We start from the raw sequence: 71,899 nt of genomic DNA on the forward strand, positions 1-71,899 counted from the left end.
GTTTTTGAGGGAATCTGAGTTAAGTGACTTGCCCAGGGGCAGCCCCACAGCTAGTAAGTCTGAAGCTGAATTTGAGCTCAGGTCACCCTGACTCCAGGGCTGGTGCTCTATCCACTGTGCCACCTAGCTGCCCCCAGCTAGTTTTACTCTTGATGAATTAAAGTCACCTGACCTAGGTGAACTGTATCCTTAGGTAACTATATTCTCAGGTACTAAAAGAACTTACACATGTGATTGCTGAGCCATCATTAATAATATTTGAAAGATTATGGAAAATAGAAGTACAGTAGGTACAGAGAAGGGCAAATGTCCTGATTTTCAAAAAAGAGTTTTCACTAACTATAGGGTAGTGATCTTTACTTAAATTCCTGGGAAAATTCTAGGAAGAATCATTAAAGAAATGGTCACTGAACATCAAAAAAGGGAAGTTATTGAAAAATGCCAGCATGGTTTCAGCAAGACCAGGTCATGCTAGAATGAACTTTTTAAAACTTTTTAACAGTTACTAAATTGGTATATCAAAAGAATGTTGTAGATATAGTTTACTTAGATTTTTAGCAAAGCACATGATAAAGTCTGTCATGTCCTTCTTGTCGACAAGATGGAGATATAGACTAGACTAAGATATAATGAGATGGTTTGGAACTGGTTGAATAGTCACCCTAAAAAGAATAGAAATTAATGGTTCATTGTCAAATTGGCAGGTATCCAATGAGTATCACAGGGATCTATGCTTGGCCCTGTGCTACTTAACAATTTTGTCATTAATTTAAATGAAGGCTTATATGGCATGCTCATCAAATCTGCAAATGACCTAGAGCAGGGGGTGAAGAACCTGCGGCCTCGAGGCCACATGTGGCCCTTTAGATCCTCAAGTGCAGCCCTTTGATTGAATCCAAATTTCACAGAACACATCTAGATTCAGGTTCCCCACCCCTGACCTAGAACTTGGTGGTGTTTGCACAAAGGATGATAGCACCAGGATCCCAAAAGATCTTGATGGGTCTAGAGCACTGAACTGAATCTAAGATGAAATTCAACAAGAAAAAATATAAACTCATATCTGAGTTCAAAAGGTTAACTTCACAAATGCCAACAAAGGGGAGGCATATTTAGACAATGATTTGTCTGAAAAAGATACTAGAGGTTTTAAGGGACTGTTAGCTCACTATGTCAGCTGTGTGATTTGGCAGAGAAAAAAAAAGGATGGTGATGGGTTCTTCTTTCCTTGGAGGTCTTCTAACAGAGGTTGGATGACCATTTTTCAGGTATGTTAGAATAGCTCAGCCCTAGATCCAGATTACCTGCTGATCTCTTTGACCCAGGGTCAATGAGCTCCATGTCAGTCCCAGATCCTACTTACCTCCCATCATCTGTCTTCATATCAGGAATTTTCTCCAGAGTTCTGGAAACCATTCCCAGACTAGACTTACCTTAAACTGTTAGGACCTTCCTCCTGTTCAGATTTCCCAGGGGCCATGCCATTGCCTATCTCTCCTGCTATGAAGTGGGCCCTCCGGACTTTACAGGACACTGCATCACCACCTGACGTGAGGTTGGACCTTGATGGAGGGCCTTGAACAAGTCTAATCACCTGCCCTCCTCAACAGATCTCTCCCCAGCCACTAATATTCTACCTGGACTCATTCCTCAATCATTAGCATACTCCTGTCCTCTCATATACTCTGTCCCAATGATTTTGATAGTTGGTTGCCATTGTACAAACCCTGTTTCTTATCTCCCACTCTCTTTTACCTTATTCCAGTCTCCCTTTCATCTTAATCTGACTGTCCTCTCCACCTGCACGTTTCATTCCAGATCTATCTGTTCCTTCCACTGTGCTCTCTGGAATGCCTGATCCATAATTAACAAATTGATTTTTTCATCTTAAATCTTTTCTTTTCTTTCCTTACTGTTTCCATCTTCTAGCATGGTCTATGACAATGCCCGGAACTTGGATTTCCAGAATGTGGTTACTGTTGATGAATTGAGACAAGTATTTCCTGTCCTTGATATGGTCGATCTTGAATAACCACCAAAGACTATGATATTGAGTACAGGAGTGGGCTAGAATCTGTCATTCTCTACAACCCAATATCCCAACATTCTCTCCCTTCCCCTCCCTTCCAATAGTGTCTTCCATTCATCATTGGAGGCCATCTCCAGTTGTCTTGATTTTTATCTTGCCACTGGACCTAGATGGCTCTGGAGGAGAAAGTGAGGTTGGTGACTTTGCACAGCCCTTGCTCACTTGAATCCAATTCACTTGCAAGTCATGGCATAATCTTCCTGATGTCATGGTCCTCTTAGAGAAGGAAGGACAAACAACAACAATCTTCTAGCTCTCACTGACACCTGGATCCTTGCTGATAGGTAACAATTTTCCTGGTCACCTTTCCATTATTGGCTATACTTTCACTCATACACACTGACTCATTGGCAGTGGTTGAGTCAGCATACTTCTTACTCCTTATTGCCATTTCTAGACTCCTCTACCAACACCACACAGTAACCTTTTGTTCTTTGAGGTACATTCAATTTAGATTGAATCTCCTTGAGGGTAAAGACTGGTTTTTGCCTCCATCTCAGTGATAGCTAACATTTATATAGCACTTGCTATGTGCCAGGTGCTTTGCAATCATCTCATTTGACCCTCACAACAACCCTGGGAGGTAGGGACTATTATCATCTCCATTTTACAAATGAGGAAACAGGCAAACAGAAGTGACACACAGTGTCTCAGGCTAGATTTGAACTCAGGTCATCTTGACTCCAGACCCAGCACTCTATTCACTTCATCATCTAGTTGCCTAGCTACACATAGATTGATTATAGCCTTGATCTTGTCACAATCTACAAGTGTCCCATTTCCATATTAATGAATGCCAAAATTCCTTTATCTAATCATAATTTATCATCTTTTGCTTTGCCTTACAACCCCCTTACAAGTCTGTTTTTCTTCACTGTGTTCTCTAATTCTTCCTCTCCTCAGATCTTTCTCAAGCTATCATTTATGAACTGGTTAACCTTTTTTCTTTCCCTCTCTTAACTCCTTGGTGAATCAGTTCAGCTGTCCTCTACATCCAAACTTATATTTTCTTCGTTAAGCTCTCACTGTAGTAAGGCAATCTATTTATACCACCCCCCCAATTGATTCATCATCCCAATCACCACTGTAGCTATTCCAAATCTTGTAGTCCCTCCTCAAACCTTCCATGGCAGCCCTTCCTTCACCCTCTCAACTGGAGTCATGTTTCACCAAAAACAAAATGAGGCCATTTGCTGAGAGCTCCCTCTTTTCCCTTCATCTCATCACTCAGATGTCTTCCCCCCTCTATCTTTTCCCTCACCTCTGTCTCAGATGATATGATTTTTCTCCTTGTCAAGGCAAATTCTTCTACATATATCCTTAATCTCTTCCATATCATTTTCTCCAGAAGATAGCTCCCTTATCATCCCTACTCCCTCACTAATCTATGAGGTGATGCAGTGGAGCACTGAGCCTGGAGTCAGGAGGACTTAGTTTAAATTTGATCTCAGCCACTTACTAGTTGTGTGACCCTGGGCAAGTCATCTAACCTGTCTCAGTTTCCTCAACTGTGAAACTGGGATAACATCACCTACCTTGCATGGTTGTTGTGGGGATCAAATGAGGTATTTGTAAAAGCACTTAACACAGTGCCTGGCACACAGAGGTGCTTAATAATTGCTTGTTCCCTTTGCCTGCCCTCATTTCTTATCTACTGGCTGTTTTCCTGCTCCCTACAAACATGTCCATGCCTCTTCCATCCTTAAAAAACAAAACAAAAAAAAAAATCCTGTCATGTGACCCTATCAACCTTATTAGCTATCATACCATATCTCTTCATTCATTCATGGCTAAATTCTCCAAGCTCTCTACTCAAAGCTTCCACTTCCTCTCCTCCCACTCAGTTCTAACTCCTCTGCAACCTAGCTTCTGACCAAATCATTCAACCTAGTCTCTCCAAATTTACCAATAACCTTTTAATTGCCATATCTCAATCTTGATCCTCGTTGACATCTCTGTAGTCTTGACTCAGTCATCCTCTTTGGAATACTATCTCCTCTCTAGATTTTTGTGGCATTGTTCTCTGCTTGTTCTCCTCTGACGGGTCCTTTTAAAATCTCTTTTACTGAATCTTCATCTTCATGCAAAGCACTTTGCAAACTTTTAAGTACCAAATATACATACATACACATATATACAAGGGATGTCCACCAACCATGGTGGACCCCAGAGCTGTGTCCTGGGTTGTCTTCTCTTCTTGTTCTCCTCCACTTTTTTTCTTTTTTGGGCTAGGCAATGGGATTAAGTGACTTGCTCAGGGTCACACAACTAGTAAGTGTTATGTGTCTGAGGCCGGATTTGAACTCAGGTCCTCCTGAGTCTAGGGCCAGTGATCTTTCCACTGTGCCACCTAGCTACCCCTTCTCTTCTTCTCACACTACCTGTTTGGTGATCTCATCAGTTCCCATGGGTTCAAGTATCATCTCTATGCAGATGATACACAGATCTATTTATCTGGTCCTTACTTCTCTCGAGTCCTGGTCTTATATTACCAACTGTCACTCGGACATCTCAAATTCAGCAATGTCCAAAACAGAATTTATTATATTCTACCCCCATGCCCAATTCTACGCCCCCTTCTAATTTCCCTACTACCATTAAGAAGTTCCTCTCAGTCACCCAGGTACATTCACTCTGGTATATTCCTTGACTCTACCCCATACATTTAATCTGCAGCCAAAGCTTGTCATCCCCTTCTTTCTAATTATGGAGCTGCCACCCCTATCTCTCACATAGATTATTGCAATAGCCTAACAGGACTCCCTATCTAAACTATCTCACCACCCCAATCCATGCTCCATTCAGCTGCCAAAGTGATTGGGAATTTTCTGAAGTGCAGGTCTTATGTTAACCTTACCCAATAAATTCCAATAGCTTCTTATTACCTCCAAGCCCTTGTTCAGCTTTTAAAGATCCTCACAATATAACCACTTCCTACCTCTCCAATATTCACTCCCTTCCATGGACTCTTCCAGCCAGTAACATTGGTCTTACTGTTCCTGGAACACACACTGACTCTATACCTTCTATCTCCTATGCCTGGAATGCTCTCATCATCTTTGCCCTTTTCTTTTTTTTTTTTTTTTAAGGCAATTGGGGTTAAGAGACTTGCCCAGGGTCACACAGCTAGTTAAGTGTCAAGTGTTTGATCTGAGTTTGGATTTGAACTCAGGTCCTCCAGACTTCAGGGCTCTATCCACTGTGCCACCTAGCTGCCCCCTGCCCTTTTCTTTCAACACTCCCCTTTTCCTACTGTTAGTGGCTTCCCCCAGTGATTACTTTAATTTACACTGTATCTATCCTGGATGTGCAATTTTTAAAAATGTTCTTTCCTCTTAGGATGTGACCTTCTTGAGGGCAAGGACCAGATTTTTGCCTTAATAAATGCTTGTTGACTCTTTTAGGTACGAGCTGGACTAAATAGACACTGAGGTACTTTCCAGCTCTCAGATTCTATGATTTTGTATCACTGTGGATAACTTAACTGGACTTCGGCATCAGAAGACATGGATCTAAATTCTATTAACATACCAAGTCACAATCTCTAAACTGGTTTCGTCTTTTAAATGGAGTACTTGTAGTACCTACTTCACAGGGTTATGAGACTGAAATGAGATAAAAGTAGACAAAGCACTTTGCAAACTTAAGTACCATACACTAGTCATTAACATCTTTGTTGAAGTCCTACCCATGCTTCAAATTCTCTCAAATGCCACCTTTTCCTCTATTAACTATTCTGATCCAATCTGAAACTTACGGATAGAAACCGGTGATTTCAATGGCATAGGTATCTCTCTTGTAAGGAAAAGCCCTCTATTAGTGATGATCATTTTCTTTGCAAATTAAAGTCCTAAGAATTCGCCCAGAGCCTTAGGAAATTAAGTGATTTGTCTAGTGTCACACAGCTAGCATGTCACAGGCACAACTTGACTTTAGGCCTTCTTGACTCAAAAGCCAGCTCTTTATCCACTGCACCATGTTGTCTCTAATCTTCCTACCAGAAATTTACTTTTTCAGAATTCTCATAGAACTTGGTACCTCATACCTTTCTCAATTTTGTTTTATAGTTACTTGTACATATTTTTCCTCCTCTATTAGTCTGCAAACTTCAGGCTAGGGAGTTTTCTTAGATTATCATCACCCAGAACAGTGCTTTGCACTAAGAACTTAAATATTGAATCTAATTCACTTTTAACTTGTTCTTCTTAAAGACACCCTCTGAGCACACATATATGCCTAAATGCCAGGTATGTATGGACAAGTGCTGTGCTTCTGGATGGTTGGACAAGAGCCTGTGTGTGCTTCTGGCGACCACATTTCACTTCATCTCTTAACCAAGGAATAGGGAGACCTTTCCGCATACATAATAAAACCTTGTTCTCATTAACTGTTAATTTTTTCAGACCCCCACAGTACTACTCATGCACAGGAAAAATGGTCCTCCTCATCCTCACATACCACCAGTCTACACAGCGGAAGGATCAAAAATAGGACCTTGCATCTCTGAAATATCACCCATTGAGCTACACATGTATTCATACTTCCTAAAGTACATCCCTTCAAACTACTCCAGATTTTCCCCCATACTTGTTCACACCAGCACCTCCACTGCCTCTGATCCTTTTACATGAATTTATTTCTATACAATATTCTAAAAACACCCCTTGTTTTGTACATGTTTTTCTCCCCCCTCCCCCATGTTTAAATTGCTTTATAACAACTGGTTTCCTGATTTGTTGCATCTTCTCTTCTCTGAAATTTGCCATGATTTTTTAAAAAGACAAAATGAAATGAAAATACCATGGTCAGAGATGAAAAAGGGGAAAGAAAAAAATAGAAAAAAAAATACATGAGATAAAATAATGAAAAAAATTGAAAATGAAAATTCTCAGAGATAATGCATTTATAAACAACAAAGAAACGGTTACAAAGATGGCCGTGGTAAGTGGGTGTATATATATATATATTTATATATATATATTTATATATAAATCCATGTCCCATTCAAATGGCCCCAATACCTCAGGGATCTAAGTCCAGTCCAAACTCTCCCTTTTTTATAGTCCCCTTTGCTTTGGGTTTCATAAAGAACACAAACGTCCTGAAACTCCTTGGGACTAGCTGGCTCCCAGGGCTAAAGAATGGGAAAGCCTCTGAAAGCAAGGCTTTGGCCAAAAAGGGAAAGGATTGGTTTGGGGACCAAAGAATGACTGAGGAAGGGGAAGGAGAGGGACCAATACTCCAAGGAAAACTCTTCCCCTCCTTTTTTTTTTTTTTAAACCATATGGGGAATCTTTGGCCCCTTGGGGACCACAGGCTCTGTCTCTTAGTAATCCAGAGATTCATACCAGGAGGTCTTAACTCTAGCCCCCTACCCGCCAATACAAATCTCCCTCCTGTTGAGGCAGAGCAAGAGCGGAGGCCAAATTAGAGAACAAAATGAACTTGTCCTTCTGTATGTGAAAACACGGCAAGGGGCTGGGTCTAGGGTTCCCTCCTTTCCAGCAGCTTGGAGAGGTCCACCTCCTGGTCTTTTCCCTTTTGCTGGGAATTAACCCAACTTTTGAAGTGGGAGGTATTTGGAGGAAGAACTCAGGTTTGGCATATTTCAAGGAGGCCATAAGAAGGCCTCTTCCTTAAATACTCACCACCCCCTTCCCCACTACAACTTTCATAGCCCTTTCGCCATATGATTGTAGGGAATACAGTTGGGCCCCACTCAGCAACCCAGAGTTCCTTTTCAGACCCAAAGAGTTGTTGCTCTTTGAGCAAAGAGCTAGGAGCAGGGTGGTGTCCTCTGAGGGAAGCTGCAGCCAAAGGCCCAAGAAAGTGGAGCCAAATCCTGCCACTTGCCAGGAGGGAAGGGGAGTGGTGATAGGGGAGCAGGTTGGGGGGGGCCAAGATGGGACCTCTTCTCTTCCCTCAGTCGGATGGAATCAAGTCTCTAGGAGCTGGCCAGGTGCTCCACCTGGATGGTGCTGGTAGTAACTGTGAGGCAAATGTCCTTATGGTGCTCAGCTGTCTTGTAGGAGGTCAGGTCAAAGGAACACTGGGGTGGGGGATTAGGATTGCTGTCCCCACCACCCCCACCTTGGGGGGCTGCCCCAGGGGGCTGGAAGTGCTGTTGCTGCTGTTGTTGCTGCTGCTGCTGCTGCTGCGAGGCCTGGGAAGCTTGGGCTTGAGCCTGAGCCTGAGCCTGGGCTTGGGCCACTGCTGCTGCTGCTGCAGCTGCTGCTGATACAGCTGATACCTGCTGCTGCTGGAGATCTGGAGCATTGTGTTTTCGCATGTGTTTCATCAGATATGTCTCCTGAGGGATTTCACACCATGGTTATAAGAAAAAAGGAAGACACAGAATGTATATACAGCCTAGTTTCTTTTGGTTTTCAAGATAAGTGCTTCATACTAAGATACCCATGATCCATCACACTGAGCTGACAGCAAATTCTCTATCCACGTACCCACTAAGTCTGAATAGGGGCATAAAAACAATTTCTTCATAAATTAGAATAAAACTTGAGAAGATATCTTATCCATTTCCCTGACTTTAGAAGTTGATACTTTTTTTTTGTCCATAAAGGTAAACCAAGAAGCATTTATTAAATACCTACTGTACCTCAGGCAGCTAGATGGCTCAGTGAATAGAACACTGGGCCTAGAGTCAGGAAAATCTGAGTTCAAATCCAGCCTCAGACAATTACTAGCTATGTGACACTGGGCAAGTCACTTAACCTCTGTTTGCCTTAATCCACTGGAGAAGGAAATAGGAAACCACTCCAGTATCTTTGCCAAGAAAACCTCATGGACAGTATGATCCATAAGGTCACAAAGAGTCAGATACAACTGAATAACAATATGTCAGGTACTGTGAAAGCAGGATAGCTATCCCACAACTACTTTCTGGGACCTAGTGATTCTTTCAGTAGATAATAATTTAAATCCTTCTACAATTCTGAAATGATGCTACAGGGGTCATTTTTTAAAAAGTGAGATGGAGAATTACTGTTCATCAACTATCATGTAATCCACTTCTCTCAAAGACTACATGGTCACTTAAGATACTTCCACTGTAAATACAAAAATTTCCTTTTTTTTGTAGGCCAGGACCTCATGAAGGCAGAGTTATGGTCTTCTGGGGCTACAGAAGAGAAAGGAGTACTCACCGACGTGTATGCACGACTGCAGATTGAACAGGTATACACTTTAGCATGCTTCACTGTATGTGTGGACAGGTGTACCTCTAATGAGGCTGCATCTGTATATGCTCGATGACAGTTGTGGCACTTGAAGGGTTTGTCTTTGTTGTGCTGCCGTCTGTGGGACTAGGTGAAGGGTGACAAACTAACATCAGTATTTGACACTCTGCTGCTCCGATCCCATCCAAGATACACACCAGAGAGACTGTATTACCAAGCCCTTTCCCGAGTGAGGCATTCTCAGTGAGGAAAAACCTAGACTTAGGCGCTTGGTCTCTTAGGTACAATTTGAGCCCAGATAAAATGGTTTATAATGGTGATTCAGGAAGCCACACATGATACACACTGGGATTCTTACAGTTACAACGCTAATGCTTAAATAGAGTCTGGGCCTAAGGATGGGGTCTGCTCAAGCACTCCTACTGGTAGGGCAGTTACCTGCAAGTTGGAGAGTTGAGTAAAGGCTTTTTCACAGCCTGGGTGTGCACATTTGTACGGTCTATCTCCAGTATGGATTCTGCAAGGGGAAAGAAAAGCATAAAAGAAGAAAAATTAACAATGTTACTCAAACATAGAAAGTAAGAACAAACAGTTCTTGGAGAACCAACTCTTTTCCAAACTCTCCTCTCCCCTCCCTGTCAGTCACAGCCACTACTTATCATCAGGGAGCTTGGGTACACTCTTTACAGGTCAGTATTGCTATTTCTTCCCAAGACCTAGGTAGTTAAGTACCTATGCCCCCAGAGGGCAGGCATTATATAACTTTCTATGCAGGTCAACCCTGACAGAAACTCCATCCAATCAGTGCTCAGAGCCATATCTTAAGACGATGGTAAGAAAGGGACTTCCTCTGTCCAACCTCCCCATTCCCTACATTATCCAGGAATCATGCTCTAAAGCCCTGAATGATACCAAGGAAGACTGCTGCAAAACCCAGAGTTATGTCAATCTTGGAGAGCAAGGCTGATAATTCACGTAACAGACCCTGTGGCTCTATCTAGGCAGGCAACGAAAGGCCAAGAAATGCCCAGCTTGTACTAACTAGACCATTTCATTCTTAGACCATCATTCACCTACTGGGCATGAGCTGAAGAATCTTGAATGTTTGACATCTGACACCCACTTCTGATCCAGAACTTAGAGACTACCCCTTCACCTAAATGCTTGTCAGCTCATCCAAATTATGGCCAAAAAAAAAAAAAAAAAAAAAAAAAAAAGCCACCATCATCATAGGACTTGTCATCTCCCATAATGGATACTTGAGGTTCTTTTCTCTTTCCAGAGTGAGAGGTATGAGCACCCACAAAAGTAGGAAGTTTACATCCATGGCAGGTCTGTCAAAGGCCCCATGGGGTGGGGTGGGGGAGTTGGAAGGTGGTCCCACAGTCAGATTTGAGAATCCATGATTACGAGACCTTCCTGATTGTCAAGCTCTGTTCCTCCACTCTTTCCCATATTCACATTCAAATGGCATATAATCATTAGGCACCCTTGTGAAGCTGATAAAGAAGCTGTTTCTCAGATGGCTGAAGATTCTTAGGCTTCTGTGATGTTCCAATATTATGTTCCATTTGGGAACTGGGGTCATGGTTTTCTTCTGGTCTCCCTTGGAGTCTCACTGGCTGGACTGGGTTTCACTAGACTGGTACCTCACTACAGGAGCCATAATCTTGATCAGGAATCCTTTGCTTTGTGAAATGAAATGAGAGTCCCACAAAGTCAATGCCCTATGGGATGTTGATCTGGTTTCTTCCAATCAATTTCCACTGCAAGGGAAATATCTTGCAAAGTGTGTGTGCATACATGTATATTTTAGGGGAGGGCACTGGGGGGAGGGGAGAAGTCGTCTCTGCTCCAAGTTTGTCTCCATCTCCCATATATCAGGGGTACGGCGTTAACAGCCATTGTATCTCCCTGGTACAAACTCTCCTGGGACCCACTGATGTCTCCAGCGCTGTTACTCAGTCCTCTCTCTCTCTCTCTGTTCTGCCAGTGATGCTCTCCTCCAGTCACGTCTCTCCCCTGCCCCCTGCGTGCGGGTTGTTGTGTGTGTCCGGGGCGGGGGGGGGGGGGGCGTGCCGGGGGGGGGGCGGTCGCCCGCCACTCTCCCTTACCGTGTGTGCTGCTGAAGGTGGGAGAGCTGGCGGAAGGCCTTCTGGCAGTAGGAACAGGTGTAAGGCTTGGCCCCCGAATGGATACGGAGGTGCTGGGCCAGGTAGGAGCTGTTGGCGAAGGTCTTGGAGCAGTGCGGGCACTTGTGGGGCTTGACAGTCTCCGTGTGCAGCTTGGAGTGGATCCTGCCGGAGAGGAGGGGGGGCAGTACTTTCATCCGTCAAGCAACGTCATTTCACCCAGTGGAGAGCTCAGCCCGTGGTGTCGAACTGCTTCCTCCTCCTCCTAAAGACACTCACAGACCTGACTAGAACTAAATGAAGAGGAGACCCGGTTCTAGATGGTTGCTTGATATAAGTTGGTGGCAAGAATGGTAGAGAAATGGTGAAGAGCTGCTATTCTTGGCTCCTGGTAACCCCGAAGTAGGAATCAGAGCTCATGGTACATGGAATACTGGATTTGGAGTCAGAAGACCTGAGTTTGAATCTCAATTTTGCCACTTAGTACTTTAGGCAAGTAACTTAACCTCATCTGTAAAATGAGAGGCATGGACTAGATGACCTTTAGGGTTCCTTCAAGCTATCAATCTATAATCCTGTGAATTCCTTGGTCCTCTATAAGATCACACACAACACGGTTCCCAGGGACACCCTCTTCAAAGGCAGTACTTTACACACACAGAACAAACTCCTTATAATTCATAAGGCCAAAAGATAGATCCATTACCTTATCATACCTGGCTCTGAATCTAGGCATAAAACAAAAGCAGGGACTGCTCTGCAGAAAAGCTACACACACATAGGCACAAACCATGACATCAATACAGACTCTGTAATAGGATCCCAGAATTTCCCATGCCCCCAAAACTGCTAAGAAGAATCCCTCACAGAGAACACAAGGGAGGCAAGGTTCTTGCAGAGTAAGCCAGAAAAACACAGAGGATCAAGAGCTCATCTAGGAGGAAGGATAGGCATAGTAGACTGTGGATAGGAATAGTAGACTGTGTATGGGCATAGTGAGGATAAAGGGATGGACAGTTAGGGTTGCTTGCCTTACCGTGTGTGCTGCTGGAGGTGAGAGAGCTGGCGGAAGGCCTTCTGGCAGTAGGAACAGGTGTAGGGCTTGGCCCCTGAATGGATACGGATGTGCTGTGCCAAGTAGGAGCTGTTGGCGAAGGTCTTGGAACAGTGCGGGCACTTGTGGGGCTTGGTCTCTGTGTGTGACTTGGAGTGGATTTGCATCTCCGACTTGGAATAGAAGGTCAGCGAACACATCCGGCACCTGGGCCCAGCCAGGGCAACAAATTAGACATGCCCCCTCACCAAAACAGATAACCCCATACCCTCCTCCCATGCTGAGATCAGCCCTGAGAAGTTCAACCATATGAGACATGACCTGTTTTTCTTCTGCTCCTCTTAGATTCTGAATTTCTTTCTCCTCCCTGTGGAATCCCCCAACTGTAAACTGGGAAAAGCACCCCATGCACTCCTCAATTCCCCAGGGAGGCAATGAAGAGTTGGATTTCTAAAAAGGGACCTTCCCTCTTCTTAGAGAACTTTGTTTCAGCATCAATCTTATTCCCCCCTCAAGTAACTTCTCATTCTGCTCTAAACCTTTGCTTTTCCCAAGGTATATGGAGGTAATACCAGTCTGAAGAAAGTGTCACCCCACCTGGATCCACTTTTATTCAATATCTGAGATAAAAGTCCTCTCTCTTGCTCTGTTGTGCCATCAACTAGAATAGGCTTATATGAAAAGTCTTCAGTCATATTAGTTTAGATTTGGCCTCTGGGCAAGGGTTATGTCAGCTGGAACTCACTTGTTTTATCTTAACTATTCAAGAAAGGGCAACATAGCCTAAAAAAAGAGTAACAGAATGGAAGCCAAAAGACTCGGACAAGTTCCTTTTCTCAGCCTCAGGTTCTACTCTTTTCCTCTTTCTGTACAATGTGAGAATGATTACTCTCCCTTAAGTACATTTTAAGAGCAAGCTATCAAGGGTTCTGAGCTCCTCACAAGGGCGTATCATGAATGCTAGCTTTTAGCTTAAATATAGACCTCTCCTCCCCTTATACAAACTTCTACTTAAATTCTAGTACTTTAGTCCAATCCTCCTTTGCAAATTCTAAGGGGGAAAAAAGGAGAGGGAGAAGAGGAAATGTACTTTTCAAAAAGGAATAATGGTGAACAGACCCTTGATGTAGTCAAGAGTCCTGGGTTCTAACTCTGGGATGCTGGAGGCTTGCTCGCTTCTCTACACATCATTTTTCTGATGAGAAGGTTAATATCTACTACCCAGAAGTACACAGTAAAAACACTCTGGGCTTTCACAACAGAAAGTGTCAACACCAAAGATTGAATTCATTATATTAATGAAAGCAGTGCCAGCAATAAGACAGTTTTGCTATTTATTTCATACTGTTCAACATTCCAATTTGAAGGGTCCAACATTATTCTCTGTTGATGACATTTTTTTTCTAAGAGACAGGAGTGCCTCAATTCTGAATCTATGCTAAAATCTCACCAGGTTTTTTGGTTAGTTTTTAGAGTAAACACACCAACCATATCCCCAATGTTGGTGTTATTAAAAAGACAATCCATTTCAATGCAGCTTTCCGGCGCAGAAAATGTTGGAAAGCTTAAAGTTAATGCTAAAGGCAAAGACCACTATTCTAGTATAATGAAATTTGGTTTCTTGGATATAAACTTGATTTCAAAAAAAGATGAGACAGAAGGTTGTTTTTACATAAAATATAAAAAATATATAAATTCTCAGAAATGCAACTCTTACTCTCATACCATCTGTCCTCTTAAGGCAGAGCTATCAAACTCCTGACCCTCAAAACTCTTCAGTGTGGCCAGAACCAGATTAAAATGTAATTGGAATTACGTTTAACAAAATAAAAATACAATACAACATAGATAATATTAATTTGTAGTTTTCCACTGCTTCTATTTGAGTTTGACACCAATGCTCTAAGGAACTCAAGGTACTGTCCCTTACCCTCCATTTTACATTATGAGCAAACCAAAGTCTTGAGATATTAGGTGAATTACCCACGGTCACATAGCAAGCCAGACTGGAGCTAGTTCTTTAGTTCTGCCAATATCCATGAGCATCTGTTCTTTGATACTGCAAGTCTGTTGCTACTTAGATAGGTCCCCTTTGCTGTAAGGAAGACTCAAATAGTTCATAATTCTCTGTTTCTGTAGGAATTCCTTCTTATTACCTTGAATAGGTTTAATTCTGCTCACTCTACTTTCTTATAATACAGAGATTCTCTCTGTGAAAATGGTCAGCTAATCCTAGCTCCAGAAAAATCAGTGCCCCCAAATCAGGAGGTACAACATAATGAATCCTGTCATTTCCCTAAACTGGTACAGTTGTTGATGCTCAGAGTCAACTCTATAGCAGATTAGAGATAACATCAGCACAGGTGTGCAGAGGTAGAGTACCTTGAACTGTCTAAAAAAGTTAAGAGTTCTGATGCTAGAACTAGAAAGGACCTTTCTTTCTTTCTTTCTTTTTTGGTGAGGCAATCAGGTTTAAGTGACTTGCCCAGGGTCACATAGCTATAAGTGCCAAGTGTCTGAGGCCAGATTTGAACTCAGGTCCTCCTGATTCCAAGGCTGGAGCTCTATCCACTGTGCCACCTAGCTGCCCTGTGGAAAAGACCTTAAAGATGGTCTAACTTCTTCATTTTACAGATGAGGAAACTTGGGTCCAGAGAGGTCAAGTGACTTAAGGTCACACAGCTAGTTAGGACAGAGCTGAGACTATGGTACATGTGACATTCTAGCAAAACACCACCACCCTAAGCTGAGCTTTTGATATAGATGAATATTCTATGTCAAAATGACTATCCCCATGAGACTACTGTATTTAGAAGGTGGTACCTTGCTTTAATTAATCCAATGTGTATCCAGATTTACACAAAACAATTAGAGAGTGGTTATTCACTTTTACAAAAGGATTCACATTGATTCCTTTTAGGAACAAGCTTGAGTGCATTAAAAATGATAGAATTTACCAAAAAAAAAAAAAAACTGAGTCACAACCTTGCAAGAATGAGGTAGGAGGCTGGAGAACTGACATATAATATTTTGGAAGGATAAAGTCCCCAGTAACATTTTCCCAGGTACAGGAAAAGGCACTCAGGAAGAATGACAACTCTCCATGGTGAAGTTGTATAGAGTAAATAAATAAATACTATCAATCACTTTCTCATCCCTTTCTTCTGAGATCTAATCATTTTACAAAAATATTACCTAAATACTCCTAATACCACTAGAAGGGAGGCATAAAACAGAATTCTCTCCATTTTACAAATGAGGAAACTGAGGCCCAGAGAGGGGAAAAGGACTTGCCCAGGGTCACACAGCAAGTTGGTGGTGGAGCCTGAATCCATGAGCCCAGGGCTCTGTCCATTTCCTGTGCCGCAGTTTCCCTGGCTCCTAAAATGGGAACAACATTGCCCATCTGGGTATATTAAGGAGAGAAACCAGTCTCCCATTCAAACATGTCTGCTTCTGTCCAAGACTATACTTTGAGGTTATGCCCACTTTGTAAATGAGGGTCAAAGCTCCCCCAAACCACAGGAGCATTTTTCAGCTTGTGGATCATGAGTTTCCAGAGGGTAAGGACTATCTTTACTATTCTCTTTGTATAGTGTACCACATGCAAACAAATATTTGATAAATACTTTTTGATGATGGACAACTCTGGAAAAGACAGGATCAGAAAGTCTGATCTGGTCTATGTTAATGAGTCACTGAGCAAACATCTACATTGACTATGTATGGCTTTTTAAAAGGCAGGGAAGGGAAAAGGGGAGAATGAGCTATTTTCTTTTTTTTTTTTCTTCTGTGTAGGCCCCTACCATCATCCCAACTATGTGGGGGCAAGAAGGTACAGGGATCAAACAGGCATTATAGCCACAAGGAGGCACGTAGGCTGGGCCAATAATTGTCAGAAAGATATCCTGGAAAAGTAGGGATGGAAAATTCATGCCTCAAAATATATCTGGGGACCGTCAGGGGATCCCAAGTTGGGAATCAGACCTCTGAAGAATGAGAGGTAAACTCCAAAAATACTTGCAGAATTTTCCCTATTTCACTCTATGACCCCAAACAAATCACTGCTAAGATACCCCAATGTAGGGGCAACAGAAAGGAGAGGTAAAGTGGGGACAAAGTAATGAGGAAGTCATGTACCTTCCCCCCACCCCTGGCCCCACCCACCCTCCTACCCAAAAACATCCCTGACATGCAACTGGGTTTGACATGAAAGAGTCACCCAACAGAGTCCTGATTTGAAGCAGGACCCAAAATGGGAGTGGCTGAAATAATGATCCTCACCCCATCCGGCCCCCTGGCTCTGCCCCCCACCTGTAGGTCTTGCCATCCTTCTGATGGTCTTCGTCATCCTCAGGGGAGAGCACATAAGGGTCATTCATCTCAGGCAGCCCTGATTCCTGCATCCTCTTCTTCTTTCGGCCCCGGGGAGGCTTGGAAGCCACAGTGCCACCACCCCCACCCCCCCCACCTCCCCCGCCCCCTTCTTCTGCCAGAGCTGATGCCACCTTCTTGGAGAGGTCAGGGACCACCTGCAGGGCTTGGGAGCCAGGGGGAAGGGCTGACACAATCATGGGAGCTGAGATGGGGAAGGTCTGAGCTGAGGAGGCTGTAGTCACTAGAGAGCCTGAGGGGGATGTGATCACCAAGCCTGGACCTAGGAGCAAAAGAAAGATGGGGTTATCATTTCTTGGCCCTGATACCTTACCTTATTTCATTTTAAGTCATCAGAGAATCATACAATCACTTTACTGAATTGAACTGCCCCACTCAGCCCAGTGTTTGCAAACCCTAAATCCCATAGCAAAAAGTCTTTTACTTTAGGTTCCCATTGCGACCCCACCTCCTACCTGGTAACAGTGAAACTTATCCCCTGACTGGAATCCTTTCTGTTCTCCACTTAAAAGAACAGTATTATGCTGAACACACTATGAACCCCTAATAACAGGATTTCTGAGAGAGAAATAACATACATATCCCATTCCACCCAGTAACATCTGAATCATCCCACCTTGTAATCCTGACCATGGATTTTCAACACCCCAGACAGCTTAGGGAGGAGTAAGTGGAGTTACTCACCAGCAGTCATCAGTCCTGTGGATGGCACAGGCACCACAGTGATATTCTGAGTGACTGAAGCCTGGCTATGTGGTGTCAGTTGATCTGGCTTGGTATCAGCATCCATGCTGATGCCTGATGGCAGGGGTACTGAGGCAGGCACCGTTAGCAGGGTTGGATAGTGAGGTGGAGCCAGACCACAGCCTTTCTCTGGTAGCAGCTGATCCTTCATCTTGTTGATGAACATCGTATTTTCTATCTAAAAGAAGAAAAATCTGTTATCAGAATGGGGCAAAGATTATTTTCTTCCTTCCTCCATAGTTTCTCCTTCTTTAACATATAATGGAGATGAGAAAATTAAGTTGGTGCCCCTGTTCTTCTAAAGGGAGTCTAGAAGGGAAAAGGTCACCTCTACCTTACACTTAATTCAGTAACAGGAGATACTTTGTGAGGGTAGTAACGGATTAGTCTGGTTCCTTGCCCAGCAGTTAAGTGGTAGATAGAAATAGTGGAATACCACTATTTAAAGTTGAACAATAATAAAAATACTACCTTGTATTTGCATAGTGCTCTAAAGTTTTCAAAACATTTTTTATGCAAATTTTCTCCGCTGAGCCTTACACAATTTTGTGAGGTAAACAGATACTATTCTTCTCATTTTGCAGATGGAGAAATGAAGGCTCACAGAAGTGACCCGCCTGAGTACACTTGGCTCCTAAGTGGCAGAATAAAGACCTGATCTCTGGAGTCTACTGCCCTCTCTATTATACTACATATGTGTGGGGTGAAAAAGTTAGTATAACCTACCTGTCCTGAGACTGTGGGAACCGCTGGCCAGAAGTACGGGGAAGAATTGAAGTGAGATTCTTCCATTCTACCTGCAGGGAGAGAGAAGATAAATCATGATCACAAAGACAATGTGAAAAGTCATTGTGGAAAGGAAAGGTAGCATGGAAGGCTCCTGGTGCCCTCCTCTGAGGCGCAGACCTTAAGGATCTGATTCTTGGTGGATATATCCTACGGTAGTATCCTAAGGCTAAATGTAGGTACTCTCACAACTGTAGTGATGAATGAGTTAATAATACTAAAAGACTCCACACCTATCTCATTCATTCTCCTTTCCCAATATTAAGAGAGTTAGTATTACTTTCCCTTTATGAAAGAAAGAGAAACTGAGCCCTAGAAAAGGAAAGAATGGGCCCTTAGTCACACACTAAGTGGCAAAGTTGAGAATAACAATCAGAAAGTCTCGCCTTTTTCCTCAATTTCTTATTGCCTCATACTCCTTTTGCCAGAATGAACAAGTCAAGTTTTCCAATCTTCCTGTTTATATTTTTCTTTACAGATTCTGAAAGGATTCTGGGATAAAATTGAAAATTTAAAGAAAATTACAGAATAGAAAGGCCAGAAGGAATCAAAATCAATATTGATTTATTAAAATTCTAGCTGCTATCCCTGGAGTAGTGAGATACAACTCTTCCCCACATCACCAACAGGATCAAAGATGTATTAAAAAAAAAGATGTACACAGTTAGAAGGGACCTCAGAGGTCATCTAGGGCAATGCCTTCATTTTATAGACAGGAAATTAAGGCTCAAAGAGGTTGTTAGTACTCTTAAAACTGGGAGAGCTGAGATAGTTGGATGAAGTTTACCCAAGACTGGTTTGGAACTGGCCAAAGAAACATGGCTTCAGGCAATGACTAAGGAAGTTGGGAAAGATATTCAACAATGCAGCATGGAAAGAACAGTGAAATCTCCCCTAAATGTATCCCAGTCACCTTAAAAGTTTAGTTTCTCATTCTACTTCATGGAGCTTATTTATAAGCTCTTTTCCTGGCTATACTAAATAAGATTTCCAATTCTTACAAAAGGTAAGGCAACATCCAATTTGCTCTCCTTCCTTGTAATAAGGGATCTTCTGCTAGAAAATAGAAGAGGGGAATGCAACAAACCTCTGAAGACAGTAGAACTTCTTGGATTTTTTTTTAAGTGACTTAAACTTAAAAGTATCTCCTGAAACATAATTAAATTTAATAAAGGTAAGTATTAACTCTCTATCTCCTGATATTAGCATGCAATTTAGAAAGCATTACTTTTAACAACCAACCATACTACCATTCAAGTGGAATGAAAGAAAACCAATCCCAACTAGCTTTTGAGAGCAGGAGCTATGCATATTCTACTTCTTTTGGCCTCCCAACCTCCCATCCACTCCAACATCACCTAGCATGGTATTTTTTAAAATTAAATTGACAAAAATCTGTATTCTCTCCTTCTCAACCCCGCCCCCTTTATCTACAATGAAAAAGGAAAAAATCCTTTTAACAAATATGTACAGTCAAGGAAAACATATTACCACATTGGTCACGTTAAAAAAAAATTGTCTCAATTTGCAGTACACCACCCGTCTGCCAAGTGCTTCATCATAAGTCTTCTGGATTCATGGTTAGTCATTGTAGTGCTCTGAGTTTTTAAGTCCTTCAAAGTTGTTCGTCTTTACAATAGTGTTGTTACTGTATAAATTGTTTTCCTGACTCCACTCACTTCACTTTGTATCAGTTCATACAAGTCTTCTCAGGTTTCTCTGAAACTATCCCCCTTTCATCATTAACTTGTAGCACAAGACTATTCCATTACATTTGTATACCATAACTTGTTCAGCTATTCCCTAATTGATGGTCACCTCCTGTTTCCAGTTCTTTGCCAACATAAAAAGGTGCTATAAATATTTTTGTACATAGGCATCCTTCCCTGCTGCCTTCTTTTAATAAAATTTTAATTTATGAAAATAAAACAAGCATTTCCATAACATCATACAGTAAAAAAATATGATTTGCATGAAACTGCAAACCTACTATGCACAACTTGCTATTCCTTTCAAATATACAACAAAATTATTATGTAAATTTCTTTTGTCCCGTCCCCCTTCCTGCCATGGCTACCACTAGACACAAACAGGCATATATATATGTATGTGTGTGTATGTATAATTCTCCTATACATACTTTCTCTGGATGCAGATAGCATCTTTCTTCATATGTCCTTTATAGTTAAACTGAGTATTTATAACAGTCAAAATAACTTATTTGCTTAAAAAGTCTTTCTTAAAACAATATTGCTGTTACTGTATATAATGTTCTCTTGGTTCTGCTCATTTTGCTTTTCATTATTTCATGCAAGTCTTTCCATGTTTTTCTAAAATCACTGAGCTCATCATTTCTTATAGCACAATAGTATTCCCCAATCGATGGGCATCCCTGCAATTTCCAGTTCTTTGCCACCACAAAGAGAGCTGCTATAAACATTTTAAAACATTTAAGTTCTTTTCCTTTTCCCCTAGTCATCTTTGGAAATAGACCAAGTAATGGTATTATTAGGTCAAAGGTTATAGGTAGGTTAATAACTCTTTGGGCATAATTCCAGATTGCTCTCCAAAATGGTTGGATCAGTTCACAATTCCACTAACAATGAATTAGTGTCCCAATTTTTCTAGATCCCCTTCAAGATTTGTCATTTTCCCCTTCTATCATTTTAGCCAATCTGATAAAGTGTAAAATGATATCTCAAGGTTGTTTTAATTTGCATTTCTCTAATCGATGATTTAGAGCATTTTTTCACATTACTATAAATTATTTCGATTTCCTCACTGGAAAACTGCCTGTTTTGACCATTTATCAATTAGGGAATAACTCATATTCTTATAGATTTGACAAAGTTTTATATATATATATATATATATTTATTAGATATGAGACCTTTATTTGGCTGTCTATAAATTCCCCCCCCCCCAATTTTCTGCTTTCCTTCTTACCTTGGCTACATTTGTACAAAAACACTTTAATGTAATTGAAGTTATCCATTTTATACCTAACTGCTTTCTATCTCTTGTTTATTCATAAATTATTCACTTATCCTTAAGTCTGACAAACAATAATGTTCTCTGCTCCCTTTTAAAAAAATCTTTATGGGTTACAAATCTAGAAGTGGTATCACGGTTCAAAGGGTATGCACAGTTTAATAATTTGTGAGGCATACCTCCAAATTGCTTTCCAGAATGGCTGGACCAGTTAACATCTCCACCACCAGCTCCTCCAGCATTTGTCATTTTCTTTTTTTGTCAACTTTACAAATTTGATGGGTGTAAAGTGGAATCTCAGAGTGTTTTAATTTGTGTTTCTCTAATTGTTAGTGATATAGAGAATTTTTTCACATGGTTATTTTAACCACTTGGATTTCTTCCTCTAAAAAAATGCCTGTTCATATCCTTTAATTCTTACCAACTGGGAATGGTTCTTATACTTACAAATTTGAATCAGGTCCCTATTTATTTTAGAAATGAGACTCTATCAGTGAAACTTTCTGTAACGATCCCCGCCCCCACCTGCTTCTCCTCTTACATTAGTTGTTATTAGGTGCTTTTTGGTGGAAAAACTACTTAACTTTCTATAATAAATTTGTCCTTTTTATCTTCTGTGATCCTCACTAACCCTTCCCCTATTCAGATATCTGAAAATTTCATTTTTATGCTGAAAATTTGATTTTCCTCTTTCTTTAAAATCCTAGTGTTAATATTTTGTTTTTTTTTTTCCTTTCAATTTTGTTATGCTCCTCTTTGATTTTTGGGATGTCTATTTTAGTATTTTATTGTTTTTTTTAAATTTGTTGGTTTTTCTAGTTTTTTTTTTTAGTTACATGCCCAATTCATTGACTTATTCTATTATTAATTAAAGTGCTTAGAGATATAAAATTTCCCTTAAGGCCAGATTTGGCTGCATCCCAAAAATTTTGGTATATTGTCTCATTGTTGTCATCTCTAATGAAATTATGTTGTTTCTATGATTTGTTCCTTGACCCATCCATTCTTGACGATTAAGTTATTTAAATTCCAATTCATTTTTAATAATTTCTTTAGTGACTCTTTAATGAATATAATTTTGTTTTATTGTATTACTGTGAAAGATGAGGTTAATATTTCTTTTTTGTGTTTGAGAGATTTTTATGTCCTAATACATGGTTAATTTTTATAAAGGTGTCATGCACAGCTGAGAAATGTGCTTTCTATTCCCACTCCACAATCTCCAGAGGTACATAATATGTAACTTTTCTAAAATTCTATTCAGGTCCTTAACTTTATTTAAAAAAAAAAATTCAATCTATTTAGGTCTAGGAGAGTTACATGACAGCTTTATTATCTATTTTCCCCCATAACTCACTTAACTTATCCTTCAAATATTTAGATGCTATGCCATTCAGTGCATATGTTTAGTACTAATATTAATTCATCAATAGTATCTTTCAGCAAAATGTAGTTTCCTTGTTTTAACTAAATCTATTATTGTTGTTACACTGTCTGAGATGATTGCTTTTTTTTTAAATGTAGCTGAGGCATAATAGATTTTGCTCCAGTCACTTACTTTAACTCTATGTGAATTTTTATGTTTCAAGTGTATTTCTGGTAAAGAACATATTGTTGGATTCTACTTTCCTATCCATTCTACTATCCTTTTCCCATTTTTTGGGTAAATTTATTCCATGCATATTCACCGTTATGATCACTAATTGTGTATTTCCCTCTATCCTATTCTTTTCTGCTTTTCATTCTTTGTCCCCTCCTCCATCTTCTAAAGAAGGTTGGGAGAAAGGAGTATGCTCAGCACCAATGCTCTAGGTTTGATAAAATCTGTTTCTGCTCCCCTCTCTTCTCTTCCCAATCAAAGGTTGCCATTCTTCCTTTCCCTACTCTCAAATCTCTGAGATCCACCCTCCTGTAAGAGGCTAGCCATCATTTCTGCGTACTCTTCCTCCCTTTGACCAGTTCAGAGGAAAGTGAGATTCAAATGACATCTGCTCTCCCCCCAACCCTTCCTCTCTGTTTGTATAGATTTTTACTTGCTTACCTTTTTATGTCAGATAATTTCCCCCACTTTCCTCCCTCTAACCCTGCCCTCAATTCCTTTTCCCTTCCCTTTCTTCTTTTAGATCATCAAAATATAATAAAGTTACTAAAATGCCCTCCATCTTATTAGACTGTATGAGCCCTGATGATACTCAGAACATAAACAGTTTATCCTTTAGTCCTTATGACTGTTCGATTATGTTTACCTTTCTGTTTCTTTTGATGACTGTGTTTATATTTCAAAGTTTCTACACAGTGCTGGTCTTTTCATCAGGAATGCTTGTAAATCCTCTATATCATTAAAGGGTCATTTGTCCCCCTGAAGGAGTATAATCAATTTTTGCTGAGTAAGTCATTCTTGGTTGTAAGCCTATATAGCTTTTGTCTTTCTGAATATGGCATTTTAAGCTCTTTACTCCTTTAAAGTTGTGCTACTAAATCTTGTATATTCCTGATTCTGACTCCTCAGTACTTGATTTCTGTCTTTTTTGGCTTCCTTGCAGCATTTTTTGTTTGACCTGGAAGCTCTGGATTTTGGCTGTAATGTTCCTTGGAGCTTTCTTTTGGGAGTTTCCTTCAAGAAATGGACAGTGGATTCTTTCTATTCTCACTTTGCCCTTTGGTTCTAAGAGATCTAGGCATTTTTCTTTTATGATTTCTTGAAATGACTCTTTTTTCATTATGACTTTCAAATAGTCCAATGAGTCTTAAATTATCTTTCCCTGATCTCTTTTCTAGGTCAGTTGTTTTTGTCATGAGTTAAACTTTACATTTTCTTCCACTTTTTCAGTTTCACTTTTCACTTTGTTTTTATAGCTTGTCTTCCGAAGTTATTATCATCTACTTGGTCCATTCTAATTTTCAGGGAGTTTGTTGCTGAGTGAAGTTTAGTTATCTCTTGTGCCAAGTTGTTAATTCTCTTTCCAACTCTTTTTCTAGGTCCTTTCCAATTTTTCCCTAGTGTGCTCTCAGTTTATTTATAAAATTATTTAATTAAAAAATTTTTGCTTCATTTTTTCAAGAATTCTTATTCAACTTGTAACCAAACTATGTTTTTCTTTGAGGTTTAGCTTGTAGATATTTTGGAATCACTTTTTTTCTCCTGGATTTGTGTTTTGAGTATCCATATCACCAGAAGAGCTCTTTATGGTGGGAGTCTCTTTTTTTTGTTTGCTTATTCTTTATGTTAGAGTCACAATCTGTGAATTTTTGGAGGGAATCTCTGGGTCATACTTGTGTTCTCTTCAGTCCTGCTATTACTTTCTTGGGGTTGTGTCATTCCAGATCTCAGGGACAGCTCAGGCTGGGAACCTGCAAGTTTTAGGTGCTCTCAAAGCAGTCCAATCCAGAGCAAAGTCGTGATTACTACCCTCCTGGTCTGAGTTCTTGTCCTAGGTTTAGGTCTAAGAAACACAACTGTGGGCTTATCCTTGGTTGGAGTTACAAAAGAGTGCTGCTAGACTCAGCCATTATTGGTTGGCTGAAAGGTTCCACAAGTTCTGAGCAATAGAACTACAGGGTCCCCGCTGGTCTTGGATTCCTTCCATAGGTATTCCACTTAAGATTTCAGACTGGAATGGAAACTGGAATTGAGACCTAAGTTGCTTTCAGGGTCAAATTCAAGCAATTGCTGCCTGCTTCTGTGTTTGTTCCTTACTCAATACATAGCCTAGAGTCTGTGACCACTCTCTGCCCTAGATATAGACCCGCTCCCTTCAATCACATATTGGATCTATGTGATTTAGTACTAGGTACTGAGTGACAGAGCTGCTAGTTGGCATCCATTTCTGCACAAGGTCAAGAACCTTTGTATTGGATCTGGAACTTCTCCTTGCCCAAGTATAGAGTATAAAGGTATGGACAGCCTACACAGTGCATTCCTAGTAAGAGTTCTATTCCCAGTGTCTGCACTGGGTTGGAAAAAAGACTCAATGTAATTTTTTTCCTTGTATTTCTCAGTCAGGACTCAGTCTTGCATTTTCTAGCTGTTTAGCTGTGGAAGAGAGCTTAGTTATATATTTCTTCCTGCAACTCCATCAGTTGCTGGTCTCCTACCTACTATGGAATTCTGCTTATAGTTTTTCACTAAATATTTTTTAAAACTTAAAAGCAATGTTTACTGTATATACAAATAAGCTCCTAAAACAATGTTACAGCTCAGCCCTACCACCTGCAACATCTTGCCACACAATTTCCTGGGTGGTAGGGAAAACTGATAGGAATAAAAATATTGATAGTTACTAGGAATTAGAAGTTAGCTTTGAAGAAGCTAAAAGGGACACACTGGGCTCATTATACATTTTTCCTCTAATGTACAAAAGAGGACTGGACTTGAAGCCAAGAGACCTGGGTTTGGAACACCAGCTACACTCTTTGCTGAAGGAACTTGGGTGAGTCACTACCTCCAGTTTCCCCATCTGTAAAATGCAGATAATAATATTTGTACCACCTACCTCAAAGAGTTGTTATGAGGGAATACTTCAAGGCAAGCTATTATTTCTTATTGAAATGGAGATAAGGATATAGCTTATTGACAAGAACACTACATTATAGAAGAGGGAGGGACCTAGAGAGAGGGATGCCTGAAAGTGAACAAAAACAAGAAAAACAATTCAATCCAATTCAAGGAGTTTTGAATACTGGGGAGTAGCTCTCTGGTGGGATCACTGATATTCCCATCTACTCAGCTGAAGTTATAACAAGTCTTTTGGACAGTAAATACAGCTTGTCCTATTTTTTGAATCCAGTCTTGGCCACCAAGGTAAATGAATTTTAGAATGATAGGACCTTATTCTATAACAGGAGAAAAAAGGAACTTCTACTTATTTAGCTGCCTGGTGTTCTTCTCTAAGTCTTAAGAAAGAAATAAAAAACACTCAAGAGCCTCTACCAGGTCTTGGGACAAGATAAGAAATGGTGACTGGGAGACTGCTAGTGGTGGTCAGCAAACATAACCATCTCCTCCCTGCAAAGACATCTAAGGATCATGAATAATATCTTTTTAGGGGATAGGAAGGGATGACAAATGTGCTAATCCTCCAAAACTTTTGCTTTGGGTTTTACCAGCAAAACCACTAAAGAAAAAGAGAATGGTTTAGGAGGAGGAATGAAAGCTGAAGACAGATTCACCAGAAAAGACCACCCTTAAACATCCAAAAGTCACAGCAACAGACTCAATATTAATTCTATTACTTACTATATTCCTTCTCACCATCTCTTACACATCACCATCCTTATCAAAGCCATCATCTCAAAAGACATATATTAAAATGCAATACTGAATAAAAGATGCACAAACCCTAAACTACCCACTGATAGTTGGCTCCAAACCAAAGAAAACTGGCTCTTCTAGCTATACTATTGTAGTCAATAATAACTAAGGGTCCTATACTAGTCTGGGGAGATGTAGGGAAGCTTATAACCCCAAAGTGAGATGACAGTAGAAAACCTAACAATCAATCAACAAACATTTATTAAGCATCTTACTGCACTAAGTGAATTTTAAGAGGCTGGGAATTAGAAGATTTGGATTCTATTGATAACTATACCATCATTAAGAAGGAGAATTATATAGTTTAACATTACTACAGCCTTGAATTTAGACAGCATTTTTCTTTTAAAAGGCTCAAAGAGTTTCATACATACATGTTACTTCACTACTCCTCAAAAGATCTGGCAGCAAAGGATCTAGGGGAATTTACATTATATTTCAGAAGTGGGGGAAATTGAGACAGAGAGATAAGTTAATTTGTCTGAGGCCACACACAAATAAAAACTCAGAATTCTAACCTACCATACTGCTACTAAAGGATAAATAAAATGATGATGCTAGTGCCACCAGAGTTATCATCCTATCACAAAGTTATAAGTAGAGAGACCATCTTCCTTGATTTCCCCATTAGAAATAACAGTCACATATTATTAGAGTCTCAATTTCTTTTCCCAAAGAAGACATAATCCTTTTATATAGCTTTTAGAAAGAAACCCTTATTCATCAATTAATTCATTCAACAGTTACCTATTAAGCATCTGATATGTGCAAAGCCCTCTGCTAAGCATTGGGGAATATTCTCCTTAACCTGGACCACTTGAGGGAAGAGAATGAGAAAAAATTTTTGAGTTCTAGATTTACACCTTCTTATTTCAACATATGGCTTTAACATGCTTGAAGTACTCCTGTGAAGAAAAATGCCAGAGAGATTTTAGCAAGGATAAAAGTTTTGTTTTTGTCTCCCCCATTCCCCCCCCCCCCCAGTAGTAGAGCAATAGAGGGAACTAATGAGAATGTAAGAATCAGGTGAATTCAGGGAGTTATAATTACACTAATGGCTAGAGACCACATAAACTGAGAAGCCCTACAGAGAGAAATAAGGTCTGAGCTTCTGCCTATACACTTCAGTTCAATGCCATGAAGCACACAAGGAACTACAAAGAACAATCAAATAAGCAAATGGAATTAAAGGAGGAACTTTTCACGTATATCTCAAAAACTGCCCCATTCCGTTGTACAGGAACCACTGTTCCATGTCCAAACAACCCAACAGGACTATTACCAATAAACAGCCTGCCATCTAGAATGGGAGCTCCTGGTCCAGCATCCTTGGGATTCTAAATTAGGAGGGGTGTCTTTCAAAACAGCTTCCTCTTATGCTGACATTCTCACTAGGAATAATGGTAAGACATAATAGGGAAAAGGAAAATTGGGTCCTAGAAAGCAGGATAGTAAGGGCTATGGGGAGGAAACCTGTCTCTGAAACAGAGGAGAAACCTAAACTTACTAGTCATCATCAACTCTGGGTCCTAAAGAAAGCAAGCTCTATAAACTACTCCTTAGTAAACTTAGTTCATAGTAGTTACCTTCGAGTAATGAATGCTATATATTCAAATTCCTTTCTGTCTACAAAAAACACATCTTGTTCAGCTTTGCCTCAAACCCACTAGTTTACTCTACCAAGGTATCCCAGAACATCATTTCTTTTTACCTGTCAGTCGTGCAATCTAACAATTATAAGATAGAATCTTACAATTCTTTAACTATGAAAAGAGTCTTATTTTGGCTAGTTTTATATTTAATTCCAAACCTAACCCACAAGACAATTCAATTCTCAGTTTATTTCAAACTGAGCTCCAACTCTGAACTTTCAGCATTTGATGTTGTCTGTGCCCCCAAATTACAATTCTCCAGTGACACACACTAGCTACTAGAATCTCTCAATCTGAAGCTATACCCTAAATATCCCACTCCTACCAGCAAAGGAAAGCAGCTCACTTTAAACTGTGCTTGCTCCAACAGCAGGAAACCACTGCTATGCAATGCCACATGGGAACACAAATAGCATCTCTTTAAATGGTACTGTGACCATTGGGGTGGTTTAACCTGGGACTCCCATCCCTAACTAGTCTCTTGGTGAACAGCCTAAAAGGGCCACCCAGACCAACATGCTGAGGATCTCCAAAAGCTAACTCTGAGTATCATTTTCAAAACCAGAGAAAGTCTAAATTGATATAGTACAGGTTGACACTTCTCCAACAACAAATGCCATAATTAACTTGCTGCCTAAAGAAAAACATGCAATATGGGTAAAATGACCCTCACTTACCCAAAACTAAAATTTCCCCTCTTTTAATATTAAAAGTTTCTTACCCTCTCTCTCCTCCTCCTTCTGTCCTATTCCTCCTCCTTCTCCTCAAGGCTCCCGAACTTTCTGAAAACAAAGTGTCTGTGTTAGAATGGTCAAAAAGGACGTAATTAATGAGGTGTTAGGGACCTCTGAGAATTTCCAATCTGTCTGCTGTCAGTCTGGAGGGAAAACATAAGTCCTGCCTCTAACCCAAGAGAAGAAAGGTTATAATAACAGGAATTTAGTCACTAAGAAAAGGATTTAATCCCTAGTAACAAAGTTGAACTATCTTCACCATTTAAGTATGGGCTGAAAGGAACCCCACCACACACACCCTATCCCCCTAGAAAGCAGAGCTTTGATACTTAATTCGACCTCTCACAGGTACCCAAGGGGCAAAAGCCAGGAAAAAAAGGAGGGTGGGGAGCAGGAGGTAAGGAGGTAGTTTGGTCACCTCCCCCCTGTGAGGACAGAAGACAAATCTTGGGGCAGAACTAGGATGAGGGTGCCCCAAGTTCTCGTGCCAGGAGGCAAAATCCCTAGTGCAGGCCTAGCCACTCCCATTGGCCATCCCCCCCCACCCCCAAACCCCTGACAGGACTTTGCCCCTCATCTGTCAAGGGCCCCATACCAGGGAGCCCCTCTGGCTCAAACCTCAGTCCCTCCCCCCAATAGGGCCCCCTCTGCTCTAATAAACTCCTTCGTCCCCCAAAACAGCAGCTAAGAGTCTGCCCCGCCCTTGCTCACGCCCCCTTCCTCAGAGCCCTTCTGGGTCATCGGCTCCCTCCCCTCCAAGAGACAAGCTCCGACACCCACCAGAAACCCACCCCCTACACCCCCACTCCCACCATTCCCCCCGCCCCCCACCCCTGCGCCCGCTACTTCACAACCACTTCCGGTTCCGGGAGGGGGGGGGAGAGACACAGAGGCCCCCCCCACCCCCTTCGGGACAGGGAGGAGGGAACACGGAGCGTGCCGGCAGCAGCAGCGGCGGCGCCACTAGACTCACCCGGCTCCAGCGGCTGCAGCGGCTGCAGCAGCAGCAGCGGCAGCGGCGGCGGCGGCGCGAGAGTCAGAAAGCTGCTCGGGAGGGGGCGGCGCGTGCCTTTTGCCGGGAGGGAGACAGGGAGGCAGAGGGGTGGGGGGGGGGAGGGAAATGGGATGAGGGGAAGTAGAGCTCGAGAGAGCGCGCGCACTCTGGGCGCTGGGCGGACCGACGGACCCTCCAGTCCCCCACCCCGAAGGAGTGTATACACACACGGACGGACACACTCACATATACACACACACACACACACACACACACACACACACGCCCCGCTCCACACACCCGCAGGGCGGGGGCGCGAGGCACTTGGCGCCCCCCCCTCCCCTTCACTCCACTCACCCGGAAGTGCTGCTGGCGCTCCTGCACTGAAGAACCCAGATTCCTCCCCTCCCCCCCCCCCTCCCTCCCCCCTCCCCCCACAGGCCTGGAGAGGAGCCGCTGCGGCGAGAAGGCGGGAACACCGGAAACGAAGGAGGGGTGGGGAAAGGAGGGAACTGGGGTGGGAGGAGAAGAGAGGGGAGGGTGCAAAGGCCCAGTCACTTCCGGGAGCGACTAGAGCGAATCTGGTAGTACGAGCACCTGGGGAGCTAGACACCCCCGAGGCGGAAGTCGGGATAAATGAGGGCGGAAGTGGCTTCATCGAGGGGCACTATTTCAATGGTCAGAGGTGAACGTGACGTTAACCGGAACTAGCGGGGGTAAGTAAGGGCAGAAATGAACTCACTACCCCCCAGGGGGCCTTTGGGGGCGGGGTGGGACTCCTGGTTGAAGAGGGAGGATCTTGGTCTCATGAATTATAAAGCAGTCCTTCTAAGGTAAGTGGAGGGGGGGTGGTGCCTTAAAGGGCGAGGACGTTATTTCAGTTAGATCAGCGTTCAAGGCCCCATACGAGGAGGTCGGAGTCTAAAGATCAAAGAAACTACCTCTGCCCTCAAGGAGCTTTTATTCTTTTGGGAGGGTATAATAAGGACTGGGACCAGTAGAGCTGTGTGATCCTGCATGTATTTGCCTCTAGGCTGATTTAACAACTTCTGATTTTCCACCCCACCCCCAACCCTCTTTAGTTCTCGGCCAGTTGAGCGCTGGATTTGGTGCCACCTACCTGCATTTCATGGCTCTCTTTTGTTGTGCTTTTAATTCTGTGTGTGTGTGTGTGTGTGTGTGTGTGTGTGTGTGTTTTAATGGAAACATGCGAAAGTTGTAGTTCTTAAAAAGCACATTTCACTGACTATTAGAGATACTGCAGCTACTGTTTGTATGGGGAAATCATGTGTTTGAATGATCGTTGAAGGCCGAATGAAACAGTATCAGTTGCACTGAAGCACAAAAGATGGTTTTAAAAAAAAAAAAGGAAGACAACACAGAGAACTGACAAAGTATTGCTGCAAAATAGCCTGATTAATTCCCAGAAAATAAGCAAAGACCTTCAGAAGACCCTGTGCTAGACGAGTTTTTACTGATTCCTCTACAATGTGGAGTAAGTTTTTGAAAGTTGGAAGAACAGCCAAAAAAAAAACTGCTAATTATTGTTACGAATTAAAAACTGCTCATGGGGAGCAATACAATACAAAGACAGGTGAAGATTGGGAAAAGGTTATTTTTTTCTTATGAAACTCACTTTTTCATTCAAAACTTTATACCAGAAGTTGAGATAAGCCTGTAAAACGTGCCTCTTCATCAAACTGTTAAACTATCCATTCCTCAAAAAAATGTTTTGGAATTTTTTTTTACTTCATCGAGACTGGAATTCTTATTCCCAATGAAGGAATTACAAATGCTGGCAAATGTTTTAATATATTGAGAAGCTGAATTGTTCCAGAAGTATATGAAAACTTCCTTTGTCACAGAAGGATAAGGAATTTATCCAAGACAGAGATAAATATATTTCAGTAACCTGGTACTGGCTTGATTTAAAACCTATTAAAACTTATTAGCTTCACTATGGTTTGTGACAGGTTTTGTTTTTCTTGCTTTCTCAATGCAGGAACTGGAGGTGGGAGGTAGGAGGGAGAGAATTCAGAGCTGAAAATAAACTTTTTTAAAAGGAAATCTATAAGCAATAATCAAGGCTAGACTTGGAGAAATGAGCTATTTGTTAAAGTTATGCTTAATATCCAGTGTGATAAAAGTGTGGCTTCCTGTTAAATTAGAGAATGTGTCAATATCTTGTCAACTCTCTCCAAAAATATGTAAAACAAATGATCACAGAAAAAAGAGGGCATATTACATATTAAAAATATTAAAGATATAAACATTTTGTAAGGATTATTTCATTAGTCAATAAATTCAAATTATTTTAGATCACTGTAACTACAAATGTAATGGAGATCCATTATAAGAGGAGAACCCACAGCAGTTCTCTTAATTCTGAATTTTCATCTGCTCAAAAGTCCAGTGGCTTGGGGACTGAGGGAAGGACAGTGGAGTGTTTGGCAACTGCAGTGTTTGCTTTTTTAGATCACTGAAAGACTGGTGACTGTCCTTCCCTTGCTAAGGTCTGCCTTGGAGGTTTTGAGTGGAAACAGTTAAGTTCATAGTGGACCTTAGAGAGAAGTTATATTTGTGCTGGGGAGTATGGGTCACTTTCCCCTTCCCCCCTGTCTCCCCCTTCTCATTTTCGATTGAGAGACTTCCAGGGCAGTTGTCCATGCAGCTCAGGGAATGGACAGAGATATGTCAGGGGGAAATAAAGCTTTGGCTGCCATAGAGGTGAATAGAAGAAGGCTTTGAGGGTCAGGCATTTGTGTTGCTGGAGACTGGGACCCACTTTCTTCAATTCAAATCTCTATCTGTAATGATTAGGATGGGCAACAGCAAAGTTGAGATTGCAGGCAGCAGAAGCAGCAATGGTGTGAACCTGTAGTTATTTTGATAGGGAAGAATGTCAAGCTAGAATGAATGTTTTGCTAAAGGGGATTGAACAGGAAAGGACTCAACTAGAGTGCTGGGGGGGATATCAGCAATCTTGAATCAGGGAGCAGCTGGGTCAATCAGGACCAGGGAAACCAATTTTTCTCAAATACTGAGGAAAAAAGAGGCCATTTGCTGTAAGCTATCTCTTCTCTGCCTTCTTTTCATCACAAGCCCTTTTCCATTGCCCTCTACTCAGATAAGGTGGACTTTCCTCACTAATTCCTTTCCTCTCATGAACTTCTTAACCCTTTGCTATCTGGCTTCCTAAGTTAATTAGGCAGTTAGGTGGTGAAGCATATAGAGTCCAGGGCCTGAAGTTAGGATATCCTGAGTTCAAATTCAGTCTCAAATATTAGCTGTGTGATCCTGGGCAAGTCACTTAGCCCTGTTTGCCTCAGTTTCCTCATCTGTAAAATAAGCTGGAGAAGAAAATGGCAAACCACTTCAGTATCTTTGCCAAGAAAACCCCAACTGGGGTCACTAAGAGTCAGACACGACTGAAATGACTGGACAAAACAACAAAAAAGCTTATTACTGAACTAAAACTATCTTCAAAGTTATCAATTATTTCTTAATTACCATATCTGATGGTCTTTTTCTCTGTTCTTCTTGACGTTTCTTCAGCCCTTGACACTGTTGACCACCCTTCCTCCTGGATACTCTCTTCTCTGAGTTTTCATAACACTGTTCTCTCCTATTTCTATATTTCTGCTCTCTCCTCAGTCTCTTTTGCTGGGTCATCATCACTCATTTGATACCCATTAATTGTAGGTGTATTCCATACTCTCTTTTGGGCCTTCTTCTTTCTTCTCTACTTTCCAAATTGATATCTTGAACTCCCATGGATTTAATTATCATCCATATGCAAATGAGTCCCAAATCTATATATCCAGCCACAGTGTCTCTCTTGAGCTCCAGTCCTACATCAGTTGAACATTTCCAAACTGCATGTGACATAGACATCTCAAATTCACCATATTCAGAGGCAGAACCTATCTTTCCCCGCAAACCCATGCTCTTCCAAACTTTCTTATTTCTGTTGCGGACATCACCATTCTTTCAGTCTTTTAGGTTCCCAACCTTATAATTATCCTAAAATCTCATGTAATCTATCGCCAGCTTTCTGTCTCTACAACATCGTTTACACAGCTTTCAGTGAATTTCTGCAAAGGAAGGTCTGACAATGTCTGTCTGTCTGTCTGTCTCTGTCACTCTCTCTCTCTCTCTCTCTCTCTCTCTCTCTCTCTCGCTCTCTCTCTCACACACACACACACACACACACACACACACATTCAGTGAATTCGAGGGGCTCCTATCGCCTTTAGGATCAAATATAAACTCTTCCGTTTGACTTTTAAAGTTCTTCACAACCTGGCCCCATTCTACCTTTCCAGTCTAACCATATATTACTCCTTTTCCCCTACTCTGTGGTCCAATTATACTGGTCTTTTTGCTGTTTTTCACACAAGGCACTCCATCTTCCTTTGCATGCCTTTGCACTCACTGTCTGTGCTCTCTGCCTGGAGAATGCATTGCCACCTCACCTCTACCTCACTTCTACCTCACCGAATTCCTCACTTCCTTTAAAACTCAGTTCAAAAAGCACCCATGTTAAGCCTTCCCTGATTTCCCCCACATACATCTACCTAGTGCCTCCCTCACTAAACTACCTTGTATTTATTTTTAATTTATCCTTCATTTACTTATATATAATTGTACACATTGTTTACTCCCACAGGAAGTAAGTTCCTTGAGAGAAGGGAGTGTTTCAGTTTTGTTTTGTTTTATTTTGTTTTGTCTTTGAATCAACAGCACCTAGCTCAGTTCCTGGCACCTAAGTGCCTAATAAATGCTTTTTGATATATTGAGCTGTGTTTTGAAGGCATCCAAGTGCTTGCCTGTGCTTGGTCTCCTAGAAGGTGAGGGCTGAATGCTTAATGCTTAATAAATGCTTATTGAATGCTTGATTAATTGAGCTATGCTTTAAAAGAAGCCAAAGGTTCTATGAGGCTGAATTGAGAAGGGATCGAATTCCAGGCTTGGTGACAGCCAGTTAAAAGGTAGGAAGGCCAGAAATGGACTGGAGGGAAATAGCAAATAGGAAAGTTGTACTAGAATGGAGAGCTTGTGAAGAGGAAGAACATGAAATAAGAACGTGAAATAAGGTAAGTGGGAACCATATTACAGAGAGCATTAAGATGTCAGACTGAAGATTTTATATTTTATCCTGGAGGTTAACAGGGAACCATTAATGATTTCTGAGTAATAATGAACTGATGCAAAGTGAAGTGAGCAGAACGAGAGAACAATTTATACAGATGCAGGGCTGATTGAAACTTTTTTTTTTTTAGACATGGCTGATGTGGAAATTTGTTTTGCTTGACTGTGCATGTTTGTTACAAGAGTTTTGTTTTTCTTTTTTCAGAGGGGTGGGGAATGGAGGGAGGAGGGAAAGGTCAATTTTTGTTAATTGAAAAAAATTAAAAAGAATAGCTCTTTTTCATAGCATTTTAAGATTTACCAAGCATTTTACAAACATTACTTAATTTGATATTAACAACAATCTTGGGTGAGAGAGATGCTATTGTTATCTCAATTTTAGAGCTGAGGAAATAGCCTCAAAGAGCCTGGTTTGTCCTGGCCCCCAGCTGGGTTGAGGTCAAAGGTAGTATTCAACCCCTACTTTTCCCACCATAGCAGTGATCTCTCCCTGCTCTGAGCCTCTCTGGCACTTCAAGATTGCGCTGATCCTTGGGAAGTTGTCATGGACTCACTAACCGATAGTAGGTATCTTTTTGTAACCAGCAGATTAGAGAAAGCACTGAATCTGTAGTCAGGAAGCCGAGGTCTGAATCATGGTGGGATGGTCAGATCTTTATTTCAGGAAAATCAATTTGGCAGCTTTGTGGAGGATGGAGAATAGGGAGACCAATTAAGAGGCTACTGCAGTAAGTTATGGCAAGGAACACCTGAACTACTGTAGCAAATGCGTGGAGAAGAGAGAGGATGGCTGAGACTTGGCAACCAATTGGCTGGGCCGAAAGGTAGAGAAGATGAAAAAATCAAGAGTGGTTCAGAAGTTGCAAATTTTGGTAACTGAAAGATTGGTGATGCCCTCAACATTGGTAGGGAAAAAGAATAAGATGAGGGAAAGAGAAGTGTGGCATGAGAAGTTAATGTAATAAATTCTGTTTTGGCCATGTTGAATTTGAAGTACTGATGCAGTGATGGTGCTTAAAGGGGGGAACTGAAGCCCACAGAGAGAATTCTCAGAAATCTACCCTTCAAACCCTACCTCATGTACCACCTCTTCCATAAAGCCATCCTACTCCAACCCATAGTGATCTCTTCCTGTTCTGAATTCCAACAGCACTTGAAGTCTCTGTTGTTCACATGACACATCTACTTCCTGGTAATAGATGTCTTTTTCATAACTAGCAGATAACAAGGAATACATAATTTAGAGTCACAAGACCTGGGTTTGAATCCTGGCTCTACCATCTGTGTAGCCTTGGGCAATTTTGAGACTCAGTTTCTTCATCTTTAAAATGGGGACATACACTTACATTACAGAGTTGTGTAGAAAGGCTTTTGTAAATGTTAAAGCCATATAAATATGAACTATTATTTTCATGTACATATATCTTGTCTCCTCAACCAGACTGTAAGCTTCTTCAGTGAAGCAACTGGACTCTTGAATCCATTACAACACTAAGTGAGGCATGTAATAACTATTTCTCAGGTGAATGAATGAATGAATGAATGAATGAATAAGTGACTTCTGCCAAGCCACCAAGCCAATGATTCAAGGAACCTGAGAGTTAATCCATTAGATCCCACATTCTACTTTCTATGGTTTATAACTATGCTTTTGCCCCTTCTCTTTATATTTCATTGTGCTATATATTCAGAGGGTTTAAAAGTCTTTTTCACAATTAAAAGATGTTTATTAAGCAACTGCTATATGCAGAGCACCTTGGTACATGCTATTGGATAGAAAGACACACCCCCCCCAAAAAAATCCCTGCCCTCAAAAAGCCTACCTTTTTTTGCCAGAGAATGAGGGGGATCCACTATGTTCATATGTAAATAAAGGTGTAATGAAGCTTAGCATCTTAAGAACACCAACCAGGACAGAGAAGATACAGACAGTTAGATAATAATAACAACTCCTCTTTCACTGAGATTGAGATCATCTGATCTGTTGGGATCTATACTATCCTATCTTCCACTTCTTAAATTTTTAATAATCATCAATTTTCCATTTATATCAATTGTACATTACAATCATCAATATATGTATCATACTTCTCACTAAACCGTAAACTTTAAGAAGGCAGAGGCTGTGTCTTTTCTAATCTTTGTTATCTCATTTAATGCCTAGACAGTGCTAGATTGTGTAGTGGATAGAGCACCTGTCCTGGAGTCAGAAAGAACTGAGTTCAAATCCAACCTCAGACACTAACTCTGTGACCCTGGGCAAGTCACTTAACCCCGTTTGCCTTAGTTTCCTCATTTATAAAATGAGCTGGAGAAGGAAATTACAAGCCTTTCTAGTATCTGTGCCAAGAAAACCCTAAATGGATCACAAAGAGTCTGACATGACTGAACCACAGTGCTCTTTGCACATAGGAGGTACTTAATAAATGTTTGTTGAATTGTTGAATAAACATCGAAACCAATAATAAATGGGTAAGATTCATCACTTGCTTGTACTTATAGTACATATGTATATATATATAGTATATATAACTTGTAGTTATATATATTTCTTCATTTTTTAAAAAAAGTATTTTAAAGTGTTTTTTTCCCCTGGCTAAACCTTCTTAGCTTGCTTCTTCTCTGGCACTCCACTAGGCTAGTCACTGTAGGGTGTTGACTGTGAAGGACAAAGGAGATATTAAAAAACAAACAAACAACTTAGCTGGCCTTAGTGAATTCAAAGAACTAAGTTTAGACTACATCACTTAGTATTAAAAGAAGAGGGAGAAGTGATTGTTGAAGTATTATCAGTGATCTTTGAAATCTTGTGGAGAATGAAAGAGACATGACAAGATTGGAGAAGGGCAGTTTTCAAGAAAAAGAGTCTGAAAACTACAAGCCTATGAGCCTGACTCTGATTCCTGACAAAATTATAGAATATAATACCAAAGGAAAGGAATCTAGAAAAGTAGGGATCACAAAAAACCAGCATGACCTTACCAAGAACTGGTCATGGATTCCTTAATAGAAAATCAAAGGCTATGAACCAACAATTGTCAAAAGAACTGCAAATTATCAAGAACCATATATAAGACTACTCCAAATTACCAATAAGAGAAATGCAAAGTAAAGCAACTCTGAGCTTTCAATACCCAGCAAATTGGTAAAGATGACAGAAGACAGAAATGCTATTGGAAGGACTACAGAAAGGCATGCACACTACAACATACTACTGGTGAAGCTGTGACTTGATCCAACCATTCTGAAACACCAATAGCAACTTAGAATTATGTGAGAAAAGTGACTCAAACTATTAATACTTTTTGACCTGGAGATCCCACTCCTGGGCATATACCTCAAGGAGGTGAAAGACAAAAAGAAAGGTCCCATATATATCAAAATATTCATAGCAGCACTTTTTTGTGATTAGACAAAACTGAAAACAAAGTGGGTACCCATCCATGGGAGAATAGTTGTATAAATTGTGGTATGTAAGTGTAATGAATAATTATTATGATGTACGAAATGGTGAATATGAAGAATTTAGAGAAATATGAGAAAATTTATATGAACTAAACCAAGAGAGCAATATGTGCAATGCCTACAATTACATCAATGAAAAGTACACTAAAACCAAGCCAAAAGGCTGAATAATGGTAATGACCAAATTTGAATCCAGAGAAGAGTAAGCACTCCCCTCTTTTTGGTAGAGAGAGTGGGGACTATGAGTGTAAAATGTTGCACACACTGTCAGAAATGGTCCATTTGTTGGTTATTTTTATTTGATTTTTTTTCTTTACTACAGAGAAGAGCTCACTTCAGTAGAGCCAGAGGAGGTTTGTATTCTTAAATTATAGTGGCATTTTTTTAAAAAGGCATCAGTAATAAATAAGTGAATTAAATAAATAAATAAACAAACAAACAAATAAATAAATAAATAAAAGATTAAGCCAACAACTCTTTCCCTCACCTCAAACAGGAAAACAAAACCCAACCCAGGTCATGAGAGAGCCTTATTTCCTTTTTTGTTAGACTGGTAAATCAGGAGAATGCTGTAGATAGTTATCCTGATTTTCACGAACCATTTGACAAAGTCTATCACTATTCTTATGGAAAGGATGGAAAAGATATAGGCCCAATAATAGTACAATTATGTGTATTCTAAACTTACTGAATGGCCAGATTCAAAGAGTGATCATTAATGGCTCAGCATCATCTTGGGAGTAAGTTTCCAGTGGAGTGCATCAGGGATCTGAGCTTGGCCTTATGCTATTTACCATTTTTATCAATGATTGGGATAAAGGAGTAGATGACAGACTCATCAAATTTACAGATGACCCAAAACTGGGAGGGAAGCTAACATACTGGAAAATAGTCAGAATCCAAAGAAATTAGAACAGCTGAGAACATTGGGCTGAGTCTAATAAGATGAAATTTAATAAGGCTAGGTGTAAAATGTTACACTTAAATTTTAAAAAATCACCTTCACAAGTACAAGATGTGGGGAATATGACTAGACAGCAATCCATCTGAAAAAGATCTGGGTGTTTTAACAGAATTCAGGCTCCATGTGAGTCAGCAATGTGATATCAAAAAGCAAGGAGGTGATGGTACCATTGCTCTACTGTCCTGGTCATTCCAAGCAATAGCACTAACTGTCTACTTAGTGCATGGCCTAAGGTTAGGCTCTGCAGATAAAAATGCTAAGTAACATAAGCTTTACTATCAAGAAACTTAAAATCTAATATGAGAAAAATAAGAATGCTAACTGGTAAGTGCAAAGGAGAGGCAAATTGGGCAAATCTGGCAAAAGGTTAGATAAACAACTTAAGCAGAGAGGTGTCATTTTCACTTTGAGGGGTTGGGAGGAAGAATGAGAAGGAAAGTCTTCTGGGAATACTTGATGGAAAAAATGGCATATAAGTTGGGCCTAGAAAGAACAGAGGGCCTTCAAAAAACAGATGAGATGGGGAAATCCCTTTCAGGCACAGGCAAAGGCATGGTAATAGAAGAAAGCAGGAGGTAAATGGGTAGGATCAGTGTAGCTCAGTATAGGTAAAGGGCAATAGTATAAGATAAAACTGGACAGGTAAATTGGATCCAGAGTGTAATGAACCTCAGAGGTGGGAATCAGAGGTTTATTTAGCTGGCAACAGAAGCCACTAAAGTTTTTAAGTAAAAGAGTGACAGGATCATAAGAGTATGCTAGAAAGATTACTTGGGCAGTGGTATGGAAGACAGATTGGAAAGAGTATGGACTGGAGACAGGGGGACCAATTAAGAGACTATTATAATTGTATAAGGCACTAGGCTCCAAACCTTTTTGATTGTGTACCTATATCATATTCACAGGCAAAGACTCTATTCTCAAACAGTGGCTCTACCCCCACCTCTCTGCCCTATCCCTTCATTTGGATTCTCTTTGAAGCCCATTCTCAGATTGGTTGAAGAAATTGAGATCGTTTTACCCAGAGAAGAAAAGTTACAGTAGGAGGTGGGAAAAGGACATACTCACTTTCCTCTGGTATTTGAAGGGTTAATCAGGAAGAGGGATTACACATATTCTGCTTGGGCCAGGAATGTATAACTAGGACCAATAGGTGGAAATTACAGGGAGGGAGATGTTAGCTCAACATAAGGAAAAACTTCTTAACAATTAGGGTTGTCAAAAAAAAAAAATGGAATGAGCTGCCTGGGGTTAAAGTGGAGATAAGGAGATTGGTTTTGAATTCTAGTTTCTTGTCCCTTCTCCTCCCATTCTATCTTTTCTCTGTGTCCCTGCCTCTTCACTTCATCCCTCCATATTCTCGCTACTTTGTTTCTGGTTTTCTGTCAGCCAGCATTTATGCCAGTACTTCATCTGATCTCTCTCGTTTCCACTTCATTGACTCCTTCCTCTAGAGATTTTGTTTTCTTCACATTTCTGTGTGTTTTGGTCAACTGCTTCCCTATCCCACCCCACATCACATTTTTCTTTTTATCACGTGTAAATAACCTTGTTCTACACTTAGATGAATTTGTACTTGACCTATCTGTACCTAGCAATTTTCCTAGATGTGTCCTATGAATGTATCACCACAATCATGCTAGAATACATGTCTAATTCTATTTTTATATACTATCACATGGATATACATACAGTCTCTTGGGGGACCCAGATACCCTTCCCTGCTATTTTCACACACCCTGAGGCTATCCCATTTCAGGGTGGAGGCTGGGGGTAAGAAATAGGGGGAGAAACAACTACTGCACAGTCACCATGGCAACAGAGCCTAGCAACATCCAGAGACTGATGTCTGGACTGGGAGGGAGGGGAGGAAGGAAGCAGGGAGGTTGGGTGCTGTTGTAACAGTCAAATACAGAACTTGGGGTTTTGAATTCCCCTGTTTCCACCCAAATCAGTCAGTCTCCATACTTCTGCCCCTCACTTTCACCCACCCTACCTCAGAATTGCCACTTGGGGCCCTCCCATCAGAAATGCTGGATTTAGAGGAGCCAATGAGGAGAGCTAATCACAGGCATACTAATGCAGCATTAGGTAGCTCTGAGGAGGTGGTGTCAAGGCTGAAGAACAAGACCCCAAATGAACATGTAGGGCATCATCCCTCTTCCTCCCCACTCTCCCTTTTTTCCTTCCATCTCCCCAAGTTTCTAATTTTATTTTTAAAAAATTCTTTTCTCCTTTTCTTTGTCTACTCCCTTAACCTTTTTCCAATCTCCTTTTGCCCTAAATCCTTGACTGTCTTGCTGTCTTTCTTTTTTTTTTGTGGGGGGGGGCACAGATCTGAGACTTCAGTGGTATAACAAATACCTAGTAAGGAAACTTTTTCTACTAATGAATGAAAGTTAACATCTGCTCTGCAACTTACCAAGTGGCCTGGGGCATTGAGAGGGGGTTACACAGCTAATACATGCTGGAGATAAACCTCAACACCTTTCTGATTCTAAAACCAGCTCCCTAAGCATTACACCACATTGCCCCTCCCCACTATGTCTCTTTGTACATTTATTGGAAGATAAGCAGGATTTTCCGCATCCATAGCTGTTTGTCCTTTCCTCTCCCTCCCTTTCCCTCAGGAGTTAAAGCTTGAGACCCCAGTTAGACTTACCTTCTGGTCAGATATAGGTGCAAGGGATTCCTTCACCCTGTCTTTCTCTTCCCTTCTCCCATTACCCATTCCTCTCAACAGGGGTCACAACCAGAAGTAGGGGGCTTGAGTATTTTGCAAAGGTTTTATTTGAAAATTCTGAAACTTACATCCCACAAGAATCAAAGATTATCACCACAAGAAGAAAGAGAGATAATACAAAAATATATATCACAGCATAGGGGACCAAGAGGGGCAAGGAAAGGATTAGGAGAAAGAAGAGAAGAGAGAAAAATGGAAAGAGAAATAGAATGGGTTCAGAGAGGAAGCAATGGAAAGGGGGAGGAAGGGCAAATGACAGAAGTAGGAAAAAAAAGGAGAAGAAGAGGCAGGGTGAGAGAGACAAGGATGGGAGTGGGTAAGAAGGGCATAGTCATGGGTGTTGGGGGGCAGAGTGCTCAATGGCCTTGAGCCTACTGGCTTTGCTTCCTACAAAGCCTAGGCTGAGTTAGTGAGGCCACTCCCTTAATAAAGAGCTGGCTTAGGGGGACTCTGATATCCAGAGGGATTGACACATAGAGACAGCTGGCATTAGCATGAGGGAGGTGACTTGGGGAGCTTTCTCCAGGGGCTCAGGAGGTGACTATCTCATAACCCTTTCAGATACCAGAATTTAGCAGTATTGTAACGGGCAAGGCTTGGGGCTTCAGCACCCTCCCCCACTCCCATCAAGAAGTCCACAGAGTGGTAAGAATGTCTGGGTGGGGATGGGCTGGGACAACTAGGGAAGGAGAGACGGGGAAACACAAGACATTGGGTGGATTGGGGCAGTGAAAACTAAGGGCACTGGAGGCCTCCAAAGCTTACCCCCTCCCCACCTGTAGGGCAGCATGCAGGGGCCACAAAACCTAAGTGAGTGTGCAAGAGAGCATGTGCAAGCCACTCAATGTGACAACAGAGTGGATATGTAAGAGAGTTAATATATGTGAAAGGTTAAATGTGCATGAGAGAATGGCCAATTAGGTGGTCAGGTGGAGATGAAAATGCTTAAAAAAAGTGATGAATGAAGACTGGGTGGTACAAAAGGGAAATAGAATGTAAGAGTTTAGTTTAGTAACAGATGTGGAAGAGGGTGAGTGCAAAAAACTATCTGTACAAGAGTGTGCAATACTGTTCCGGTGTGGAGGCGAGTGTGCAGCGAGGCTTTTGTTTGAGTGCGTAAGGGCTTTGTGGGAGAGAAGCCCTATCTATAGGATGTGAACAGGGTGACTGCCTTTGGGACCAGGTGAGTGTGCAAGGAAATGGGTGTGCAAGAACAGGAGCAGGGGTCCTCTGCCAGCAGCATCTGGGGCCCCAGCTCACCACAGCTGCCCCACCCCCAGCGGAATGGTGGCTGTGTAGGCCCCATGGGCTTCTGCTTGGCTGGACCCCACCACTGAGGGGCGTCACAGATTCACCAAGGGAATCCTAAGGGGAAGAGGGAAAGGGCAAAGTCAGGGACACAGGGATGGGGTTGAGTTAGGGACTGGAGGCCTTGTCCAGAGACAGGTGGAGTCAGTGTCGGGGGTGGGGCTATGGAGAAGGGGTGGAGTCAAAAGTAAAGAGGGAGAGTCAGAACCAAAGGGGTGGGGCCAAAACTGATAGGATGGTGTCATAGCTAAAGGAGCATAATTAATGCTTGTTGGATTGGACTGGGCAATAGAGTCACAGGCTCAGAGTTCATAAAATCTTAGAATGTCAGAGCTAGAAGGGACCTAGAGATAATGTGGTCTCACCCCTTCAAGTGGGAAAGAGATCTAGAGGTGGGGTAAGAGAAAAGATGAAAGAGCCCTGGGACATAGCCCAATCAGACATATTCCACAATCCACCCACCCACTGCCCCCCTTCCCTAGGAAAAGACTCACAGCTCCTGAAAAGTCTCCTCATTCCCCACCCTCTGTCCCTCACACTTCCCTCACACTGACCCTCTACTCCAAACTTCTTCCCCATTTCCCTCCCTCCTTTAAGCCCTCTCTCCCTCACCGGTTCAACTGGAAAGCAGGGGCCCCCTTGGGCTGGGGGGGGCACAGGCCGGAGTCCCCCGTGGGGCTCCTCCCGATCAGGGGTAGGTGTGAGTGAGTCCCCGAAGGACCCCAGCACAGTGACTCCTGCAGGAGACAGGTCAGTGAGGGGCTGCTGACTCTCTTCTTGTCGTAGGGCCCCCTGCTGCCCTGAAGGCCTTCGTCGCTTCTGGCTACGGTCCCAGCTGTAGAGAGCAAAGGGAAAAAGATATCAGTCACCACCCCCCACCCTTCCCAGAGCAATACCTTCCTGAAATATTGCAGGATGCTATCCCACAAAGTGATGGCACTGTCCTCTAAAAGCACCATCCATCCACCATTGAAACCTCTTTGGACATGGTCGCCCTGAAACACTTTTCCCCCAAACCCTCTGGAGACTCCCCCTAGTGGAGTGCACTCAGGGCCCCCCCAACCACCCCATAATTGATCGGGAACCTTCACCCAGGATACAATCCATAGACCTACCCTCCCCAACGTGGTCTCAACCCCAAATTGATGTCAGAAGCCTTTTCCTTCCTTGGCCAGGTGTCTTGTAATTTAGTTCTAGCTCAAACTGAGCACTAATAATCTGAAGTCCTAGGAGTCTCAACAGAGTGTGAAAAGCTCATCCACAAACTATCATGTGGCTCTATTCTGAATGTTAATTAGTTTTCTTCCAGGATAGGGTGCTTTAAAGGCCTAGTCTTTTGGTGGAGAGGGAGGCAAAAGAAATTCCCAGACTACATATAGTCCAGCTAAAGTACCCCACATGGAGGGGGTGAAGGAGTGGAAGGGAAGGGACTAGGGCACAGACAATTTGCTTGTCTCTTTATACTGCCTCGATTCAAAAAAATAGCTCTTTACTTTTTTCATCAGTTTCTCTAGGAAGAGGAATCTATCCTGTCTCTCACCGTCCCCAGGGCAAGATATACTGCCCTGCTCCCCCATCCAATCCTACCTATTCCTGCCTTTTCCAGGATCTTATTCTGCATCTACCCCCTTCCTTGCCTCTTGCCCTACCCATCTATCTAATTTAAATCCCACTCTATGCCCCTCTAACATTTTCTGTCCCTCACCCACCAAAAACCCATTCTTAAACTCTAGCTTACCAGAATTTGAAGATTATGCCAGTGGCTACTAGGACAATGATGATAGAAATAGTGATGGTCACATAAAGCTGGGGGTCCACACCTGTTTAAGGAAGGATCAAGCATTAGAGAAGCCTTGGGACAGAATGATAATTTAGTTTCTAAGTGTGTGTGTGTGTGTGGGGGGGGTGTTAGTATGGGAAATCCCTCCTTGAATCTTCTCTTTTACCAACAACTCTTCCCTATCTCCAAACTCCTAGCTCTCTTTTCCTAAAATCATCTCTTTTACCTCTCGAGCACATTTTCCAAAATCTGCAATACATCTGCACAATCCCAAGATGGGAAAGCTTTAGGCAACAGATTCCTCAAACCTCTCTGCCCAGACAGTGGGGGTTATCAGGATATCTACCTTTCCCTTATCTACTGAACTCCCAACCACCAGACTCACCTTTTCATTTCCATTTATTTCTCTAGCCATCAGCATAGTCTACCTATAGTAGACTCTGATCATAGACACCATGTTCACCCAAAATATTTGGGGGAGGGGTAAGGCTGTGCTCTCTTGAGCTTCTTCAGTCCTAGTAGCCCTAACTTCAATTCACTCTGTCCAACTGCATCTCTCTATTTTTATTTCTTGACTCTTTTTACTTTCCCACTCCAGATGAATTTCACCTTCCAAAATTCAGAACTCTCTAACCAGCCTTACTTCACCCCTCAGAAGGCTCTCACATCCACCAGCCTCACCTTCCCCACGGCCACCAAATAGAAATGGACGAAGGGTGGCAGGAGCTCCCCCAAGAATGATCCCATCCCCATCGCCACGTCTCAAGGAGTCCGAGTTGGGATGCGGCGTAGCTAGCCCATGAGGAACTGCAAAGCCATAGTCCAGTGGCAGGAAACCAGGATTAGCAGAATTAGGATCCCCTCCATCCTCTCGGGACACTGTGGGGCCCCATACAATGGCCCAGGGGTACTGGGATGAAGGTGGCCCTTCCTCAAAGCCAGATGGAGTGGCAGGGGGTGCAGTATCAGGTGGTACTTGACGCCTCGAACGTGAGACACGGGGGGACCGACTTGGGGGAGGTGCTCGTTCCCACACACACACATGTCGAGGAGCTGAGGGACCCCCCCGGGCACATGGGGGACGGGCAGGAGCTGAAGGGGCACGAGGTGAAGAGGTAGAGGATCCCTGGGCTGGAGGTGGAAAGGGCAGCAGGAGCAGCGACCAGAGTGGGAGGAGGTGGGACATCAACAGTGCAGGCCTGGAATAGGAAGACAAAAGGAGTAAGATTGATGTTTGTTCCCCACCAGAATCCATTTGTCAAGGAGTGTGTTCTCTGGGCTGGGGCATGTGGCCAAGGCCATTCCTCAGCATCAGTGTAGGCATAGTTGTTGTTGCTGCTGTTGTTTTTCCCCAGTTTTCTCTCAGTATAGAGTAACCTCTATGAGATTTCTCCACTACCACCAGCTCGGTAATGGAGAAGATGAGACCTCTTGCCAGATTTTAACCATAGTTTCTACTCCCCAACGTGTTCTTTTTCTCTAGGAAGGAACTTCCCAGGGTTAGGTCAATGAGAAAAGGGTCAACAGTCCAGAGAATACGGTCTCTGGACTCCCCTTTGGTATCTAATACCTACCACATCCTGGACTCCATATCTGAGGTCTCCCTCAGCTATGATCTTGATTTTCAGTCTTCCCTGAGGGAGAGAAGAGATACAGAGTGAGTCTATAATCCTCTTTCCCAGTCCAATTTCTGAACTTTTGACTTGGGCATCCATTCACCCCTTGATCAATCCCATCTCTGCCCTTTCCATCCCTCCCTTCCCCAGCCTGTCCATATCCCCAAAATTACCTTTCTCGTCCCAAGTAGTGGCATTACTGCCTTTGTCACCACTCTCCAGAGTCAACTGTATCTTATCCACTGGGAGTCATTGCACTGTAGCCTCCTCTCCTCTCCTGTCCCTGAATCAGCCAGTCCACCAGACTCACCGCACACCTCTGAGTCTCTCTGGTTCCTTTTCTCTCACTCCCTTCGCTCCCAGCTCTCATCTCATCTCACAGTTTCATAGGTTTAGAGTACAAAGGGACCTCAGAGGCCATCCATTCCAACCCCTTCATTTACCGACGAAGAAACTGCGGTCAGAGAGGCCAAGCGACCTGCCATATAGTATATGGTAGAGCCTGTACTTGAACCCAGATCCTTTGACTCTAAACTCCAATATTCTTTTCCATTGTGTCATGCTGCCTGTACTCTGACTTTTATTTAGGGCCCAGAATTGTGTGAGCATTTGAGCATGAGCCACAGGGGGGATGGAGTCCAAGAAAAAGGTAAGGGGAAAGAGAAGATGCTTTGGTTGGAGGGAGGTAGTTTTTTCCCCATTGCTCCTTAACTCCTTTTGTAACCCCATGTTCTAGGAAGACATTCATGGGTAGGGTCCCAGACTTCCAAAAGAGGAAGGGAAAAGCCTTGGCTAGAATTTTTGTTATTGGTGTTTAATCAGCTAATTGCATGAGTGCTTTCTGCAGGGAGGTGGAGCTGAGAAAGAGTAAGCCTAAAATGTGGCATCCCTTAGGCTCTGTATCCTAGGGGATACCACTGAGTAGAATACCACTTTGGTCCCAACAGGAGTAAATGTTCCTTGTCTGAACAGTTTCATTTTGATTTTGGGTTTGAATCCAAACCCTGAATACCACCAGCTAAGTAATGGAGAAGGATAGAGGGAAAGAAACACAGTGAAGAGAAAGGTAGTTGGTGTAGACAGAGATAGAGCAGCCCAGTGGGTACAAATAAGAAAGGTAATAAGTGGTGGGGGAAAGATGCAAATAGAGGTGGTTAAGTATGAGGGGGAAAAAAAGGAGTAAAAAAAAATAAGAGGAGACAGCTAGAGAGGGGAAAAAAAGATTGTATCCAAGAGGAGGTGGGAAGAAAGACAGGAGAGGGTCAGAAAAAGGTAAGTAGAGAAGGATGCAATAAATAGAGAAGAGAGAGGGGAGAGGAAGATGAGAGTGAAGACTGGAGGTAGAAGGAAATAGGTGGGGATAAAAGATATAGGGAAAAGAGAAAACGCAAAAAGGAATGGAGAGCATAGAGAAGAGAGACAATGAAAGGGGGTGGGGAGGAAGAAAAGAGGGAAGGAAACAGAGGATACATGGTAACAGATGATAGAGGGAGGAAAAGAGACAGATCAAGGTAGAGAAGAGGAGAAAGAGGAAGAGGAATAGAATAGCTGACAGAAGACAGCATAGAAAAATGGAAGAGAAAACGAACGGGAGTCAGAAATTGTCCCTCCAGATTTTCCTAAGGAGGGGAAGAATGTGATTGCTAATCAGTGAAGCAGAGAAGGAATGAGGGGCTACTGAAAACCTCAGGGTTCATCCCTTCCTGTCTCCTTACCCATCCTCCCAACCTTAACTCCAGCACCTTGTATCCTCTCAACCCCTTCAGGAACCCCGCAGTCCCCCGGATTCAGCGTCTTACACATCCCCCACCCACCTGTCCAAGCTCCGCACAACAGGTCTGTGCGCAAGAGATAAGCTAGGGGGTGGGGCAGAGGGCCCTTCCCAAGGAGTCTGCCCCCATCCCCAAACCATCCTCTCACTACAAACTAGACAGAGCTTTTCCCAGAAATGGACAGGAAGGGGGGGGTGAGGGGGAGAGACACTGAGGAGGAAGAGTGGGTGGGAAGAGGCCAATGAAAGGAAAAGGAGGAAAACAAGAGGGAAGAGAGCAAAGGAGAAAGGATGGGAAGAGGGAGGAGGAGTGAGGAGACAGAGAATGCAGGCAAGGAGAGGGAAAGAGGGATGGCGACAGCTGGGAACACAGAGACGGAGCTGGAAAATAAAGGATGGAGATAGAGATGCCGAATGAAAGATGCAGATCTAGATGGATGAATGAAAGATGCAGATCTAGATGGATGGTGATGGTGATGGTGGTGATGGAAACAGAAATGGGGAAGGAAGGATAGAGGCATAATAAATAGGGACAGGACAGATGGAAATTTGGGGCTGGAAAAGAAGGAGGCTAGGAAAGGACGCAGGATCCAGGAAGGACAGAGCCTGGGTACCTGGGATGAGGGATGGAGGTTGCAGGGTGTCGCACTCACCTGCTCCGTGGCTGATGTTGCGGGATGGCTAGGGGGGCTAGAGGCTGTGCGGGGTTAGGGGGCTGCGGGGGGCGCCAGGCCAGGCGCATGGTCAGGGGACTAGCGGGCGGGGCGCGGGAGGAGGCGCCCCGAGTGTGGGGCGGCGGCAGAGGCTCAGTTCAGTTCTGCTCAGCTCGTCTTGTCTTGTCTTGGCTAAGCGTCAGCTCAGACCTTCCGTCTCCGCCTGCCACGCACTATTTAACCCTCCTGTTACCATGCCGCTGGGGATACGGGGATCCCCGGATGGTTTGGGACAGTGGAATAGAGTAGGGTTGTTGGTCATCCTGACATTCCAGGCTGTGCCTATATGACTTTCAGCATACCTACCCACTCTTCATCATAAGAAGTGTATCACCTCATTTGAGTATCATTCCAACTTCTCATGTTCCCACTTTGTCACCTCAATTTCATGTCACTTCATGTCACAAAATCAGGGTCATCTGAACTCTAGCACCTCAATTCAGAATCACTCAGTTCATATCCCCTACCCTACCACCTTCTTTCTTCTCCTTGGGACAAGACCCAGAAAAATAGCCATAAAAATCCCATTCCTATCCCCAGCTTCCTGGGTTATGAATGTATTGCCATTAGGAATTACTGATACGTGTGTGGGGCAGGGGTTGGCTCCTACGAAGCTCTGAGAGTGACCCTGATCACTCTCAACTCTCTCCTTTCTTTCTGGTCTCTCTTTCCTTTCATCCTTGGGTTAGTCTTTCATTTTCTTTCAAACCAAGCAATCAGGTTATGTGACTTGCCCAGGGTCACACAACATGTGTCTGAGATGAGATTTGAACTCAGGTCCTCCTGACTCCGGGGCCTGTGTTGTCTCCATTATGCCACCTAGCTGCCCTTAGTCTTTCATTTTCTATTTGCCTCTCCATCTACTTCTCTTTTCTGCACACTCCCCCACCCACAAAGAATGTAAACTCCTTGAGATCAGGAATTGTTTTATTTTTCTCTTCCAATCCTCAACATCTAGCATAACGAATGGCACATAGTGAACACTTAATGCTTCTTGATTGATTGATTTCCATCTCTGATTGTACAACTCTCTACCCCCTATCTCCTTTTCCCCAATTTCTACCTGTTTCTTACTTCATTTTTACATTAATATCTTTGTATTCAGGATCTAACTTTACATGCCAAGCTTCTTTCCCATCTTTTACCTCTCCCTCCCATTTGGTTATTACCCAGAGTTAGAAGAGAAATTATTGTTGACGACAGGAGGACAGAGGCTATTAAATGCTGCTGTGTTCCTGTCAATTTGTTCCACACAACTCGGCGAAGAGGAGCCAGTTGCTTCATATGTACATCTGCAAATAGGAGAAGTTGTGCACACTGGAACACTTAATGTGTGTTCTCCATGTTGTTTGTATGTACCCTGCTTGTGCCATCTAGATGTACAGTCCCGTTTGTCATATGTGTATGCTCAGTGTGTATTCTGGATATGTGTGTGTGCTGGGTTTCTGCCTTGGATATGTATATGTGCAATGGGTATTCACAAACTGTGTTTGTATATTTGTATATGTCCATGTGTTGGGGGGGAAAGTGATTAGGACATTGGGTCATTAGTTTAGTTCCATCTGCTGATTTTGCTGCATTTCTTCAGAGACATTTCCTAAATCCCTTCCGTTACTGCGATTTTTCAATCCCTGCATTTGTGCCATGATGTTTCTTTACATAAAATTGAGCTATATGCCTGGGTTTGGTGTAACAATTTAATGTAATAATTTTCAGTAGATGACTAGTTGAATAGATCTCAGTTTTATTTCTCAGTACTTTCTTCTCCAGGTCTCTGTGTCAGACACTCTTCTTTCTCTGATTAGCTATTTCTCCCAAGCTTTCCTTTAGCCTTATTAGCAGAATGCCCTGTACAAGTGTTGAGTTAATTTTTGTTGGATGAATGAATAAATGAATTACTTGTTTGGGGAATTGTATAAAGTTAAACAGACTTAATTCTTATCTTCTGCTGTTTCTCTATTTCTCTTCTCCATTTCTGTCCTCTTTCTTTATCCTCACTTTTTAATCACCTTTTTCATTTATTTACCTTTTCTCTGTTTCCTCTCATCTATCCCTCTCTCTTATCTCTATTACTCACTGTATTCTATCTCCTTTCTATCACTCTTTGTCCTTTCTTCTCTTCCTCTCTCCCAGTTCATAAATAGAATCACAACCTCTTAAGAGCCAGAAAGGAACTTAGAATCTAATCCAACTTTATCATTTTACAGGTGAGGAAACTGAGACTCAGGTGAAATAACTTCCCCATGTCACACAATTAGTGAGTGGTAAAATGTGCAACAATGGAGCTGGACTCAAATCTTGACTATGCTACTTCCTATATGTGTGGCCTTTGGCAAGTTACTCAACCACTTAAGACCGTATTCCTGTTGAGTAAGGAGGTTGGAAAGAAAATGACAGAAATTTATAGTATCAAGAGCCATTCCCAAATAGATAAGTGGCCAAAGGATCTGAACAAACAGTTTTCAAGAGGAGAATTGCAAAATACACATTATCACATTAAAATATGATTTAAATCACCAATAGTAAGAGAAGTGCAAATAAGAAAATCTCACATGATGCAGATTGGCAGAGATGAAAAAAGATGGGAAGAGTAAATTAGTTGGAGAGGCTAGGGATGGTTAGGCAGCAGCACTGGATTTCTAGTTGGAATTATGTAAGAAAAGTAACTAAATTGGACGTACTTTTTGCCCTAGCAATCTCACTACTGGGTATATACTTCATGGAAGTAAAAGACAGGGAATAAAGGTCCAAAATATAACAAAACACTAAGTACTCTGTGGGTAGCAAACAAGTAAAACAAGTAGGTGCTCGTCAAGTGGAGACTGACTTTAAAGAATGAGCTGTTAATAGTAATAGAATATTAACAAAAATTTTTAAAGTGCTGAATATGAAGAATATGGAGAATTGTGGGAAGATTTTGTATGAAGTAACACAAAATTTGCAGGATTAACAAAAATATACACAACCACAACGTTGTAGTAGTTTTAATAGATGGAATAATGGAAAAGCTAATGAAGATTTCTAAGAAGAGATAGTAAAACATACCTCCTTTCTGATGTTAGAGGGATGATTCTAGGACAGAATATTGTAAATGATGAATGATAGGGTCAGATGTTTTTGCTTAACAGCTTTTTTGTTACAAAGGGAAGTTCATTCTGGACAGGGAGTGGGAAATAACTGTAATACAAAGACAAAGGCATAAATAAAACTGTTTTAAAAAAATAAAATGAAGAGAGCCAAAGACTTTGTAGTAGCAATGATCTGGAAATAAGTAGATATTAACTGGAAAATGTCAGAACAAATCATTGGTTATATAAATGTAATGGAATACCACTGTGTCAAGTGAAATAGAAATAGGAAAAATTCAGACAAGCTTCAGATGTACTGATGCAGAATCAAAACAATTTACATGACGAGCATGATAATGTAAAGGAAAATAAAACTGAAAGAATTCTGAACTCTGACCAATATCGTGCCAGATTATGACTTCAGAGTCTCAGAAAAGAGATGGTGGAATATAGACTACAAAATGAGAAATACATTTTCAGGCATGGCTAATACGTTGATTTATTTTGATTAACTATGCTTCTTTGTTATAAGGGAAGGCTTTATGGGGGACAGGAGAACCATTAGGGCATTGATATTAAAATAAAACAATTCTTTAAATCCCAATAATAAAGGCTCAGGAGAAGAGATCATGAAACACTCCTTTCCTCACTGCAGAGAGGTGGGGGACTACTAAGACAAAATATTATATACATTGTCAGACAAAGCAAGATGTGGATGTTTTCGCTTAATTACTTATCTTTTTCACGAGATATTGTTCAATCTAGAGGAGGTGGGATAGGAATAGACAAAAGGTATCTATTTTTTTTTTTAAGAAAAAAGAATGGGTTGGACTAGATGACTTCTAAGGTCCCTTCCACCCCTGAATGTGTGAAAAAGAAATGTCTCTCTGCGCTTTTCTCTCCTCTTCTCCGTTCTCTATTTCCTTCCCTCCCCCTCCCCCGTTCCTTTCTTCCCCTTGTTGTTTCTGCCATTGTAACCCCGCCATCACTCGGCTGCTGGTCCCACGCTGCCTGAACGGCTTCCCGGAAAGGTTTCCCTAATCTAATGTGAGACGCTCAAACTTGTTAGAATGAAGAGGCGTCGGCAATTATCATACGGCATTTCTAAACAATAAAGTTTTTTTGAAAGTCAAGGAGAAAAAAAAACCGAGCAGTCGCCTGCCATTCTCCCGACGATGGCCAATCAGAACTTAGAAAGGGCCAGCGCACCCTTTGCATTCCGCCCCTGGGAGGTTCCCGAAGCCTGTGACGTAAAGGAACGGAAGTGGGGGGCCTTGGGAGCCGGTCATAGAGTGTTGTGGCCAGAGTGGCCACTGAGGGAGGCAGTGGTAACGGTTTCTAGCAGCTGGCGGAGGTGAGGGAGGGGCCATCCCTCTAAGTGCACGCGAAAGGCGAAGCTGACAGGTACCCGCTGCCCTACAGAGCCTTCCTTGGGTCCGCTGGACTAGAGTCCACAGCCCCTGGAGTCGGCCCCCTTAAGGGCGGGGATGGGGGGGAAGGCCATGGGGAGTGGGCGGAGTCCGGCGAAAGGCGAGAAGGGGACGGGGGTCACGCGGGCCAGGAGGCCAGCAGGGGCACGTGCCTCGCACGCGCATGCCCCTCGCCTCGAAGGGGGGAGTGGGCAGAGTAGAAGGGTCCAGTCACTCCCTCTTAACGCAGCGTTCCGTGGAGTGCAGCTCTGTGGTGGGGCCCAGGGCAGGGGGTCAAGGAATGGGAAAGAAGTCCACCATCCCCGGATGTGGTTGGCTCCATCTCCCCGAACACTAGCCTTATTTTTTTTCCCTAATGAACCTCCATTTGTAAAGTCAACGAGGCCCGGATCTCTTATTCTTGGGGAATCTCCCCCCTCCCCCTAGTCCTGGTCCCAATCTGACCTGTGTTGACCGAACACCTCTGAACCGTAGACTGTCTGTGTTTGGTTGACTCTGTGCTTCCCATCCCCGCAGTGCCCCACCCGAAACGAACCCCCCCCCCACTTTGCTCTTCTTGCCTGCTTTCAACCCTCTTTTTCCTTGCAGCTCCAAGCCTCCTGAGCCCAGTGGTCCCAGCCCAGTCTAGCCATGAGCTCTGAGGTGAAGGTGACAGGGCAGAACCAGGAGCAGTTCCTGCTTCTGGCCAAGTCAGCCAAAGGTGCTGCTTTGGCTACCCTCATTCACCAGGTGCTGGAGGCCCCAGGTGTTTATGTTTTCGGGGAGCTGTTGGACATGCCCAATGTCCGAGAGGTGGGTACCTGATTTGAGGAGTCCCGAAGACCTTCTTATGGAGATGCCTTCAGTGATCCCTCCCTCCCCTTTTAGATTAGAGTGGAGAGTGGCAGCCAGTGACTAGTACTGTTCAGCCCATGTGTCTGGCTCAAAAACAAATAGGGTTAAGAGGCTTTTCAACAACAAAGGTGTCTGTTGAGAAGTTAGAGATATATAAGAGAATCACTTCTATTATTATTAGCAGGTTCTTTTAGGTAACTAGGCAGATAACTAACAAAAGATGAATAGGGAAAGGCTTGGTTCCTGTGAAAAAGTATGATGTAAAAGTAGATAGAGTGCCAGGCATGGAGTCAGGAAGACTTATCTTCTTGAGTTCAAATCTGGCCTCAGACACTTACTAGCTTTGTGACTCTGGGCAAGTCACCTAACCCTGTTTGCCTCAGTTTCCTCATCTGTAAAATGAGCTGGAGAAAGAAATGGCAAACCACTCCAGTATCTATGCCAATAAAACTGCAAATGGGGTCACAAAGAGTCTGACAAGACTGAACAGCCAACAAACAGCCAAGGGGCATGAGATCTCCCTAATTTTTTTGATCCTGTGCCCAGTCCCATTAGTAAAACATGTTTTGAACAAACACCCCAAAATGTATGTATTTTAAAGTTATATGCCTGAATTTACTCTATGAACATATGCATTATGAAACACATACAAAAATAGGAATTTGAAAAGGATGAGTGCCCATTGGGTAGAACCTACAGAGAGGCATATTTAGACTATATAGTAAGGGAAATTCTTCTGACCATTGAAAATCTCTAAAAGAGGAATTGCAGAGGTTGAAAAGGATGAGATAAAGATGAAATAACGTTTTGAAATTTAAAAAATTTTTACAGTACCAAAAAACTTTGTATGCTTATTCTCAGTGCAATGAGAGCATTCTGCTTGAATATACTTTCTTATTTTCAAAAAATTCCCTGTGTATGTCCTATGTGAACCTGTATATAATAATTTGGTTAGTAATTTATTATGGGATCAGTATAGTTAGCCAAACAAGTGAATTTCTTTTTAAATATGTTTTTTCTAGAAAGATACACAATAAATAGTGAACATAATAGCTTTTAGTTTAGAGTCACATTTCTTTGTGTAAGTATTCACTATTTACAATGCAAATATGAGCAAAAGTAAATTTTCTCTGATTGCAACCCAGGAAAACATTTTCAATATAAATCCATTCCTATTTATGTGGTTCGGCTCTTTGGATACTATAGTTGTGTTTTTGAATGAGTGTGAGAAACAGTCAAGAAGCCAATTTGGCTGAACTTTTGAGTGTAAGAAGCCAGAAAGTAACATATAAGTCTGGAAAAGTGGACTAGGGCCAGATTGTGAAAGATTTTAAATGTCAAAGAAAGGAGTTTATATTTGATTGTAGAGGCAGTATGAAAACCCTGGAGTTTATTAACTAGGGAGGTGACAGTGGTCCAACCTGCATTTGGGGAAATCACTGTCAGGTCTATGGAGAAAAAATTGGAATGGGAAGAGACGTAAGTAAGGATACCAATTAGGAGATCATTGCAGTAAGTCAGGTAAGACTGGGGTGAAGGAGGGATCAGAAGAAAAATCTGAACTAGGGCTTTGTTTGAGTGGATAGACAGAAAAGGATTTCAGAGATGTTGTAGATGTGTTCCATAGAAATGACAGGATTTGGCAAGTTTGGCTACGTAGGGTAAGAGGAAAAGTCAAGGATGATAATGAGGTTGCAAACTCAGGTGATACCCTTCACAGAAACAGGGGTGAATCTGGACAGAAAGATAATGAGTTCTGTTTTTGGACATTTTTTTTTTTTTTAGGCAGTTGGGGTTAAGTGATTTGCCCAGGGTCACACAGCTAGTACATGTCAAGTGTTTGGTCTGAGGCCAGATTTGAACTCAGGTCCTCCTGATTTCAGGGCCGGTGCTGTATCCACTGTGTAGCTGCCCCTGTTTTTGTACATTTTTGAGCTGTCTGTTGGACATCCATTTAGTATTGCCTATTCAGTAAGTGGAGAGAGAATAGGGCTGAAAATATAGATCTGGGAGTCCTCTGAGAGTTAATAAAAGAGTGTAGAGAGAAAAGAGGCCCAGAGCCTTGGGGTTCATCCATAGTTATTGGGTATGACACGGATGGTGATTTGGCAAAAGTGTAGAAGGAGCAGTCAGACAGTTAGGAGAAAAATAGAGAGAGCCATGAAAATTCAGAGAGGGGAAAGTATGGAGGAGATGGTGGTCAGTAATGCCAAATACTGCAATCAGAAGGATTAGGTTGAGAAGAGAGAGACCATTAGATTTGGCAGTTAAGAGTGGAAAGAACACTTTCAATTGAGTGATGATGTTGGAAGCCAGATTACAGAGAATTAAAAAGAGTAAAAGGAAAGGAAGAGATTGAGCTTTTTCTAGGAGTTTAGTTAGGAAAGGAGAAAAGGCATAGGATGATAATTATTGTGGATAATAGGTTCCAGTAAAGTTTTTTAAGGATGGGAGAGATATGGTCATGTTTGGAAGTAGCCAAAAAGAATCAGCTGATAGGGAGAAATTAAAGTTTAGGAAAAGATGAGAATGGGTTCAGTCTGCTGAAGAAGGCAGGAGGGAATGGGATTGAGGGTAAACATAGAGAAGTCGGCTTTGGTGAGAAAGGTTATCTCGTTTTCAGCGTCTGGAGCAAAGGAAAAATGAGGGGGGACGATAACAAGGGGTTAAAAGATAAGGAGGTTGTCAAGTGGTAGAAAAGGAAGTTTTGGTAAATAACCATGAGGCAAAGACCTTAGGCAAGGTAGAAGAGGAGGTGCTTTTGAAAGCTTGAAGAGAGAAGAGGCTTGGAAAAACCATTGTGGAGAGTGGGATAGAGAATCAGTTGAAGAGTAGTAAAAAGGTTGCCTTGTTACAGTGAGGATCCAGTTGAGGAAAAAAAAATAAAGTAAATTTGTGGTGGATCCAGGCAACGTAGTTGCAGTTGGTTGAAGGAACTAAAGATGTTTAACCTGGAGATGAAAAGACGGTTTCTCTTCAAGAATTTAAAAGAGGGCTTTGTCTTCTTCTGCTTGTCCCCAGAGGGAGAAGTAGGAGCATTGGGTAGAAGCTACAGAGAGATATATTTAGACTGCATGTAAGGGAAATTCTTCTAACCATTGAAACTGTCTAAAAGAGGAATTGCAGAAATTGTGGAAGTGATCACTTATCAGAGATACAGAGGAGATTCCTATTCAGTTAGGGGTGTGAATAGATAGGCTTTTGAATCCCTTCTAATATTGAGATTCTGTGATTGTGTCCAACAAAAAGTATTACACCATGTCAGCCAGTAAGCATTTGTTAGGTACTTCTGTGCCAGACACAGTGCTATGTGCTGTGGAAGAAAGGCAAAAGACAGTCCCTTCTCTCCAGGAGCTTACAGTCTAACAGGGGAGGCAATACAAAAACAACTATATACAGACAAGAAGTTTGTAGGATAAATTGGGAATATTCAATAAAGGCACAAGCATTAAAGGGCATCAGGAAAGGCTTCTTGAAGAAAATATGTTTTAGCTAGAACTTAAATGAAGCCAGGGCAACCAGGAGGTATAGGGAACAGCCAGTGAATATTCCCAGAGTTAGAAGATGGAGTGTTTTGTTCAAGAAGCAACAGGGAGGCCAGTGTCACAAGATTTAAGTTTATGGTGGGGAGTAATGTATAAGAAGACTGGAAAGATAGGAGGATGGCAGGTTGTGGAGGGTTTTGAGTAACAAACAGATGATTTTATATTTGATCCTGGAGGTGATAGGAAGCCACTAGACTTTATTGACTGGGGAGGGGTTGGGTAAGATGGTGAGGTGGTTAAGACATGGTCACATCTGTACTTTAGTTAGAATAGTTTGATAGTGGAGTGGAGGATGGTTTGGAGTACGGGGAGAGATCTGAGGCAGGGAGACCAACCAGCAGGCTACTGCAATAGTCCAGGCATGAAGTGATGAGGCGTTCCAGGGTGATGACAGTGTCAGAGGAGAGAAGGGGTTTTATACAAGAGAGAAAGTTATGAAAAGTGAGAGAGTGAGGAGTAGAGCATGACACAGTTGAGAGACTAGGTAGAAGGTAGCGTCCTCAATGGTAATAGTGAATTTTGGAAGTGGGGAATAATTAGGGTAGGAAAAATGAGTTGAGTTTTGCACATGTTGAGTTTATGATGTCTACAGGACATCTAGTTTGAGATGTTGCAGTTGGAGAAGGGAGTCTGAAGATTAGGAAGAGGTTAGGGTTGGCCAAGTAGATCTGAGAATCATCAGCATAGATATAAAAATTGAAACCTTTGGAACTGATGAGATCACCAAGTGAAAAATACACAATCTTGCTAAGGTCTAAATGGAATTAAAGAAATTGGTTATATGTAAAACTCCTTTTGGTGTAGGAAGAGACTTTAGGCAAAGAGACCAATTAGGAGGCCATTGCAGTATCCTAGATAAGCGGTGATGAGGTATCTGAAGTAGGGTATTTTGTGAGTGAACAGAAAGGAAAAGATTCTAGAAATGTTGTGTAGATAGAAATGACAAAATTTGGCAGCTCTTTGGACATGTGGGGTTTAGTGAAAGTGAGGAGTCAAGATTGTTAAGTCAAAGATACAATAAGGTTGTAAATCTGGGTAACTGGAAGGAGGGTAACGCCCTTCACAGAAACAGGGATTTGGAGATAGAAGCAGGTTCCAAAGAGACCCAGTGATGGTGAATATAGAGGGGCAAGGGCCAAATGATTCTCTGACTTGTTAGAATAATAAAATCCGAGAATCAGAAGGGAAGAGCTTACCTAGGTCAATTCCTCTGCCAACCAAGTGTTCATCTAAGCACTACTTGAATATATGCAGTGACTCACTGCCTCCATAGGTAGTCCGTTCCATTTTTAAACATCTCTAATTAATCCTTTGACCAGGGTGGTGAGAGAATAAGTAAGATAGGCGTAGTTCTATGAAAATTCTAAATAAACTGTGGAGATTGCTTCCTTAGCCAGTCTTTGACAGCATGGCACTTTGTTGTTTCATAAGGCAAGGTTATAAATTTCTTGACCTATTGACCTTGTTCTTATTAAAATTAGAATATCAGCCTTTGACCAGAAAATAGAAGGTTCCTTCCCTATGATTCACACATTATCCAGAACCCTCTGGTTTTCTCTGGAATTCTTAATTAGGATTATAACCATCTCAGCAGTAACTTTCAAACACCAACATTTTAGTTAATATATTTCAACCTATTCTTCCCCATATTCATATAACCCACATTCATACTGACCAACTTTTAAAGGAGAAAGGGAATATTGAGGCAGAGAATAAAATTTTTTGGAAAGAAAATATATCTGATTTTTGGTTCTTTGAAACTACTGCCTTTATCACATAATTTTGCCCTTCTCTTATGATCCTAGTAGGTACTCCACATGACAAGTATTCTAGTTTTCGAATATACCCTTACCTCTCAGGTATGTCTAGGTAAGGGCTTTTGCCCTGTGGGTCAAAATGATATGTACATCTTCCCTAATTCTCATTGGGAATTGATGCACAAGTCACTATAGCTATGTAAAGGTAAAAGTAAAAGCCCAGAGTGGTTGTCATTTGCAAGGGTTGGTTGAACTTATACTAACATCTGTCTAGATGCTGTATATCTTTAGACACAGAACAAAGATCACAAGGTCTTAATGACCTTATAAGTTGATTACTTTGCCTTTTCAGGCTAATTTTTGGTGGAGAGAATGTTATTGCTGTCCTCTGCCTCTTGTTTTCTGTAGAGTGGAACTATGAAGTTTCATTCTACATCAATAGTAGTAAGCATTTATTGAGTTGGGCTTGTACCCAACATAGAATCACAGAATTTCAGATTTGTTAGGAACCTTAGAAATCATCTGTTTCACCCTGTATTGAGCATGAATCTTTAAATAATTATCCAACTGCCAAAAGAACTCTAGTAATGAGAACTCATTACCTTTTGAGGCTGTCCATTCTACCTTTTTGAGAGTTTTGGACAGTGTTAGGCCCTCTGACATATATAAGAGAAGCGTAAGACATGATTGCTACTTCATGAAATTTTTAGTCTCATTGAAAGAAAAGAGATAAGCATGTGAAACAACTAGAAAATAGTTCATTCAGTCAGTTTTGAATAAGCACCTACTAAGTTTGTTGGCACTGTGCCAGTCCACTTGAGAAATATGAGGTAAAATGTGTGCCCTTTAGGAGTATATATTTAGAGAAGCAAAAGAACAACAAACACAAAAGTAGTTAAGTAATAATAAAAGGCAGTGTGATTCAGTATTAGAATAAGTGATACAGATAATTAGGAATTCAGAGAAGGAGAAAATCAGCATGGGTAGCAGAATGGCACCAGATAGAGGATGGGAATTGAAGTTGGCTGAAGGACAAGTGGGATGTGGATAGAGGGTAGACATTCCAGGTCAGGGAGGAAACAACATAAACAAAAAGGGGTAGGCAAGAATGAGGATAGAGGACTTTGAGGACATTGATGAGGCTAGACCATTCTAGTAGAAAGTATTAAATAGTAATGGGAGACAGGGTTAGATAAGTAGGGTGGGGACAGATATGAATTCAGAGCAATGTAAACATTGGCAATTGTGGGGTGACTGTTTTCCTGTGACCCTATCTCCTCTAGCTGGCAGAGAGTGACTTCGCTCCCACATTCCGACTGCTCACAGTGTTTGCTTATGGGACATATGCAGACTATCTAGGTAAGCAGAGGGTCTGGGTGATAGGATGGGGGCTATGGAGGGAGAGGGGGACAGAAAAGCATAGTATTTCTTGGGAATATCCTGATGGAAATACGTTTCTAGGTCACTGCTCAGTGTCAAACTCCTAGGGAACATTTATATATTATTTTGTATTCTAGGTTTTTGCGTATGCATTATCCTTTCGTAGACTTTAAGTAACTTGGTGGCAGAAATGTTATCTTATCTAAACTGTATCTCACCCAGTGCCCAGCACAATTCTTTGCATGAAGTAGGTATTTAATAAAAGTTTGCTGAATTCAATTGAATTTGTTGACTAAGTGCATTAGGGGCCAGAACCTAGACTGACATTAGAAACTCAGGGCTTGGGCAATGGAAGATGGGGATTAGGGCCTTTCTTCAGTTCTGACATATGAAATCCCCATTCATAAGACCTGAGTTACAGCCCCAGCACTTCCTAACACTGCTAACAGTGTTTTTCCTAGCTTTGTGACTATAGGCAAGTCAACTTCCCTGATCATCGATTTCATCTATAAAATATAATAATAATATTTGTACTCTTCATAAGTAATAGTTGTGAGGATCAGATGAGAAGCATATGCTTTATTTTTTTTAAATTTAATTTAATTTAATTTTCAGTTCCAAATTCTTTCCCTCTTACCCACCTATTGAGAAGGCAAGAAAAACAAAATCATACACACATACATATACCCATATGCATATATGCATATATACTCATATACATACAAATACACACAACACACATATATTATATATGTATAGTTATGTAGAACAAATATCCTCATAATAAATCTAAAAAATCAAGAGAAATCAAGAAGTAGAAGAAAATATGCTTTGATCAGCACTCTTCAGTCCATCAGTTTTCTATCTGAAGGTAGATAATACATTTCATAATGATTCCTGTGGAGTTATGATTGGTCACTGTATTGATCAGAATTACTAAGTTTTTCAAATTGATTATCTTGTCATATTGCTCTTACTGTATAAATTGTTCTCTTGGTTCTGCTCACTTCTCTTTTCATTAGTTCATATAAGTCTTCCCAAGTTTTTGTGAACCCATCCCTTTCATCTTTTCTTACAGCATAATCGTATTCCATCACATTTATTTTTGTCTATGCTTATTTCTTAAATTTTTTTCTTGCCATATTGCCATAGCCAGCCTTGCTGATTCAAAAAACTCTGGCTTATCCTCATTACAAATAATGCTTACTCTTGGTTTTAAATAGATACTTCTTGTCATTTTAGGGACTGTCTCAGTTATTCCTGTGCTTTCTACTATTTTAACAGGAATGGGTGTTGTATTTTGTTAAAGGCTTTTTTTGCATTTATTGAAATAATCATGATTTTGTTAATAATATGGGCAATTATGCTTATAGTTTTCTTAATACTGAACCAGCCTTGCATTCTTGGTATAAATCTAGCCTGGTTATAGTGAATGATCTTAGTGATATTGCTGTAATTCCCTAGCTATTGTTTGATTTAAAATTTTTGCATCAATACTAATTAGGGAAATTGCTTTTCTTTCTCTGTTTTAACTCTGCCTGGTTTAGGAATCAAGACCATATTTATGTCATGAAAAGAATTTGGTAGGACTCCTTTACCTGTTTTTTCAAATAGTTTATGTAGTTTTGGAATTAATTATTCTTTAAATGTTTGGTAGAGTTCACTTGTAAATACATATGATCATGGTTTTGTTTTTTTTTCCCTTAGGGTGTTCATTTGTGGCTTTTTCAATTTCTTTTTCTGAGATAAAGTTATTTAAGTATTCTATTTCCTGTCTGGTTAATCTGGGCAGTTTATATTTTCCTAAATATTTATCCATTTCATTTAGATTGTCAGTTTTATTGGCATATAGTTGGGTGAAATAGCTCCTAATAATTGCTTTTATTTCATCTTCATTGATTGTGAATTTACCTTTTTCATTTTTAGAACTGATAATTTGGTTTTCTTCTTTAAAAAAAATCAAATTAGCCACTGGTTTGTCTGTTTTATTTATTTATTTATTTTTAAAAGCTTCTAGATTTAATTATTAATTCAATGATTTGTTTAAACTCAATTTTGTCAATGTCTCCTTTGATTTTCAGGATTTCTATTTAGGTATTTAATTGAGCATTTTTAATTTGTTGTTTTTCAATTTTTTTAGTTGCGTGCCCAATGTATCAATTTTCTCTTTTTCTTTTTTATTGATATAAGTGTTTAAAGATATAAAATTTCCCCTCAATACTGCTTTAGCTGCATTCCGAGAATTTTGGTATACTGTCTCATTGTTGTTATCTTTAGTGAAATTATTTATTGTTTCTATGATTTGTTCTTTGACCTAATCCATATTTTAGGATTAAGTTATATAGTTTCCAGTTACTTTTTAATCTATGCTTCAATCTATGCCTTTTAAAAAATATTATTCTTATTTAATATGCAAACTAAAAGCACCAGAAACTGATCTAGTCATCAAGTCAATAGCTCAAGCACTTTAAGAACAACAAAAAAACAGTTTTTTGTACATCAGAGCCAGTGAGACCTTCAGCTGGTACCTCACAAGCTGGAGACCTCAAGACTGACAGGAGTGAACTTGCTGGTCAGGGACTTGGGTAGAATTCAAATGTCCCTGATTCCTCAGCTGCACAAAGAGATTGACTCCAGCACCCCAAAAGGCTGGATGGTGGGAAGGCAAAGGGGGCTGGGTGGTATCACATTCCTTCATGCAATAGTGCTGGGGGAAGCCAATTGGAAGCCAATTGCAAGCCTGCTCTCTCTTCACCCCTTACCTAATGCAGATAAGGGAGCAGCAAGCTGGCTAAATAAAAACATTATTGAGAATAATTTTTATTACATTATAGTCAGAAAAACATGCATTTAATATTTCTGCTTTTTTTGCATTTGTTTGTGAGGTTTTTAATGCCCTATTGCATGGTTTAGTTTTGCAAACATCGTATGCATAGCTGAGAATAGGTATACTCCTTTCTATTTCCATTCAGTCTTCTTCAGAGAAGACTCATAACTAACTTTTCTAAAATTCTGTTCATTTCCTTAGCTTCTTTCTTGTTTATTTTATGGTTAGATTTATCTGGGTTTGAGAGGGGTAAATTGAGGTTCCCCACTATTATAATTTTACTGTCTGTTGCCTCTTGTGATTTATTTAATTTTTCCTTTAATAATTTAGATGCTTTACTATTTTATGCATGTATGTGAAGTATGGTATTAACTTATTGTCTGTGGTACCTTTTAGCAAAATGTAGTTTCCCTATCACTCTTTTTTAAAATTTTTAAATTATTTATTTTTAGTTTTCAACATTCACTTCCATAGGCTTTTGAGTTTTAAATTTTCTCTTCTTCCTTCTCTTCCCCCCTCCTCAAGATGGCATGCAATCTGATATAGGCTGTACATATACATTCTTATTAAACATACTTTCACATTAATCATGTTGTAAAGAAGAATTAGAACGAATGGGAGGAACCATGAGAAAGAAGAAACAAAACAAAGCAAAAAAAGAGCAAATATCATGCTTCAATCTGTATTCAGACTCCATAGTTCTTTCTCTGAATGTGGGATAGCATTTTCCGTCATGAGTCTTTTGGAGTTGTCTTAGGTCCTTGTATGGCTGAGAATAGCTAAGTCTACCAAAGTTAGTCATCTCACAATGTGGCTGTTACTGTGTACAATGTTCTCCTGGTTCTGCTTACTTCACTCAGCATCAGTTCATATAAATCTTTCCAGGTTTTTCTGAGGTCTGCCTGCTCATCATTTCTTATAGCATAATAGTATTCTATTACATTCCTATACCATAACTTGTTCAGCCATTCCCCAGTTGATGGGTGTCCCTTCAATTTCCAATTCTTGGCCACCACAAAAAAGAGCTGCTATAAATATTTTTGTACATGTGGGTCCTTTTCCCATTTTTATGGTCTCTTTGGGATACAGCCCTAGAAGTGCTATTGCCGAGTCAAATGGTATGCACATTTTTATAACACTTTGGGCATAGTTCCACATTACTCTCCAGAATGGATTGGTTCACAACTACACTGTTTATCTCTTTTAATTAGATCTATCTTTGCTTTTGCATTATCTGAGATCATGATTGCCACTCCTGCTTTTTTATTTCAGCTGTAGCATAATAGATTTTGCTCCAGCACCTTATTTTAACTACATATGTATCTTTCTGTTTTAAGTGTATTTCTTATAAACAACATATTGTTGGATTCTTGTTTCTAATCCATTTTGCTAATGCTCTTCTGTTTTATGGGTGAGTTGGTCCCATTCACACTCACAGTTACGATTGCTAACTATTTTCCTCCATTCTATACTCTTATGTTTATCCTTCTCTCTTTCTTTTTTTATAACTGTGTCACCTCTCTGAATCTTTTTTGCTTCTGACTGCTGCCTTCCTTAATCTACCTTCCCTTTTATTCTCCATCTCTTTCTCTTAACTGTTTTGCCTCCTATTTCCCTGTTGAGCAAGGTGAATTTCTGTACCCAACTATATGTGTATGTGTATTCTTCTCTCCTTGAATCAGTTTAGACTAGCTATCTGCCCAACAGCCACTGCCACTGTATAAACTCTTCCTTGTGCACCATATTTGTAGAAATGGTTTTCCCCATTCTTCCTCTCCCTTTCTATCTCTTCCAGTGCATCCGCTTTCCCCATCCTTCCATTCTTCTTCTGAAATTATTCAAACATAATAGAGTCACAACCAGGCCTTCTAATTAGATTGTCTCTCAGACTTCTGGTGACGATAAAGTTCTGAGGTAGTTATATGTATCACCTTCCCATATGAAAATGTAAACAGTTTAACCTTGTTTAATTGCTTATGATTTCTCACTTATATTTATTTTTTTATATTTCTCTTGAGTCCTAAATTTGAATGTCAGATTTCTTATTTAGCTTTGGTCTTTTCATCAGGAATGTTTCAAAGTCCTCTATTTCATTAAATATCTATTCCCCCACCCCCATAGAATTAACATCGTTTTGTTGAGTAGGTTATTCTTGGTTGTAATCCTAGATCGTTTGCCTTCTGGAATATCATATTCCAACCCCTCCTTTCATTTATGGGATGGCTGCTAAATCTTGTGTGTTCCCGATTGTGGTTCTGCAGTACTTGAACTCTTTCTTTCTGGCTGCTTGCAGTATTTTCTCCCTGACCTAGGAGCTTTGATTTTGATAATAATATTTCTGGAGGTTTTTTGCCTTCTTTTTTTTTCCTTACGGGAGTGACTGGTAGATTATTTGTATTTCTACTTTGCCTTCACATTCTAACATATTTGGGCAGTTTTCCTTTATAATTTTTTTTTCCAGCCAAAGACAAGGTTTATTAGAACATCTGTCATATTGGGCAGACTCTTAAGGAATCTGAACATTAGTGAGCTAGTGGTTATATTACAAGAATCTGAGCCTTTGGCTATATTATAAGAATCTGGGCATCTTAGTGGAGACAAGATGGACCTTATATACAGAAAGACTGTGGGAGCGATCTAGGAGTGGACAAGTAGTTTGGGGTGACTGGAGAGGTCTAAGGAGATCTGGATGGGAGTGACCAGTAAGCTGGGGTGAACAGAACTCCTGGGACCTGGACCATGTGGCCAACGGAGAATGAAACCTAGCTAGGATTAAGACTGTGAAATGGCCGGGGACCATAGGGAGGTAAGACAGTGGAGGGCCAGGCTAGGTTAAGAGTAATGGAATTGGGAGTTTGGGTGTAGCCACAATGAAAGGCTAGTTGATGGGATCATAGCCTCAGGGGAATGCCAGAGATTTGGCCATGTGGGAAAGTCCAGGGTTTTTCCTTTTTGGGGTCTAGATCCTATCCTCGTCATTCCCCCCTCAAACAAATGGGACCCAAATTCTTTTGGGGTAAGGGGCAAAGGTCTTGACTTCTGAAACTGCTTCTTGTTGACAAGGGGCATAGAGCTGTCCCTGCCTCAAGGAGGTCCCAAAGAGGAGGTTGACTGGAACCGAGCACAGGCTACATCCAGGGAACAATGGGGTACATTGGTTGGTACTTGCTGTTTGCTACCAACTATAGGTGAATGGCCTGTAGTCTGGAAGACACAAATCTGACAGAAAAGACTGCAGGGTCTAGATATAAAGCAGGGATTAGATTTAGGGCCCAACTGTGAGAAGATAAAACATCTTTAGCTCTGTTTGGATTCAGATAATTCAGTTTTCCAACCATGCAGTATCAAATCCACCTCATAGCCAGACTGAGGAATAGCCAGATGGGTAACATTTCCTTTCAAAGGAACATAATGAGGAGACTGAGCCAGGAGGATTCCATCTTAGACTGAGGCTAAAAATGTCCTCTCTACTTTTCCCAATGCTCATTTCCCACCAGTATCACGTTCTCTGAGTAGCTTGTGGCATTTCTCTCAGATGGTTGATTATTGGTTATTGATGGGTTATTATGATCCATCAGACAACTCAAAATAAAATCCAATGAACTTTTGCCTCAAACAGCAAGTTTAACTAAGCACAGCTTAGGAAAAACTTTTCCAGGATTTACATCTCAAACTTAAATTTGTCCTGGTGTAAAAAGCCAATCGTTAGAGATTTCTGTATACTCCTTTATAATTTCTTGAAGTTATAGGCTACTTTTTTTGTTCAGATAGTCCAGTAATTCTTAAAATAACTCCTTTAGTCTGTTTTCCAAGTCTTTTTTTTGTATGAGATAGTTTGCATTTTCTTCATTTTTTTCAGTCTTTTGACTTTGTTTCATTTTTAAAATTTTTCATGCAGTAATTAACTTTTTGGGGGCATTTCTAGTTTTCAAGGAGTTACTTTCCTCAGTGAGTTTTTTTTCCAGATCATTTAATATTTTATTTTTTTCCAATTACAGGTAAAAACAAGTTTTAACATTCATTTTTTAAAGTTTTGAGTTCCAAATTCTGTCTCTCCCTCTCTACACCCTTTCCTGAGAAGCAGGCAATTTGATATAGGTTATACATGTTTATATGCAAAACATATTTATGTATTAGTCATGTCGTGAAAGAAAATGCAACTCCCACCCCCACCCCCCCCAAAAAAAACCACAAAAAAAAATAAAGAAAAAAATAGTATTCTTCTATTTGCATTCAGACTTCATCAGTTCTTTCTCTGCAGGGAGATAGCATTTTTCATCATAAATCCTTTGAAATTGTCTTGGATCATTGAATTGCCAAGAATAGCCAAATCATTCACAGTTGATCATTACATAATATTACTGTTACTGGGTACAATATTTTCCTGGCTCTGCTGCCTTCACTTTGTATCAGTTCAGGTAAGTCTTTCCAGGTTTTTCTGAAAGCATCTTGCTTATCATTTCTTATAGCACAATAGTCTTCCATCACAATTATTTAACAGAGCTTGTTTAGACATGCCCCAATTGATGGGCATCTCCTCAATTTCCAATTTTTTGCCATCACAAAAAGAGCTGCTATAAATATTTTTGTACATATAGGTTATAGGTTCTTTTCCCTTTTTTTTGATCTCTTTGGGATACAGACCTAGTATTGGTATTGCTGGGTCAAAGGGTATGCACAGTATTATACCCCTTTGGGCATCATTCCAATTTGATCTCCAGAATGGTTGAATTACTTCACAACTCCATCAACAGTGCATTAGTGCCCCTGTTTTCCCATATCCTTTCAATATTTGTCATTTTCCTTTTTTGTCTGATTAACCCATCTAATAGGTGTGAGGTGGTACCTCTGAGTTGCTTTAATTTGCATTTCTCTAATCAATAATGGACTTTTTTTTTCATATGACTATAGGTAGCTTTAATTTCTTCACCTGAAAACTGCCAGTTCATATCCTTTGACCATTTATCAATTGGGGAATGACTTCTATTCTTATAAATTTGACTCAGTTCTCTATATATTTGAGAAGTGAGGCTTTTATCAGAGAAATTTGCTGTAAATTCCCCTTCCTTTCCACCTCCCCCCACCCCACTCCACCCAGTTTTCGGCTTTCCTTCTAATCTTAGCTGTATTGGTTTTGTTTGTGCTAAAGCTTTTTAATTTAATGTAATAAAAATTCTCCATTTTATATTCCGTAATGCTCTCTATCTCTTATTTGGACATAAATTCTTCATTTATCCATAGATCTGGCAGGTAAACTATCCTATACACCCCTAATTTGCTTATGGTATCACCCTTTATGTTTAAATCATGTACCCATTTTGACCTTATTTTGCTGTATGGTGTGAGATGTTGATCTATACCTAGTTTCTGCCAAACTGCTGTCCAGTTTTCTTAGCAGTTTTTGTCAGATGTTGAGTTCTTATCCCCAAAGCTGAGATTTTTGTGTTTTCAAACGCTAGATTATTATGTCATTACCTACTGTGTGTTGTGTACCCAATCTATTCCACTGATCCACTTTTCTATCTCTTAATCCGTACCAGGTTATAATACAATTTGAAATCTGGTGTGACTAGACCCTTCACATTTTTTTTTTTCCATTAATTCCCTTGATATTCTTGATCTTTTGTTCTTCCAAATGAATTTTGTTATTGTTTTTTTCTAGCCTTGTAAAATAAATTTCTGGTAGTTTGGTTAGTTTGGCATTGAATAAGTAAATTAACTGAGGTAGAATTGTCATTTTTATTATATAGGCTTAGCCTACCTGTGAGCAATTAATAATTTTCCAGTTGTTTAGATATGACTTTATTTGTGTGGAAAGTATTTTGTAATTGTGTTTATATATTTCCTAGGTTTGTCTTGGCAGAATGGAATTTTTCTATCTTTTCCTGTTGGACTTTGTGGGTGATAGCTTTGTTTCTAGTGATTTTAATAGTGTTGTATTTTGTCAAAAGCTTTTTCTGCATCTATTGATATAATTATATGATTTTTGTTGTTTTTATTATTGATATGGTCAGTTATGGTTAGTTTCTCCAATACTGAACCAGCCCTGCATTCCTGGTATAAATCCTACCTGGACATCGAGTATGATCTTTGTGATATATTGTTATAATATCCTTCCTGGCATTTTATTTAATATTTTTGCCTCAATATCCTGTAGGGAAATTGATCTGTAGTTTTTTTTCTCTGTTTTTCCTCTTGCTGGTTGAGGTATCAGGACTATATTTGGGTCATAAAAGAAATTTGGTAGGACTACTTCTTTACCTATTTTTCCAAATGGTTTATATAGTATTGGAATTAACTGTTCTTTAAATGTTTGGTAGAATTCACTTGTGAATCTATCTGGTCCTGGGGATTCTTTCTCAAGGAGCTGAATGATGGCTTGTTCAATTTCTTTTTCTTAGATGGAGTTAAGTATTCTATTTCCATTTCTGTTAATCTGGGCAATTTATATTTTTGTAAATATTTTTCCATCTCACTTAGATTGTTAGAATTATTGGCATATAATTAGATCAAATAGCTCCTAATACTTGCTTTAATTTCCTCTTCATTGGTGGTGAATAATTTTTCATATTGGCAATTTGTTTTTATTCTTTCAATCAAATTAAGCAATGGTTTATCGGTTTTATTGTTTTGGTTTTTTTTTCCCCCATAAAATCAGCTCCTAGTTTTATTTATTAGTTCAATGATTTTCTTTCAGTTTTTTAAATCTCTCCTTTGATTTTCAGAATTTCCAATTTGGTGTTTAATTGAGAATTTTTAATTTGTTCTATTTCTAGTTTTCTAGCTGCATGCCCAATTAATTGATCTGCTTTTTCTCTATTTTATGGATGTAAGCATTTAGAGATATAAATTTTTCCCTAAGTACTGCTTTGGCTGTATTCCATTAATTTTGGTATGTTATTGTTATCATTCTCTCTGATGAAATTACTGATTATTTCTATGATTTGTTCTTTCACCCACTTATTCTTTAATATTATATTATTTAGTTTCCAATTAATTTTTCATCTATCTTTCCACGGCCCTTTATTGAATGTAATTTTTATTGCAGTATGATCTAAAAAGGGTGCAGTTAATATTTCTGCTTTTCTGCATTTGGTTGTGAGGTGTTTTGAGGGTTTTTTTTGGGTAGGCAATAGGGTTAAGTGACTTGCCCATGGTCATATGGCTAGTAAGTGTCAGGTGTCTGAGGCTGGATTTGAACTCAGATCCTTCTGACTCCAGGGCCTCTGTTCTATCCACTGCACCACCTAACTGCCCCTGGTTGTGAGGTTTTTAAGCCCTAATACATGGTCAGTTTTTGTGTAGGTGCCATGTACCACTAAAAAAAGGGTATATTCCTTTCTTTTCCCATTCAGTTTTCCCCAGAGGTCTGTCATATCTAATTTTTCTAAAATTCTTGTTTTATGGTTAAATTTATCTAGTTTTGAGAAGGGAAAGTTGAAGTTCCCCACTAGTATAGTTTTACTATT

At 40.9% G+C, this 71,899-nt stretch overlaps 3 protein-coding genes across 6 annotated transcripts in view; 1 reads left to right on the forward strand and 2 right to left on the reverse strand.

Moving 5' to 3' along the window:
* Window positions 1-6,974: 6,974 nt before the first annotated feature.
* On the reverse strand, window positions 6,975-29,623 carry ZNF384 (zinc finger protein 384). 4 transcript variants are annotated; one of them, XM_027843296.1, is made up of 10 exons: window positions 29,072-29,623; window positions 18,337-18,407; window positions 17,551-17,788; window positions 16,786-17,128; window positions 15,766-15,852; window positions 12,454-12,678; window positions 11,400-11,582; window positions 9,724-9,802; window positions 9,253-9,411; window positions 6,975-8,399 (listed from the first exon to the last, which is right to left on the reverse strand). In XM_027843296.1, the coding sequence occupies exons 2-10, from the start codon at window positions 18,400-18,402 to the stop codon at window positions 8,034-8,036; spliced, it is 1,746 nt and encodes a 581-aa protein (XP_027699097.1). In that variant the 5' UTR covers window positions 18,403-18,407; window positions 29,072-29,623; the 3' UTR covers window positions 6,975-8,033. The 4 variants fall into 4 exon arrangements, with proteins under 4 accessions (XP_027699097.1, XP_027699098.1, XP_027699099.1 ...); XM_027843297.1 differs by lacking the exon at window positions 15,766-15,852 and having other exon boundaries at window positions 29,072-29,622; XM_027843298.1 differs by lacking the exon at window positions 11,400-11,582 and having other exon boundaries at window positions 29,072-29,621.
* A 14,024-nt stretch (window positions 29,624-43,647) lies between these two features.
* On the reverse strand, window positions 43,648-49,598 carry PIANP (PILR alpha associated neural protein). The gene is given in 7 exon segments (XM_027843320.1): window positions 43,648-43,766; window positions 44,322-44,365; window positions 44,367-44,544; window positions 45,448-45,529; window positions 46,171-46,688; window positions 47,064-47,123; window positions 49,530-49,598. Coding segments are annotated over 6 exon segments (861 nt in total). The 5' UTR covers window positions 47,081-47,123; window positions 49,530-49,598; the 3' UTR covers window positions 43,648-43,744.
* A 4,309-nt stretch (window positions 49,599-53,907) lies between these two features.
* COPS7A (COP9 signalosome subunit 7A) overlaps window positions 53,908-71,899 on the forward strand; it is a 28,541-nt gene continuing 10,549 nt past the window's right edge. The window contains exons 1-3 of the mRNA XM_027843289.1: window positions 53,908-54,061; window positions 54,676-54,879; window positions 61,507-61,582. Coding sequence (XP_027699090.1) covers window positions 54,718-54,879; window positions 61,507-61,582 — 238 coding nt within the window. The 5' untranslated portion in view covers window positions 53,908-54,061; window positions 54,676-54,717. The remainder of the gene's footprint in view (window positions 54,062-54,675; window positions 54,880-61,506; window positions 61,583-71,899) is intronic.

The sequence above is a fragment of the Vombatus ursinus genome, unplaced genomic scaffold, assembly GCF_900497805.2.
Source record: "Vombatus ursinus unplaced genomic scaffold, bare-nosed wombat genome assembly UNPS02014906.1, whole genome shotgun sequence".
In the NCBI taxonomy this organism is placed as follows: domain Eukaryota; kingdom Metazoa; phylum Chordata; class Mammalia; order Diprotodontia; family Vombatidae; genus Vombatus; species Vombatus ursinus.

Bases quoted from the DNA above. Each gene is read 5' to 3' on its own strand.
- ZNF384 (XM_027843296.1), bottom strand. From the start codon at position 18,402: ATGGAAGAATCTCACTTCAATTCTTCCCCGTACTTCTGGCCAGCGGTT. The intron at 15,853-16,785 runs GTGGGGGGCAGA...TTCCCATTTTAG, and splicing joins AAGGATGGCAAGACCTACAG to GAGCCAGGGAAACTGCGGCA. The intron at 12,679-15,765 runs GCAAGTCCTTTT...GGCTGGGCCCAG, and splicing joins AACTTGCTGTGTGACCCTGG to GTGCCGGATGTGTTCGCTGA.